This window comes from Hemiscyllium ocellatum, chromosome 38 (assembly GCF_020745735.1).
Source record: "Hemiscyllium ocellatum isolate sHemOce1 chromosome 38, sHemOce1.pat.X.cur, whole genome shotgun sequence".
NCBI lineage: Eukaryota > Metazoa > Chordata > Chondrichthyes > Orectolobiformes > Hemiscylliidae > Hemiscyllium > Hemiscyllium ocellatum.
Window position 1 is genome coordinate 22,541,414 of NC_083438.1, and position 72,089 is coordinate 22,613,502.

The window sequence follows — 72,089 nt, forward strand, 5'->3', positions numbered from 1 at the left end:
ATGCTTTCCTTTATTGGTCAGAGTCTTGAGTACAAGAGTTGTCATGTTGTGGCTGTACAGGACACTGGTGAGGCCACGTTTGGAATATTGCATGCAATTCTGGTCTCCTTCCTACTGGAAGGATGTTGTGAAACTTGAAAGGGTTTCGAAAAGATTTATAAGGATGTTGACAGGGTTGGAGGATTTGAGCTATAGGAAGAGGTTAAATAGGCTGGGGCTGTTTTCCCTGGAGCATTGGAGGTTGGGGGTGACCTGATAGAGGTTTATAAAATCATGAGGAGATAAATAGACAAGGTATTTTCCCTAGTGTGCTGGTGTCCAGAACTAGAGGGCATAGGTGAGAGGGGAAAGATATAAAAGAGACTTAAGGGGCAATATTTTCACACACAGGGTGGTACATGTATGGAATGAGCTGCCAGAGGAAGTGGTGAAGGCTGGTACAATTGCAACATTTAAAAGGCATCTGGATGGGTGTAGGAAAAGGCAGGGTTTGGAGGGATATGGGCCGGGTGCTGGCAGGTGTACATCTCTCTGACTCTATGACTCTACTTGGCATCAGCCTTCCCAGTAGAACACCACTGTGTACACCAGCCCCTCTTCCCTGCATTAGAACCAGAGTCTTGACATTTCAGCTGCTCCTCCAAGTTCTTTTTAAAGATTATGAGATCAATACCCTCTCCGGTAGTACATTCCAGATTCCCACCACCCTCTGGGTGATAGTGCCCCTCAAATCCCCTCGCAACCTCCTGCATTTCACCTTAAAATGAGCCCCCCCCCCATCTCCGTTATTGACCCTGTGATTAAGGGCAACTATTGCTTTGTATCCAAACTGTCCGTGCCCCTCATACTCTTATATACCTCTATCAGGTTCCCCCTCAATCCTCCCTGTTCCAAAGAAAGCAACCGAAACTTAGCCAGCCTCTCTCCATCGCTGAACTGTTCCATGCCAGCCAACATCCTGGGCAATCTCATCTGTACCCCATCTGGTACAATCACAACTACATCCAAATGGCGGCACGGTGGCTCAGCGGTTGGCATTGCTGGTTCACTGCACCAGGGGCCTGGGTTCAATTCCTTGCCTTCCCACAGAGTTCTCGAGCCCATCTGATCAGGTCGTGGGGGTTTACCCACTTTTATGCATTTTAAGACACCCAAGGCAAACACAAGTAACAGATAAATCACATGAATAAACAACCCCCACAATGCCTCAGGTAGGAGACGTTGTCAAGACAGACCGCACGGGTTTCTTGGTGAAGCCCTTCCCCACGCCACAGCTCCCTTCAGACGGTAGTGACACTGTGGAACACCAAATCCCTTGTAAACTTCAAAGGTTTGTCAAATTAGTCAGTGTTTGATGTTGTGAAGATGAGTCACATTAGACTCAATGTTAATGGTGTTTCTCTCTCCACAGATGCTGCCAGACCTGCTGAGTTTCTGCAATGCTTTCTGTGTTTGTTTCTGATAATCTGATCTTGAAACTGTGGAGGGAATTCAATATTAATATGAATATTATACTTGTATATATTGCTGGTGCATAAACTCTAATCATTCAGAACCACCATTTCTTGGCAGTATGCCTAATGGAACCATCGTGTGATAGAAGAACTGACTGTGTTGGCGTTATCAAATCTGGTCAAATGAGAAGAATAGGAGGCCTACCATGGATTAACACAAACATTCCCCAAACAAGGAGTTAATTTACTAATGTCACAACACAGGGTTGCTCAACAGTGCGAAATCAACTCACAATAGGCAGGGATAAGTAATCCTACACAGTCATTCCACATTTGGTTGTGACTAGTGATGGAGAATTAAATAATTAATTGGGGGAGGTCAATCACCTCCAACCTCATTGCCTGGAGGATCCCAATCCATCTGGTCCAAAAGATGAGGCTGAAGCATTGGCAACACCTTCAGCCAGAAGTGCCAAGTGGGGATCCATCTCGGTCTCCCCCATGAGATTCCCAGCATCATGAACGTCAGCCATTTGATTCAGTCTACATGACGTCAAGGAATGATTGAAGGCACAGGATGTTACAATGGTCATAAACCCATCTAACATGCATGCAACAGCACTGGGACAAGATACAATGCAGTATCAAAGCAAGAGTTCTGAGGAAAAACCTTCCCAACCCATGACCGAGAAGTTCAGAGGAAGCAAATGTTTAGGCACACAATAAGCTCCAAGCTCAACTCCAAGCCACTCAACACACTGACTGGGAACCATACCACCATTCATACAGTCATGGAGTTGGACAGCACGGAAACAGATCCTTTGCTGCAATTCTTCCATCCCGACCAGATATCATCATTTAATCGAATCCCATTTACCAGCATTTGGAACATATCCCTTCAAACCTTTCCTATTCATGTACCCATCCAGATGCCTTTTAAATGTTGTATTTGTACCAGCCTCCATCACTTCCTCTGGCAGTTCATTCCATGCACACACCACCCTCTGTGTGAAAAATCTGTCCCTTAGGTCCGTTCAGTTTTGGAATCCCGTAACTTGAGAAAAAGGTCTTGTCTATTCACCCTATCCAGGCCCTTCATGATTTTATAAACGATCAGTTCACCCCTCAGCCTCCAATGCTCCAGAGAACGTAGACCAGCTTATTCAGTGTCGAAAGTTCAAACCTGCCAACCCCGACAACATCCTCATAAATCTTTTCTGCACCCTTTCAAGTTTACCAACATCTTTCTGAAAGCAGGGAGACCAGAATCAAATGCAGTATTCTGGACTAACTAATGTCCTGCACAGCCGCAACATGACCTCCTAAGTCCAATACCCAATGCATTGACCTACAAAGACAAGCCGAGCAAATGCCTTCTTCACTGGCCTGTCAAACTGCAACTCCACCTTCAAGAAACCATGAACTTGCAAGCCCAGGTCACTCCCTAGGGTGGTATCATTAAGTCTATAAGTCCTGAACCGATTTGTCCTTCCCAAAATGCAACACCTCGAACTGACAGGAGAATGTGGTTGACCCCTAACAGCCATCTGGAAAATTAGGGATGGGCAATAAACACTGGCATTGCCTATGGAAAATTCTGAATGGGATGCTTGTGTCAGATCATTAATACTTGAGGAGTTGAGTTCACGTTCAGAGACATTCAAGAAATGATTTGCAGACCAAGACATTTCTGAAGGAATGAATCATATGCCAGGAAGAAGTTCCAAAACAAGCAACAGCAATAGGCCATTCGGCCCTTCAAACCAGCTCTGCCTTCCATGAAGGCGATGGGCTGATCTGATGTTAATCTCAACTCTACATTCCTGCATATCCCCAAAAGCCCATCCCACCTTGGGGGGCAGGGTGTCTCAGTGGTTAGCCCTGCTGCATCGCTGCACCAGGGACCTGGGTTCGATTCCAGCCTCAGGAGACTGTCTCTGTCGGGTTTGCACATTCTCCCATGTCTGCGTGGGTTTGCTCTGGTTTTTTCCCATTATCCAGGGATGTGTAGGTTAGAGTGGATTGGTCATGCCAAATTGTCCCGTAGTGTCCAGGGATGTGTAGGTTAGAGTGGATTGGTCATGCCAAATTGCCCGTAGTGTCCAGGGATGTGTAGGTTAGAGTGGATTGGTCATGCCAAATTGCCTCGTAGTGTCCAGGGATGTGTAGGTTAGAGTGGATTGGTCATGCCAAATTGTCCCGTAGTGTCCAGGGGTGTGTAGGTTAGAGTGGATTGACCATGCTAAATTGCCCACAGTGTTCAGGGATATGCAGGTTAGTTGCAGTAGTCAGGGGTGAATGTAAAACCATATGTTTGGGGAAATGGGTCTGGATGGGATACTCGTCAGCAGGTCAGTGTAGACTTGGGTCAAATGGCCTGTTTCCACACTATATTGATTCAAGGAATTTTATCATTGTAATTCGGAATCTATCTGGCTGTGACTGAAAAATACTTAAAGATACTGCATCCACGACCTTTTGAGGAAGGGAGTTGCAAAGACTCTGAACCCTCCGAGGGAATAAAAATGATTTGTCTTCTTTGTTTTAAATGAGTGCTCACTTATTTTTAAACCATGACCACCTCGTTCTAGATTCTCCCACAAGCATAAACTGTCCTTTCCACACCCACCCAGCCAAGCCACTTTGGGATCTTATATGGATTAAAAAAAATCATGTCTGACCATAGGGAGAGGCTGGATACAATGGGAATGTTTCCCCTGGAGCGTCAGAGCCTGAGGGGAGACTTTATAATGTCATGAGTGGCACAGATAGGATTATTAGCCAAGATCATTTTCATACAGTTGGAGGAGTCCAAAGCAGAGGTCACAGGTTTAAGGTGAAAGATGAAAGATTTAAAAGGGTAACTTTTTCACACAGAAGATGGTGTGTGTATGGAACTAGCTGCCAGAAGAAGTGGTGGAGGCTGGTACAATTATAACATTTAGAAGGCATCTGGATGGGTACATGAATTCATAGAGTTTAAAGGGATATGGGCCAATTGTTGGCAAATGGGACTGGATCAGGTTAAGATACCTGGTCGCCATGGATGAGTTGGACCGAAGGGCCTGTTACCGTGCTGTATAACTCTATGGCTCTTCCAAGCTCCAGAGCATATGGTGCCAGCCTGCCTTGTCTTTTTTCATTCGGTGACCCAGTCCTTCCAGGTATTAGTCTGGTCGACCTTCTCTGAATGGATTCACATTCTTCCTTCAGTCTGGGGACCAATACTGTGCTATCTGAATCAAGGGCTCAATACTTATTTCGATTATTGATTCGTAATGAATTGGAAAATTGCATGCGTATTCTTAGCTAACTACGAATCTAACTAATGGATTCTGGAAAATGGTACATGACCATTAGAAGGGTCAGTGAGCAAGGTATGATTGACAAATTGGTGTCCATGGGTATTTACAAATGAGTCAACGACAAGACCAAGCGAACCACACAACGCATCCGGTTAGAAATACTGTCAAGACAGATCCCACTGATTTCTCAGCAAAAACCCTTCCCCAGCTCACAGCTCCCTCCAGATATTAGTGACATAGTAGATGCTTTGCAAACTTTACAAGATATTCAAATTGTTCAGTTTTTGATGTCATGAAGACGAGGCACATCTGACTCAAGATTATCTCTGTTTCACTCTCCACCGATACCGCCAGACCTACTGAGTTTCTGCGTTTGTTTCAGTTTTTGATGATCTGATCTTGAAACTGTGGAGAGAATTTGGTATTAATATGTACATTACATATGTATATACTCTTTTCAAATACTTATCACCATTTCTTCAGCTGGTGACACATTGCTAAAGCTGTTTGTTTCTGTTGTCCAAACTTTCAACTGAAGTTTTCAAATCTTTGGCAATATCAAACCTGGGAAATGAGATGTGCAGGACAGTGAGCAAGGAGCAGCAAACATATCGAAAACAAAGTCAATCTGAAAATGTCACAAGGAGAAAGGGAAGACTGCAGATGCTGGAGATCAGATCAGGCCTCACTCCTGATAAAGGGCTTATACCAGAAACATCGATTCTCCTGCTCCTCGGATACTGCCTGACCGGCTGTACTTTTCCAGCATCACACTCTTCGCCTGGTAATGTCACCACACAGGGTTGCTCAACAGTTAAAAAAATCAGCTTACACCAGGTTGAGTGAAATGATCTGACAATGGTCATTCCACATCCAGTTGGAACTGGTGGGGAATAATTAAACATGCAATTGGGAGGGAGCACTCACCGCCATCTTCAATGATTGGGGATTCCAGCCAATCAGTCCAAAAGACGAGGCTGAAGAATGTGCCAGGTGGGTGATCCATCTTGGTCTGCCCCATGAGATTCCCAGCTTCCTGAATGTCAGCCATTAGCCAATTCGGTTCAACCAACGTGGAACCATCGAACATGTCTGCAATAGCACTGGGACAAGCTGCAATGCAGTACCAAAGTGAGGGTCCTCCATAAACACCTCCCAATCCCATGACCTGGAAGGTCAAGAGAAACAAAAGAATAGGCACACAGTAAGCTACAAGCTCAAGTCCAAGCCACTCAACACACTGACTTGGAACCATATCACCATTCAGAGAGCCATTAAGCCATACAGCATGGAAACAGATCCTTTGGTCCAACTCATCCACGCTGACCAGATATCCTAAATTAATGTAGTCCCATTTGCCAGCATTTGGATCGAATCCCTCGAAACCCTTTCTATTCATGTACCCGTGCAGATGCCTTTAAATGCTGCAATTGCACCAGCCTCCAACACCCCCCCCCCCCCCTCCGGCAGCTTATTCTACACACACACATGACCCTGTGTGTGATAAAGTTGCCCCTTGGGTCCCTTTTCAATCTTTCCACTCTCATCTTAAAGCTTTGCCACCTAGTTTTGGACTCCCCTAACATGGGAAAAAAAGATCTTGACTTTTCACCCTATCAATGCCCCACATGATTTTAAAAACCTCGATCAGGTCACCCCTCAGCCTCCGATGCTCCAAAGAAAGCAGCCCCAGCCCATTCAGCCTCTCCCTGTAGCTCAAAGCCTCCAGTCCTGGCAACATCCTTGTGAGTATTTTCAGTATTCTTTCCTGTTTAACATCATCTCTCTGAAGGCAGGGAAACCAGAATTGTATGCAGTATTACAAAAATGGCCAAAGCAATGTCCTGTACGGCCATAGCATGACATCACAACTCCTATACTAAATGCACTGACCTTTCAAGACAAGCGTACCAAACGCCTTCTTCACCACTCTGTCTACCTGCGACTCCACCTTCAAGGAACTATGACCTTGTACCCCAAGGTCTCTCTTTCAGCAACACTGGCAGGGCCCTATCATTAAGTGCATAGCTCCTGCACTGATTGGTCTGACCAAAATGCAACACCTCACATTTACAGTCCCACAACAATGTGGTCAACAGCCCTTCATCAAATTAGGAATGGGTGATAAACACTAGTATTGCCAATGAAAAATTCCAAGTGTCAGATTATTAACAGAGGGTTTACAATTCAGGCTCTGAGATAGTCAAGAGCTGATTTGCGAATCAACACATTCCTGACAGAGAATCGCACATCAGGAAGAACATGCAAAGAAGGAACAAATGTAGGCCACATGGCCCTTCATGTTTGTTCTGCCTTCCACGAAGATCACAGCGGATCTGATTTTAACATCAACTCTACATTCCTGCACCTTCCCCAATAATCCCACCCACTCTTGGTCATTAAGAATCAATCTATTTTTGCCTTAAAAATACTGCAAGATTCTGCATCCACTGCCTGTTGAGGAAGGGAATTCCAAAGACTCTCACCCTCTGAGAGAAAAAATGTTTTCCCATCTCGGTTTCAAACAGGTGCTCACTTATTTTTAAACCGTGACCCCCGAGATCTAGATTCTCCCACAAGAGGAAACATCCTTTCTACGCGCACCCTGTCAGGTCCCCTCAGGATGTTATATATTTCAAAAGATTCCCTTCTGACCAGTGGGAGAGGCTGAATTGGCTGTGGCTTTTTCTCCTGGAGCGTAGGAGGCCGGGGTTTGACCTTATTCCATGGGGTCATGAGGGGCATGCATTGGGTGAGTGGCCAAGATCTTTATACCAGGGCAGGGGAGTCCAAACCAGAGGGAATAGGTTTAAAGTGAGAGAGGAAAGATATAAAAGGGACCTTATGGATAACTCTTTCATGCTAAAGGTGGTGCAGGTATGGAAGAAGCAGCCAAAGGAAGTGTTGTAGGTGGGTAACATTTTAACATTTAAGAGGCATCTGGATGGGTCCATGAATATGAAGAATTGAGAGGGAGATGGGGCAAATGCTGGAAAATGGGACTACAGGAGCATGGGATATCTGGTCAACAAGGATGAGTTAGACCAAAGAGCCTATTTCCATGTTCTGCAACTCTATGACTCTTCGAAACACCAGGGGATACAGACCCAGCCTGCCTTGCCTATCCTCTTATTCCAGGTATGAGTTGTGCAAACCTTCTCTGAGCTACTTCTAACTCATCCTTCTATCAGTCCGGGAACCAAAACTGTGCTGTCAGAATCAATACTTATTTCAATTATTAATTCAAAATGAACTGAAAATTCCACAAGTATTGCTAACCAACTGTGAGTCTAACTAATAGAATCCGGAAATTGGTATTTGGCCATGAGCAGGGTCATTGATCAAGGTATGATTGACAAATTAGTATCCGAGTCAGTGAGGCAACAAAATCAGATCAATCGTTCAGCTATAGGTTAATGAGGAAAGAAATGTGTTTTCAAAGATATTGGTCGTGTACTCATAGAGTCATGGAGATGTACAGCATGGAAACAGACCATTCAGTCCAATTCATCCATGCCAACCAGATAGCCCAACCCGATCAAGTCCCACCTGCCAGCACCTGGCCCATATCCCTCCGAACCCTTCCTATTCATTTACCGATCCAGATGCCTTTTAAATGTTGTAATTGTACCAGCCTCCACCATGTCCTCTGGCAGTTCATTCCATACACATACCATATTCTGCATGAAAACGTTTCCCCTTAGGTCTCTTTTATATCTTTTTCCTCTCAATCTAAATTTATGCCCACTAGTTCTGGACTCCTCCACCCCAGGGGAAAGACTTTGTCTATTTATCCTATCCATGCTCTTCATGATTTTATAAACCTCTATGAGGTCACCCCTCAGCCTCCAGCATGAAACCAACATGGTCATTCTAAAAGATGAGAGACTTAACAAACAATCTGGATCTTTTTCAACATATAATTTCTGTTACATCACACTGTAAACTTTTGCTATAAATTCTGTGTCTTACAATCTTATTCCCCACAATCACCTGATGAAGGAGCAGCGCTCTGAAAGCTAGTGCTTCCAAATAAACCTTGGACTATAACCTGGTGTTGTGTAATTTTCAACTTTATTCTATCCATGCCTCTCACGATTTTATAAACCTCTAACAGGTCACCTCTCAGCCTCCAATGCTCCAGGGAAAACAGCCTCAATCTATTCAGCCTCTACCGTTAGCTCAAATCATCCAACCCTGACAACATCCTTGTCAATCGTTTCTGAACCCTTTCAATATTCACAACATCCTTCCGACAGGAGGGAGACCAAGGAATACTCCCCAAGTGGCCGAATGAATGTCCTGTACAGTCGCAGCATGACCTCCCAACTCCGAGACCTGATGCTCCAATGAATAACGGAAAGCATACCAATCGCCTTCCTCACTATCCTATCCACCTGCAACTCCATTTACAATGAGCTATGAACCTCCACTCCATTCTTGTGCAACTTCACATTACAGAAAAATCGCGCTTCAGAAACAGCACTTAAAGTGTCTGTGCCAATCATGTTGCAGCCAACACACATTTTACAACTTCACAATGTAGAAAGTGTCCTCAATTCTTCAATGATGTTACAGCGAATTTACGTTGATGAAACACACATTATAACAGAACAACCTGCAATTGGTCCCTGAGGGATTCCTAAGGGATAAACATTGAGTCTAATGTGACTCATCTTCATGACATCAAAAACTGACCAATTTGACAGCCTTGTGAAGTTTACAAGGGATTTGGTGATCCACAGTGTCACTAATATCTGAAGGGAGCTGTGGCCTGGGGAAGGCTTTCACTGAGAAACCCGTGGGATCTTTCTTGACAACATCTCCTATCTGAGGTATTGTGGTGGTTGTTTATTTATGTGATTTATCTGTTCCTTGTGTTTGCCCCATGTTAATCTTGAGATGGTAGAACGTGTCGCATGTCAATCTTTCATTTTGTCTGTTTCTTGAGTAAGTTTTCTTTGTAATAAGTTAATTAACTTTGTTTAATAAAGTCATCTCAGGCATACTTTTTGTCGAGGGGACTAATATACGAGCAGGGAGATTTGCGAGAGCTGCTCAGGACGACTGAAACCAGTAATTCTGGGGCAGATCCAGGGAAATAGTGAGGAAAGAGATCACTCTGAGACTGGGACAGTTGGGAACATGAGTGAGACAAACAGTCAGAGCAGGAAGGAAAAAATCCTAGAGAACAAGGTAGGATTGATAAACTAAACTGCATTTATTTCAATGCAAGAGGCCGAACAGGGAAGGCAGATGAACTAAGGGCATAGTTAGGAACATGGAACTGAGGCATCAGAGCAATTACAGAGACGTGGCTCAGGGATAGACAGGACTGGCAGCTTAATGTTCCAGGATACAAATCCTGGAGGGATAGCAAAGAGGGTGAGAGAGGAGGGGGAGTAGCGTTTCTGATAAGGGAGAGCATTATGGCTGTGCTGAGGGAAGAAATTCCTGGGAATGCATCCAAAGAGGTTATTTTGGTGGAACCGAGAAGTTTAGATTAGATTACTTACAGTGTAGAAACAGGCCCTTCGGCCCAACAAGTCCACACCGACCCGCCAAAGCGCAACCCACCCATTCCCCTACATTTACCCCTTTACCTAACACTATGGGCATTTTAGCATGGCCAATTCACCTGCCCTGCACACCTTTGGACTGTGGGAGGAAACCGGAGCACCCGGAGGAAACCCACGCAGACACGGGGAGAACGTGCAAACTCCACACAGACAGTTGCCTGAGGCAGGAATTGAACCCAGGTCTCAGGCGCTGTGAGGCAGCAGTGCTAACCACTGTGCCACCATGCCGCCCTAGTAGGAAAGGGATGATGACCTTAGTGGGATTATATTCTCAACACTCAAATAATTGTTCTGGTTCTGTTCGCTGAGCTGGGAGTTTGTGTTGCAAACGTTTCGTCCCCTTTCTAGGTGACATCCTCAGTGCTAGGGAGCCTCCTGTGAAGCGCTTCTGTGATGTTTCCTCCGGCATTTATAGTGGCTTGTCTCTGCTGCTTCCGGTTGTCAGTTGCTGTCCGCTGCAGTGGTCGGTATATTGGGTCCAGGTCGATGTGTTTGTTGATAGAATCTGTGGATGAGTACCATGCCTCTCGGAATTCCCTGGCTGTTCTCTGCTGGACATACAGAACAGACAACAGGACGTTGAACCTATTAACAAAGACGGCATACTCAAACTACTGGACCTGTGCCTCACAACACACTTCACATTCAACAGCCAGATATACGAACAAATCAATGGAACACCCATGGGCTCACTGATCTCTGGACTCATAGCAGAAGCTGTAATGCAAAGGTTAGAACAAACAGTCTTACCGCAAATACAACCCAAACTCTGGGTCAGATATGTGGATGACACCTTTGTAATCATTAAAAACACAGAAATAGAGAACACACACCGGATCATCAACGCCACACACACCGGAATCCGATTCACGAGAGAGGAAGAAAAGGACAACCAGCTCCCATTCCTAGACGTGATGGTACAGAGAACACCGAATGGAGAATTTAGCACGAGGGTATACAGGAAAGCCACACACACAGAACAAGTCCTGAACTATGAAAGCAACCACCCCAACACACGCAAACGAAGTTGCATCAGGACACTATTCAAAAGGGCCACAACACACAGCAGCACACCAGAACTGTAAAAAGAGGATGTCACCTAGAAAGGGGACGAAACATTTGCAACACAAACTCCCAGCTCGGTGAACAGAACCACAACAACGAGCACCCGAGCTGCAAATCTTCTCCCAAACTTTGTCCTCGAATAATTGGCGGGAAAGTGCAAAGCAAATTTTTAAGGAGATCTCAGTTATCTGTAAGAATAATAGGGTGGTTATGGTCGGGGTTTTAACTTTCCAAATATAACTGGGCCCACCATAGTTTAAGGGTTTAGATGTAAGTGTGTTCAAGAAAATGTTGTGATTCAGCATCTAGATGTACCTACTAGAGAAAACGCAAAACTTGACCTCCTCTTGGGAAATAAGGCAGAGCAGGTGGAGGGGGAGCACTTAGGGGCAAATGACTGTAAATCTGTTATTTTTAGAATAAATTAGTGATGGAAAAGGTGAGACTGCATCTAAAAGTTGAAGTTCAAAATTGGAGAAAGGCCAAATTTGACAGTATTAGGCAAGAACATTCAAAAGTTGAGTGGGGATAGATGTTCGCAGGTAAAGGGACGGCTGGAAAATGAGAAGCTTTCAGATTTGAGATAACGAGAGTCCAGAGACAACATATTCCTGGTAGGGTGAGAGGCAAGGCTGGGAGGTGTAGGGAATGATGGGTGATGAGAGAAATTGTGGTTTTGGTTAAGAAAAAGAAGGAAATGCGTCAGGGATAGAGAGATCGAGTCAATCCGTAAAAGAGTACAAAGGCAATAGGAGCAATTTTTGAGGGAAGTCAGGAGGGCAAAAAGGGGATATGAGATAGCTGTGGCAAATAGGGTTAAGGAGAATCCAAATGGATTTTATATATATACACATACAAAGGACGAAAGGATAACGAGGGAGAGAACAGTGTCCCATCAAGTTCAGCAAGAGAGCCCACGTGTGGAACTGCAGGAGATGGGGGAAGATATTAAATGAATATTTTGCATCAGGCATTGACTAGGCCACTTTTGGAATATTATTTGCAATTCTGGTCTCCTCCAATTGGAAGGAACTTGTGAAACTTGCAAGGGTTCAGAAAAGATTTACGAGGAAGGGTTTGGAGGGATGTGGGCTGCGTGCTGGCAGGTGGGACTGGATTGGGTTCAGAAATCCGGTCTGCATGGCCGGGTTCGACCGAAGGGTCTCTTTCCATGCTGGACATCTCGATGACTCTCTGTTGACTGTGGAGAAGGACATGGAAGATATAGAATGTGGTACAATAATTAGTGACATCTTGACCAATGTCCATATTACAGAAGAGGGGGTAATGGATGTTGTAAAATGCATAAAAGTGGGTAAATCCCCAAGACCTGATCAGTTGTACTCTAGAACTCTGTGCGAAGCCAGCGAATTGAACCCAGGCCCTTGGCACAGTGAACCAGCAATGCCAACCGCTGAGCCACCGTGCCAACATTTGGATGTAGTTGTGATTGCACCAGGTGGGGTACAGAGGAGATGCCCCAGGATGTTGGCTGGCATGGAACAGTTCAGCGATGGAGAGAGGCTGGCTAAGTTTGAGTTGTTTTCTTGTAACAGGGAGGATTGAGGGGGGACCTGATAGAGGTGTATAAGAGTATGAGGGGCACAGAGAGCCTGGATATGAAGCAACAGTTCCCCTTAATCACAGGGTCAATAACAGGGGTGGGCTCATGTTAAGGTGAAAGGCAGGAGGGTGCAAGTGGATTTGAGGGGCACTATCACCCAGAGGGTGGTGGGGATCTGGAGTATACGACCTGAGAGGGTATGCGATCTCATAACCTTTAAAAAGTACTTGGAGGAACAGTTGAAATGTCAAGGCTATGGGCCTAATGCAGGGAAGAGGGGCTGGTGTGTTCTACTGGGAAGGCTGAAGCCAAGTAGTTATTCAACCCCAACTTCAAATACACAGGAAGCGCAGGGTTAAGGTGAGGGGGGAAAGTTTAAAGCAGATGTGCGAGGAAAGTTTTATTCCATAGAGGGTGGGAGGTGCCTGGAACACATTGCCAGGGGAGATGGGAGGAGATACAGTCACAGAGTTTAAGGGACATTTGGACAGACACGTAAACAGGCAGGGAATCGAGGGATACGGACCATGTGCAGGCAGAGGGGATTAGTTTAGAATGGCATCACGGTCAGCACAGACACGGTGGGCCGAAGGGCCTGTTCTTGTGCTACACTGCCCTACATCCTCTATGTTCCCCACTATTATTTCCCCAGCCTCATTCTCCAGGGCTTTGTAACTGTTTCAATGGCCATGAATGTGCAGAGAGAGGGAGCAGGATCAAAGGGTTAAATGGCCCATTCCTGTTCCTGCAGTTACACAGAAACAGTGACTCGCATTCAAATGCCAAAATATCGAAGTTGTTTCGAAGTAGGTTATTCAGTAACGAGAGAGCTCCGTTTGTGTTTGCGTTCACCTCCTGCTCACATTTCAGGCATTCTTTCTCCCATTGGGAGCTCTGAAGTGCTGTAAATTATATCAAATGTTGCACAACTGCAATTAGTTTCATTGCTCCCGCCTCAAGGTATGTTCCTTCATTAGCTGCCCAAATCATCGCTAAAATTGCAGGTTGTAATAACAAGTGTGAGGCTGAGATAAAGAGCATTTCCTGCAAATGTCAGAAATTTGTCAGAATCATAGTCATAAAGATGTACAGCACAGAAACAGATCCTACAACTTGTCCATGCCGACCAAATATCCCAACCTAATCTGGTCCCATTTGCCAGCACCCGGCCCATATCCCTCTAAACCCTTCCTATTCATATACCCATCCAGATGCACTTTAAGTGCAGTAATTGTATCAGCCTCTACAACATCCCCTGGCAGCTCATTCCATAGCCGTACCACCCTCTGTGTGAAAATGTCGCCACTCAGGTCACTTTTATATCGTTCCCCTCTCACCCTACAGCTATGCACTTTAGCTCTGGACTCCACCAATCCTAGGGAAAAGACATTGTCTATTTATCCTATCCATGTCCCTCATGATGTTTTAAACCTTGATAAAGTCACCCTTCAGTCTTCAACGGTCCAGGGAAAATAGCCCCAGTCTATTCAGCCTCTCCCTCCAGTTCAAATCCTCCAACCCTGGCTACGTCCCTGTAAGTCTTTTCTGAACCCTTTCAACATCCTTCAGATAGGAAGGCGACCAGAATTGCACACAATATTCCAAAAATGGCCAAACCAATGTCCTGTACAGCTGCAACATGACAACCCAAATCCTACACTCAATGCTCTGACAAATAAAGGAAAGCATACCAAACGTGGTGGAGGTATTTCCACTAGGCGGAGAGACTAGGACCCGAGGGCACAGCCTGTGAGTGAAGGGGTGACCCTTTTTAACTGAGATGAGGAAGAATTTCTTCAGACAGAGAGTGGTGAATCTGTGCAACTCACTGCTGCAGAAGGCTATAGAGGCCACGTCACTGAGTGGATTTAAAATAGTGACAGATAGGTTCTCGATGAGTGAGGGGACCAAAGGTTGTGGGGGGGGGGGGGTGGGGAAGGCAGGAGAATGGAGTTGAGAACCATATCAGCCATGATCCAATGGGAAGCAGACTCGATGGGCCAGTTCTGTTCCTGTATCTGTTGGTCCAAATGAGGGTGTGATGACTAGATTAGATTAGATTCAATATGGAAACAGGTCCTTCGGCCCAACCAGTCTACACCGACCCTCCGAAGAACAACCCACCCAGACCTATGTCCCTCTGACTAACGCACCTAACTCTGTGGGCAATTTAGCAATGGAGAACCGGCAGTGGCTAATCATCGGTGGCGAATCTGCCGTGGCGAATCGGCACCAACCCATCCTATCTACCTGCGACTCCACTTTCAAGGAGCTATGAACCTGCACTCCATTCTTGTGCAACTCCACATTATAGAAAACCCACGCTTCAGAAACAGCACTTAACGTGTTGGGGCCAATCATGTTGTAACGAATGTACATTTGAAAAATTCAGGCTAGGATTTGACTTGACAACATCTCCTACCTGAGGCATTGTGGGCGTTGTTTATTCATGTGATTTATCTGTTACTTGTGTTTGCCTCATGTTAATCTTGAGATGGTAGAACATGTCACATGTCAATCTTTCCTTCTGTGTGTATCTCGAGTTAGTTTTCTTTGTAATAAGTTAATTAAACTTTGTTTAAGAAAGTAATCTTGAAGATTTTTCTTCTAGGGGACTAATATACGAGCAAGGAAATTTGCGAGAGCTGCTCGGGAGCATTGAATCTTGTAATTTAGGGGAGGATCCAAAGAAATAGTGAGGAAAGAGATCAATCTGAGACTGGTACAGTTGGGAAAATGAGTGAGACAAACAGTCAGGGCAGGCAGGAAAAAAACAGAACAAGGTAGGATTGATAAATTAAACTGCATTTATTTCAATGCAAGAGGCCGAACAGGGAAGGCAGATGAACTAAGAGCATAGTTAGGGATATGGTACTGGGGCATAATAGCAAACACTCACCTCCACCACTTCCTCTGGCAGCTCATTCCATACATTCTTGAAAACATAGCCTCTTCAGTCGCTTTTATATCCTCCTCCTCTCACCCTAAATCTATGCCCTCTCGTTCTGGACTCCTCCACCCCAGGGAAGAGACTTTGTCTACTTATCCCATCTGTGCTCATCATGACTGACGTCAGTCACCAGCCCTGCCTTATTTCCCAAGGAATAAAGGCCAGGTGCTGACTAATGGGACGAGACTGGGTTCGGATATCTGGTCAGCATGGACGAGTTGGAGCGAATGGCCTGATTCCGTGCTGTACATCTCTATGACTAATGCAATCATCATGTTATACAAGAACTGGTTGTGTTGGCATTATCAAATCTGGTCAAATGTGTAGTGTAGGAGGGCCAAGTAAATAAGTGTGAAAGGTGGAATAACATCCTTCTCACCCCCAATCTGTTATCATAGAATCCATAGAATCCCTACAGTGTGGAAACTGGCCCTTCAGCCCAATGAGACCACACCGACCCTCCGAACAGTAAGCCACACAGACCTATTCCCTCACTACTGTACCCTAAACTGCACATACCTGGACATGATGGGACAATTTAGCATGGTCAATTCACCCTAATATGCACATCCTTAGGCACTATGGACAATTTGGAATGGCCAGTTCACCATAACCTACACATCCTTGGATACTATGGACAATTTAGCATGGCTAATCCATCCCAACCTGCACATCCCTCAACACTAGGGGACAATTTAGCACGGCCAATTCACCCTAATCTGCACATCCCTGGACATTATGGGATAACTTAGCACGGCCAATCCACCCGAACCTGCATGTCTATGGACTGTGGGATGAATTCGGAGCACCCGGATGAAACCCACACAGACACGGGGAGAATGCACAAACTCCACGCAGATCATCACCTGAGGATGAAATCGAACCCGAGTCCGTGGCGCTGTGAGGCAACAATGTTCCATATTACCATTTTTACAGACCACCTTTGTGACACACCTCACCCTGTCTTCTTCAAAACATGATTACAGCCGTAAACGTGGGATATGGGCCAAATGCTGGCAAATGGGATTCGATTAAATGATGATATCTGGTCGGTATGGAAGAATTGCACCAAAGGATCTGTTTCCGTGCTGTCCAACTCTCTGACTGTGTGAATGGGGATATGGTTCCCAGTCAGTGTGTTGGAGTTGGGCTGGGAACTTCTTGTGTGCCGATTCTTTTGCTTCCCCTGAGCATCCACGTCATGGGTTGGGGAGGGTTTTCTGCACCACTCTTGCTTTGGTACTGCATTGCATCTTGTCCCAGTGCTGTTACAGGCATTTTAGATGGGTTCATGACCATTGTAGCATCCTGTGCCTTCAGTCATTCCTTGATGTCACATGGACTGAATCGAATTGGCTAATGGCTGATGTTCATGATGCTGGGAATCTCATGGGGGAGACCGAGATGGATCACCCACTTGGCACTTCTGGCTGAAGGTGTTACAGATGCTTCAGCCTCATCTTTTGGACCTGATGGGTTGGGATCCTCCAGGCAGTGAGAGGTGATAAGGGATAAGGCCAGGTGCTGACAAATGGGACAAGATTAGGTTCAGAAAGGGTCTGATTCCTTCCTGAACATATGACTAATGCAATCATCATGTTACAGAAGAACTGGTTGTGTTGGCATTATCAAATCAGGTAAAATGAGAAGTGCTACCACAGAGCAATACCAAACATGCACTAAACAATGAGTTAATTTACTGATCCATTTCGGTCTCCCCCATGAGATTCCCAGCATCATGAACGTAACGCTCCTGGGCAAACAGCCACTTAGAATCATGAAGTCATACATGCTCCAGCCCGTCCATGTGACCAGATATCCCAACCCAATCTAGTCCCACCTGCCAGCACCCGGCCCATATCCCTCTCAACCCTTCCTACTCCTATACCCATCTAGATGCTGTTTAAATGTTGCAATTGTACCAGCCTCCGCCACTTCCTCTGGCAGCTTATTCCACACATAGAGTCATAGAGATTTACAGCATGGAAACAGACCCTTCGGTCCAACCCGTCCATGCTGACCAGATATCCCAACCCAATCTAGTCCCACCTGCTAGCACCCGGCCCATATCCCTCCAAACCCTTCCTATTCATATACCCATCCAAATGCCTCTTATCTGTTGCAATTGTACCAGCCTCCACCACATCCTCTGGCAGCTCATTCCATACACGTACCACCCTTTGCAAAAAAAAATTGCCCGTTAGGTCTCTTTTATATCTTTCCCCTCTCACCCTAAACCTATGCCCTCTAGTTCTGGACTCCCCAACCCCAGGGAAAAGACTTTGCCTATTTACCCTATCCATGCCCCTCATAATTTTGTAAACATCTATAAGGTCACCCCTCAGCCTCCGATGCTCCAGGGAAAACAGCCCGAGCCTGTTCAGCCTCTCCCTGTAGCTCAGATCCTCCAACCCTGGCAACATTCTTGTAAATCTTTTCTGAATCCTTTTAAGTTTCACAACGTCCTTCCGGTAGGAAGGAGATCAGAATTGCACGCAATATTCCAACAGTGGCCTAACCAACGTCCTGTACAGCCGCAACATGACCTCCCAACTCCTGTACTCAATACTCTGACCAATAAGAGAAAGCATACCAAACGCCTTCTTCACTATCCTATCTACCTGCGACTCCACTTTCAAGGAGCTATGAACCTGCACTCCAAGGTCTCTTTGTTCAGCAGCACTCTCTAGAACTTTACCATTAAGTATATAAGTCCTGTTAAGATTTGTTTTCCCAAAATGCAGCACCTCGCATTTATCTGATTTAAATTCCATCTGCCACTTCTCAGCCCATTGGCCCATCTGGTCAAGATCCTGTTGTAATCTGAGGTAGCCCTCTTCACTGTCCACTACACCTCCAATTTTGGTGTCATCTGCAAACTTACTAACTGTACCTCTTATGCTCACATCCAATCATTTATGTAAATGACAAAAAGTAGAGGGCCCAGCACCGATCCTTGTAGCACTCCACTGGTCACAGGCCTCCAGTCTGAAAAACAGCCCTCCACCATTACCCTCTGTCTTCTACCTTTGAGCCAGTTCTGTATCCAAATGGCTGGTTCTCCCTGTATTCCATGAGATCTAACCTTGCTAATCAGTCTCCCATGGGGAACCTTGTCAAACGCCTTACTGAAATCCATATAGATTATATCTACTGCTCTGCACTCAACAATCTTCTTTGTTACTTCATCAAAAAACTCAGTCAAGTTTGTGAGACATGATTTCCCACGCACAAAGCCATGTTGACTATCCCGAATCAGTCCTTGCCTTTCCAAATACATGTACATCCTGTCCCTCAGGATTCCCTCCAACAACTTGCCCACCACCAAGGTCAGGCTCACTGGTCTGCAGTTCCCTGGCTTGTCCTTACCACTCTTCTTAAACAGTGGCACCACGTTTGCTAACCTCCAGCCTTCTGGCACCTCACCTGCGACTATCGATGATACAAATATCTCAGCAAGAGGCCCAGCAATCACTTCTCTAGCTTCCCACAGAGTTCTCGGGTACACCTGATCAGGTCCTGGGGATTTATCCAACTTTAACCATTTCAAGACATCCAGCACTTCCTCCTCTGTAATCTGGACATTTTGCAAGATGTCACCCTGTATTCCCGTACATTCTATATCTTCCATATCCTTTTCCACAGTAAACACTGATGCAAAATATTCATTTAGTATCTCCCTCATTTTCTGTGGCTCCACACAAACGCCGCCTTGCTGATCTTCGAGGGGCTCTATTCTCTCCCTAGTTACCCTTTTGTTTTTAATATATTTGTAAAGCCCCTTTGGATTCTCCTTAATTCTGTTTGCTAAAGCTATCTCATGTCCCCTTTTTGCCCTCCTGATTTCCCTCTTAGGTATACTCCTACTTCCTTTATACTCTTATAAGGATTCACTCGATCTATCCTGCCTATACCTGACATATGCTTCCTTCCTTTTCTTAACCAAACTCTCAAATTCTTTAGTCATCCAGCATTCCCTATAGTTACCAGCCTTCCCTTTCACCCTGACAGGAATATACTTTCTCTGGATTCTTGTTATCTCATTTGTGAAGGCTTCCCATTTTCCAGCCATCCCTTTACCTGCAAACATCAGCCCCCAGTCAGCTTTCAAACGTTCTTGCCTAATACCATCAAAATTGGCCTTTCTCCAATTTAGAACTTCAACTTTTAGATCTGGTCTATCCTTTTCCATCACTATTTTAAAACAAATAGAATTATGATCAGTGGCCCCAAAGTGCTCCCCCACTGACACCTCAGTCTACTGCCCTGCCTTATTTCCCAAGAGTAGGTCAATTTTTGCACCTTCTCTAGTAGGTACATCCACATACTGAATCAGAAAATTGTCTTGTGCACACTTAAGAAATTCCTCTCCATCTAAACCTTTAACACTATGGCAGTCCCAGTTGATGTTTGGAAAGTTAAAATCCCCTACCATAACCACTCTATTATTCTGACAGACAGCTGAGATCTCCTTACAAGTTAGTTTCTCAATTTCCCTCTGACTATTGGGGGGTCTGTAATCCAATCCCAATAAGGTGATCATCCCTTTCTTGTTTCTCAGTTCCACCCAAATAACTCCCCTGGATGTATTTCTGGGAATATCCTCCCTCAGCACAGCTGTAATGCTATCCCTTATCAAAAATGCCACTCCCCCTCCTCTTTTGCCTCCCTTTCTATCCTTCCTGTAGCATTTGTATCCTGGAACATTCAGCTGCCAGTCCTGCCCATCACTGAGCCATGTGTCTGTAATTGCTATGATATCCCAGTCCCATGTTCCTAACCATGCCCTGAGTTCATCTGCCTTTCCTGTTCGGCCCCTTGCATTGAAATAAATGCAGTTTAATTTATTAGTCCTACCTTGTCCCTGCCTGCCCTGACTGTTTGATTCACTTCTGTTCTCAGCTGTACCCGCCCCACCCTCCCACCTTACTAGTTTAAATCCTCCCAAACAGTTCTAGCAAATTTCCCTGCCAGTATATTAGTCCCCTTCCAATTTAGATGCAATCCGTCCTTCTTGTACAGGTTACTTCTACCCCAAAAGAGATTCCAATGATCCAAAATGTGAATCCTTCTCCCATACACCAGCTCCTCAGCCATGGATTCATCTGCTCTGTCCTCCTATTCCTGCCCTCACTAGCTCGTAGCACTGGGAGTAATCCAGATATTACTACCCTTGAGGACCTCCTTTTTAAAATTCTACCTAACTCTCTGTAATCTCCCTTCAGAGTCTCAATCTTTTCCCTTCCAATGTCTTTGGTTCCAATATGGACAGTGACCTCCTGCTGGCCCCTCTCCCCTGTGAGAACATTGTGCACCCTCTCTGAGACATCCTTGATCCTGGCACCAGGGAAACAACACACCATTCTGCTTTTTCTCTATGGCCACAGAAACGTCTGTCTGTACCTCGGCCTACAGAATCCCCTAACACAATTGATCTCTTGGAAGCCGACGTACCCCTCGTCGCATTAGAGCCAGTCTCAATACCAGAAACTTGGCTGTTTGTGCTACGTTCCCCTGAGAATCCATCACCCCCTACATTTTCCAAAACAGCATACCTGTTTGAAATGGGTATATCCACAAAAGACTCCTGCTCTAGCTGCCGACCTCTCGTACCCTTCCTGGAGTTAACCCATCTATGTGACTGCATCTGAGACTTTCCCCCCTTTCTATAACTGCCATCCATCGCATACTGTAGCTGTTGCAAATTCCTCATCGCTTCTATTTGTCTCTCCAACCGATCCACTTGATCTGATAAGATTTGCATCCAACAGCATTTATGGCAGATGTAATCCGTAGTAACCCTTAAACTCTCTTTAAACTCCCACATCTGACAAGAAGTACATGTCACTGCAAAGGCCATTTTTGCTCTTTCACAATCTACAGACCCAGAAAATAACATCATCTTATTCCTCTACAAACACTGCCCCAGGTTAAATTAATAGCTATGGCTTATATTTTAAGTTTAATCAAGACTAAGCTTCAAAAACATATAATCAAGAAAGAATCCACTGTCCCCACTACTGCAGCCTTTCTATTGGACAGATATATCACCCTCTGTGTGAAAATGTTGCCCCCTAGGTCTCTTTTATATTCTTCCCCTCTCAGTCTAAACCTATGCCCTCTACTGCTGGACTCCCCCACAAGTAGGGAAAAGATATTTACCCTATCCATGCCCCTCATGATTTTATAAACCTCTATGAGATCACCCCTCAGCCTCTGACACTCCAGGGAAAACCACCCCAGACTGTTCAACCTTTCCCTGTAGCTCAAATCATCCAAACCTTGCAAAATCCTTGTAAATCTTTTCTGAATGCTTTCAATTTCACAACATCTTTCCGATAGGAAGGAGACCAGAATTGCACGCAATATTCTAACAGTGGCGTAACCAATGTCCTGTACAGCCGCAACATGACGTCCCAACTCCTGTATTCAATACTCTGACCAATAAAGGAAGCATACCAAATGCCTACATGACTATCCTATCCACCTGCAACTCCACTTTGAAGGATCTATGAACCTGCACTCCAAGGTCTCTTTGTTCAGCAACATTCCCCAGGACATTACCAAAAAGGTTAGATTAGATTCCCTCCAGTGTGGAAACAGGCCCTTCAGCCCAACTAGTCCACACCGACCCTCCAAAGAGTAACTCACCCAGACCCATTCCCTCTAATTAATGCACCTAACTCTGTGGGCAATTTAGCATGGCCAATTCACCTAACCTGCACATCTTTGGACTGTGAGAGGAAACCAGAGCACCCGGAGGAAACCCACGTAGACACAGGGAGAATGTGCAAACTCTACACTGACAGTAGGCCAAAGCTGCAATCGAACGTGGGACCCTGGTGCTGGGAGGCAGCAGTGCTAACCACTGAGCCGCCACGCTGCCCATGAACATGTGAGCACGACACAGACAGTTACCGGAGGGTGGAATTGAACCTGGGTTACTGGTGCTGTGAAGTCGCAGTGCTAACCATTGAGCCACCATGCTGCCCTCAGGTTGGAAATATAAATAACTCCAATCTCGATCATGAACCTGTGACATCAAAAGACATGATGGAGATATTACCAGCAAATATAAATGCAGTTGAATGTTTTTAGGATGAATTTCACCAAATCATAAAGAAGGACACATCAAACATCATGGAGCTGTCAGCTTCTGTAATTCGCCCAGTGATTGTGTCTGGATCTGTCATCACTGCTCGAGCAGTTGCAGCTTTGATTGCAGCCTATTTGTAATGTCAGCTGCTGCTGTCTGGTGTGTTGTCTCTGAGGTGATCTACATCATGAAATGTTGGCTCATGATTTGGTCTATCTGTTACAGAGCAGAGGCTGACACCCCTCTGATAATAAAACTGAAACACCCAGAAAAGATCACCTCGTAATCTAATAAAAATAAATGTGAAAGGTGGTATAACATACCCCTCACCCCCAATCTGTTCCCATAGAATCCCTACAGTGTGGAAACTGGCCCTTCAGCCCAATGAGTCCACACCGACCTTCCGAAGAGTAAGCCACCCAGACCCATCGCTGACTACTCTACCCTAATCTGCACATCCCTGGACACGTTGGGAAAATTTAGCATGGCCAATTCAACCTAATATGCACATCCTTAAACACTGTGGACAATTTGGAATGGCTCATCCACCATAACCTACACATCCTTGGATACTATGGACAATTTAGCATGGCCAATTCACCCTAACCTGCACATCCCTGAACATTATGGGATAATTTAGCACGGCCAATCCACCCGAACCTGCACATCTTTGGACTGTGGGATGAATTTGGTGCACCCGGATAAAACCCACACAGACACGGGGAGAATGCACAAACTCCACGCAGATCATCACCTGAGGATGAAATCGAACCCGAGTCCGTGGCGCTGTGAGGCAGCAGTGTTCCATATTACCATTTTTACAGACCACCTTTGTGACACACCTCACCCTGTCTCCTTCAAAACATGATTACAGCCGTAAACGTGGGATATGGGCCAAATGCTGGCAAATGGGATTCGATTAAATGATGATATCTGGTCGGTATGGAAGAGTTGCACCAAAGGATCTGTTTCCGTGCTGTCCAACTCTCTGACTGTGTGAATGGTGATATGGTTCCCAGTCAGTGTGTTGGAGTTGGTCTGGGAGCTTCTTATGTGCCGATTCTTTTGCTTCCCCTGACCGTCCACGTCATGGGTTGGGGAGGGTTTTCTGCACCACTCTTGCTTTGGTACTGCATTGCATCTTGTCCCAGTGCTGTTACAGGCATTTTAGATGGGTTCATGATCATTGCAATATCGTGCCCCTTCAGTCATTCCTTGATGTCACATGGACTGAATCGAATTGGCTAATGGCTGATGTTCATGATGCTGGGAATCTCATGGGGGAGACCGAGATGGATCACCCACTTGGCACTTCTGGCTGAAGGTGTTGCAGATGCTTCAGCCTCACCTTTTGGACCTGATGGGTAGGGATCCTCCAGGCAATGAGAGGTGATAAGGGATAAGGGCCAGGTGCTGGCAAATGAAACAAGATTAGGTTCAGATATCTGGTCCACATGGACGAGTTGGAGCGGAGGATCTGATTCCGTGCTGTACATCTCTATGACTAATGCAATCATCATGTTACAGAAGAACCAGGTAAAATGAGAAGTGTAGGAGGGCTACCACAGAGCAATACTAAACATGCACAAAACAATTTACTTATGTCACAACAAAGGGTTGCTCAACAGTGGGAAATCAACTTGCAATAGGCAGGGATAAGTAATTCTACACAGTGTTCAACTTTTGGTTGTGACTGATGGTGGACGATTAAATCATTAATTGGAGGAGGTCAGTCACCTCCAACCTCATTGCCTGGAGGACACCAAGCCTTCAGGTCTAATCTTTTCTGAACCCCTTCAAGTTTCAGAACATCGTTCTGATAGGAAGGAGCCCAAAATTGCACACAATATTCTAACAGTGGCCTAACCAATGTCCTGTATAGCTGCAACATGACCTCCCAACTCCTGTACTCAATACTCTGACCAATAAAAGAAAGCATACCAAACGCCTTCTTCATTATCCTATCTACCTGCAACTCCACTTTCAAGGAGCTATAAACCTGCACTCCAAGGTCTTTTTGTTCAGCAATACTCCCCAGGACCTTACCATTAAGATTAGATCAGATTCCCTCCAGTGTGGAAACAGGCCCTTCGGCCCAACTAGTTCACACCGACCCTCCGAAGTATAACCCACCCAGACTCGTTCCCCCTAACTAATGCACCTAACGCTATGGGCAATTTAGCACGACCAATTCACCTAACCTGCACATCTTTGGACTGTGGTAGGAAACTGGAATACCCGGCGGAAACCCACGCAGACACAGGGAGAATGTGCAAACTCCACACAGCCGCCCGAGACTGGAATCAAATCCAGGTCCCTGGCTCTGTGAGGCAGCAGTGCTAACCACTGAGCCACCGTGCCGCCCTAAGTCCTGCTGTGATTTACTTTTCCAAAATGCAGCACCTCACATTTATCTAAATTAAACCCCATCTGCAACTCCTCAGCCCATTGGCCTATCTGATCAAGATCCTGTTGTACTCTGAGGTAACCTTCTTCGCTGTCCACTACACCTCCAATTTTGTTGTCATCTGCAAACTTACCAAATGTACCTCCTATGTTCACAGCCAAATGGTTTATATAAATGATGAAAAGCAATGGACCCAGCACCGATCACAGCCGTAAATGTGCAGTGGTTTCTGTGCAGAATGTTTACAGTGAGAGACACCAGGATTGTTGTCTATCCTGGCAGACTCCTCACATCTCTCCCATTCGTCAGCTTTTGGCAGTGATGAATGATGGAGATTTCTGATTGAGATTCATAACTACTGCCAGTACTTTGTTGTACTTTAATTGTCCTCAGGGTCAGCAGAATTGGAGTGGTCAGGAATCTGGGTGGTGGAACATGTCAGAGTATCTGGGAGTTAATGCATCACAAAAGGAAGCCTTTGGGCCCATCATGCCTGCCCCTGCTGTCCCAATAAACATTTCCCTCACTGCCATCCTCCTCCTTTCACCCCGTGACTCTGCACATTCCTTCTCAAACATGTCCCCTGCCATTTTGAACACCTCCGTGGAATCTGCCCCCACCACACTCCGGGCCAGTGCACCCCAGAGTCTCACCTTTCTCTCAATGAGTCAATGTTTTCCCTCCGCTGCTCCTGCTTCCTTTACCAACCACGTGAAGCCTGTGCTTTCTCCCACCATTGGTACAGCACAGGGTCTCAGTGGTTAGCACTGCTGCCTTTGAACACCAGGGACATGGGTTCGATTCCACCCTTGAGTGACTGTCTGTGTGGAGTTTACACCTTGTGTCTATTTGGGTCGCGCCTGGGTGCTGTGGTTTCCACCCACTGTCCAAAGATCTGCAGGTTTAGGGTGGATTGGCCACGCTAAATTGCCCCATAGTGTCACTGGGATGTGCAGGCGAGCTATATTAGCTGGTCAGATGCTCTTCAATGGGTCAGTGTGGACATGATGGGCCACATGGTCTGCTTCCACACTCGAGGGATTCTTCAGTGTACTGACCCCTCGTGATTGTGGACACCTCCATCAAATCTCTGCTCAGCTTTCTCCTCTCTGAGGCACACAGATGTAACCTCTCCAATCTATCGACAGAACCACGCAGCTTGTCCAGAATTAAAGCTGAATCTATTAGAGTATGCCTGTGATAACAGGAGATGATACGCATTTAGCTGCCTGCACTGGGCAACTGAACATTTGACCAAAGTCTGAGAAACAATCTTTTGGAAATCGCATTTTGGTCTTTTCAGTTTGTAACTTTGCTGAGTGGTTTCCCGTGTTCCTGTCGAATTGTTCAATCCCACAATCAGGAACCCCATGATCACTGTACACTTCCTCCTCATGACATGCTGACCTCTTTTAATCGTCCCCAATCAGCAGACGGGCGTGCTGTGATATTCGCTACCAAATAATCGTCTCAGAAAATGGCTTATTTATTTCCCTAGTTCAGCGTGTTAGGCTCCAGGGGTTGGTGATGATTCACCGCTGATGATTAGCCACTGCCAGTTCTCCACCAGCGTTTCTCCACTGGGGTTGTTTGACCTGTGGAAACTATTCGCCCCCAGAAAACATATATATGTAGTGATTGTTTCCCCCCACCTGTTCTTTCAGACTTCTCAGTCCCCTTTATTTATACAACTACATATTGATTTAAAAAAAATGTAAAATAAATATCATTTTATTGGTTTATATATAAAAATGAGTTACAAACTTTAACCAGAAAAAGGAAATATATTTTAAAAATCTTTATAATGGCAGTAAAATCCCACATTAATATTAAACAATCAAATTTTAGTTCACTTGATAGTTATGCGCTATTCCTCTAAGTTTTCCAAACAATCTCTTTTACCATATTCAAGAACAATTTTTTTATTCTATCATCTGCGAATCGATTTTTTTAGCTTTATTTTTTAATCACAGTGCCACTTTTGATGTGGAAATATCCATTCCATCGGCCCCTTTGTTCACATCGCCAAAACTTAATACTTGAATCACTCTTGGATAGTTTATCAAAATCATATATAAAACCCTGGTGGTAAAACTTCTTATTTCCGCGTTTACTAATAATTTCTGTTTCCATTTTGAAGACTTGGGGGGTAAGTGGGAAAAAAAATACAAGCTTAAAAAAAACTCTCCTGTAACGAAAATAAGTTGTTACTGAAACAACGCAAACACTACCTTAACCAATATAACGACAATTTTATTTCGTTTAGATATGCTTGTTCTCTAACATTTTCAACGTTGTTAAATAAGAAAAATATATTAACAAAAGTAAATGGTTATTAAAACAAGTAAAGTAGGTAAAAACAATGACTGCAGATGCTGGAAACCAGAGTCCAGATTAGAGTGGTGCTGGAAAAGCACAGCAGGTCAGGCAGCATCCGAGTAGCAGGAAAATCGACGTTTCGAGCAAAAGCCCTTCTATTAAAACAAGTAAACACTATCACCAATATTCAGAATATACGACTTATTTATGGTGGCGAATCGTCTTCAGTGGCCAATGGGCCGTGGCTAAGCATCCTCTGTGGTTAAAGGGGAGTGGCTAATCGTCGTTGGCGAATGGTCCCATCCCGGGTTCCTGACTGAACTTACACATGCTCTTTGTCACACAGTCGTACAGCCCAGAAGAGGCCATTCAGCCCAGGAAGTCTGCACACACCTGTTGACACTAATCCCACTTTCCATCCCTTGGCCCATCGGCCATCAATGCTGAGACATTTCAATTGTTCCTGCATGTTCCTTTAAAAGGTTGTGAGGTTTTCCACCTCGACCACCCTCCAGCTGTGACTGACTGTCCCTGTGTCTGATATTCCGATACTCCCAGTTCCTAAGTACTTTCTTTCTTTCAAAAATATACTTTATTTGAAAATACTTTGATGATCTATACAACTGGACATGCCATACATATGTAAACATTCCATTTGTTTGCATACCGAAACAGAGTAATCATTCCTGTTTACAGGTCTGTACGGTTACAGTTTTAGCTGAGGTGTCAGCAGAGCCCAATGACTGCATGGGCCCCCTGATCTTCTCTAGGCGGGCAGATGTTACACGGTGGTCTTTCCCCACCGCGCCTTGGCGGCAGCTGCCCCAAGCTTCAGCGCGTCCCTCAACACGTAGTCCTGGACCTTGGAATGTGCCAGTCTGCAACACTCAGTCGGGGTCAACTCCTTCAGCTGGAAGATCAACAGGTTTCGGACCGCCCAGAGAGCGTCCTTCACCGAGTTGATGATCCTCCAGGCACAGTTGATGTTCGTCTCGGTGTGCGTCCCGGGGAACAGGCCGTAGAGCACGGAGTCCCGCGTCACGGCGCTGCTTGGGACGAACCTCGACAAATACCACTGCATTCCTCTCCAGACTTCCTCTGCATAGGCACATCCCAGAAGGAGGTGTGTGACAGTCTCGTTCCCCCCGCAGCGGCTTCGAGGGCAGCGTGCGGTGCGGCTGAGAGTCCGGGCGTGCATAAAGGATCTCACAGGCAGAGCCCTTCTCACCACCAGCCAAGCCATGGTGCTTGATGGTAAGTTCTGGCAATGAGGCATTCTGCCAAATGGCTTTGACAGTCTGCTCAGGGAACCGCTCGATAGGATCCGCCCTCTCCTTTCCCGAAGGGTCTCGAGGACACTACGTGCTGATCACTTCCTGATGGACTTGTGGTCAAAGGTGTTTTTGTTCATAAACTTCTCCACGAAGGACAGGTGATACGGAACGGTCCAACTACTCGGAGCGTTCCGCGGCAGTGAGGCCAGGCCCATCCTTCGCAACACCAGGGACAGGTAGAACCTCAGTACGTAGTGACACTTGGTGTTTGCGTACCGGGGATCCACGCACAGCTTGATGCAGCCACACACAAAGGTGGCCATCAGGGTGAGGGTGGCATTGGGTGTATTTTTTCCCCCATTGCCCAGATCTTTGTACAGCGAGTCCCTTCGGACCCGTTCCATCTTTGATCTCCATATAAACTGAAAGATGGCCCGGTTCTGGGAATAGGCCAGACCTGTGCCATGTATAATAGCAATGACAGTGCCTCACACCTGATGACCAGGTTTTTTCCTGCAATGGAGAGCGACCGTAGCTTCCATCTGCCCAGTTTCTGTTTCACTTTGCTGATACGCTCCTCCCCCAAGACTTGGCGCACACCCCCCTGAACCAAATACCCAGCACCTTCAGGTGGTCGGTCCTGACGGTGAAGGGGATCGAGGATTGGTCGGCCCAGTTCCCGAAGAGCATGGCCTCGCACTTGCCTCGGTTTACCTTGGCCCCCGAGGCCCGTTCGAACTGGTCACAAATGCACACGAGTCTGCGCACGGACAGCGGATCCGAGCAGAAAACAGCGACGTCATCCATGTACAGGGAGGCCTTAACCTGTAGGCCCCCACTGCCAGGAATAGTCACCCCTCTCAGGCTCGCATCCTTCCTGATGGACTCGGCAAATGGCTCTATGCAGCACACAAACAAGGCAGGAGAGAGAGGGCAGCCCTGCCTGACTCCAGATCTGACTGGGAAGCTATCTGATTCCCACCCATTGATTGAGACTGCACTGACGATGTTGGTGTAGAGCAGTCTGATCCAATTGCAGATTCCCTCCCCAAAGCCCATTTGGAGAGAACATCTCTCATATACCTGTGTGATATCCTGTCAAAGGCTTTCTCCTGGTCCAGGCTGATGAGGCAGGTGTCCAACCCTCTGTCCTGCACGTAGGCGATCGTATCCCTGAGGAGTGCGAGACTCTCAGCGATCTTCCTGCCCGGTACAGCAAAGGTTTGGTCGGGGTGAATCACCGACCCAGAGCAGACCTGACCCGGTTGGCAATGACCTTTGACAGAATTTTGTAATCCGCATTCAACAGTGAGATTGGTCTCCAATTTTTGAGTTCCTCCCCTCCCCCTTCCGCTTGTAGATGAGGGTGATGATGCCTTTCCTCATGGATTCACTCATGGTACCTGCCCGAAGCATACTGACATACACCTCCAGCAGGTCCTGGCCAATCCCAAAGAGCGGAATAGAGCTCGACCGGTAAGCCGTCACTTCCGGGAGTTTTATTCTTTTCGATGGACCCGAAGGCCCTGGTCAGTTCATCCAGAGATAGCGGCTGGTCCAGCCTCTCGCGTGTTCTGTCGTCTAAGATCTCCGTGATAGAGGACAGGAACGACTGGGAGGCCGCGCTGTCGGTCGGCTTCGCGTCATTCAGACTGGCATAGAAGGACTTACTGATCCTCATGACATCAGTCTGAGATGACGTTATCGAGCCGTCTTCTTCCTTCAGGCTTCTGAGCACGGAGCTCTCTTTGTGCACCTTCTGGAAGAAGAAACGTGAGCACGTCTCGTCCTGCTCCACCGAGCGGACCCTGGACCGGAAAATTATCTTGGAAGCCTCCGAGACAAAGAGCGAGGCTTGCTGGCCCTTCACCTCCTTGAGGTCCTCCGTGACATCGACCCCCATCGTCTGCAGCAGGAGCAGGTTCTGTATACTTTCCTGGAGCTGGGATAGTTTTCCCCGCCTCTCTCTCGCCTCCTGAACACCTTTGAGGATGAAGAACTTCTTGATGTTCCCCTTTACTGTTTCCCACCAGTCCTCTGGGGACTCAAAGAGGGGCTTCACGGTTCTCCAACCTGCGTAGTCCCTCTTGAGCTCCTCAATGTTTCCCGGGGTCAACAGCTTTGTGTTCAGCTTCCACGTTCCCTTACCCGCCCGCTGCTTGTCCTGTAGGTGACAGTCGGCCAGCAGGAGGCAGTGGTTAGAGAAGAACACCGGCTTGATGTCGGTGGATCTGACCGAGAACGTTCGGGACACAAACAGGTAATCTATCCTTGAGCGGATAGACCCGTCTGCCCGTGACCAGGTGTATCTACGCTGCGCTCCGTCTGCAGGGGTGCTGAAGACTTCGTGCAGCTTGGCATCTTTTACTGTGTCCATCAGGGCTCTGGACGTGGCGTCCAGTTTACTGTCCCCCCCACCGGATCGTCCATCTGCATCAATGATACAGTTGAAGTCTCCGGCCAGAATGACCGCCTGGACGTAGCCAGCAACAGGGGAAGCTGCTGCAGGACAGCCAACCGTTCACTCTTACCCACTGGGGCGTACACATTAATCAGTCTCAGGGTAGCACTTAACTTAGAAACATCTTCTTCTTGAAAAAGAGTAATACATAGACCAAACGTGCAAATATTTCTGTGCATGTCAGTTCACAGTCTGCAACACCAGGGCTCTGTCTATGTCTGCAATCATCAGTCCTCCCATTGTTCGCACATTTTGCTTTAGGCTGTGTCTAAGAGCTTAATGTTAGAGGTGCACAACTCAAGTTAAATCAGTTGCTGCTGCCTCTCGGTATTATTCAAGCAGGTGTCCTACTTGTTGATATAATCACAGGGTTCAGTGAGTTTGTTGATGCTGGAATAAGCAGAAATTCCTCCAATGTTTGAACCATTCGGCAGAGCAGCTTATTCTTTTGCTTGAATTTCCTGAAGATTATCATCATTAAGTTCCGGGTTCTGGGGGAGCCCATTCTCCGATCTTCCCCACACAGATCAAAAAACACGTGACTGTGATATCTGCAGGACATGCAGCTTGCGGAGAGGAGCCAATGGCCTAGCGGTCGTATTGTTGGGCTGTGAATCTAGAGACCCAGCTGAAGTTCTGGTGTTCAAGTCCCACTACGGCAGATGGTGGGATTTGAATTCAATCCGGGGAGGAAAAAAGATCAGGAAGTAAGAATCAGATGATGATGATGATTGGAAAATCCCATTGGCTTCACTAATGTCCCTGTAGGGAAGGAACTGTGCTGTCCTTACCTGGAATGGCCGACATGTGACTCCTAACTGCCTTCTTATAATAAATGCCTCTCCAGTGACACTCACATCGTGTGAGTGAAAATGGTTTTGAAAAGTGATGCCTTCTCAGTGCAGTAACCCTACAGAGGGTGATATTTCATCACCAAGTCACCCTTTATTTACACATGAGTAGTCCTTGATGATAGTCCTGCTTCATATAGAGTCAGTCACCAGAGTGTAAGTATCCCTGATTCGTCACCTTTTTTATATCAGCCATGGTTCCCCGACTGGATCAGATTCACAGCCTCAGTCAGGGAACTCATATTCTATGAAGTCCCCCTGACTGACCTCATTCCAATCATTACACAAAGGCAGTCAAGCTGTCAGCTTCTTTTTAATTCATCTGTGAGATATGGGCAATGCTGCCTGGGTCCACCAGTTATTGCCCGTCCCTAGTTGCCCCTTGAGAAGGTGGTAGTGAGCTGCCTTCCTGAGCTGCTGCAGTCCATCTGCTGAGGTTGACCCACAATGCCCTTGGTGAGGGAATTCCAGAATTTTGTCCCAGCGACAGTGAAAGAATGGTGATATATTTCCAAGTCAGGATAGTGAGTGGCTGGAAGGGGAACTTGCAGGGGATGGTGTTCCCATGTATCTGTTACCCTTGCCCTTCTGGATGGAAGTGCTCCTGGGTTTGGAAGGTGCTGTCTAAGAACGTTTGGGGAATTTCTGCAGTGCATCTTGTAGAGGGTACACACTGCTGCTACTGTATCTTGATGGGAGAGGGAGTGAATGTTTGTGGATGTGGTGCCAATCAAATGGACTGCTTTGTTCTGGATGGTGTCAAACGTCTTGAGTGTTGTTGGGGCTGCTCCCATCCAGATAAGTGAGGAGTATTCCAACACATTTCTGAATTGTGCCTTGTAGATGGTGGACAGGCTTTGAGGAATCAGGAGGTGAGTTACTTGCTGCAGTGTTCCTCGCATCTGACCTGCTCTTGTAGCCACTGCGCTTGTGTGCCGAGTATTGGTGAATTTCTGATCTCTGGTTCTTTCGCGGTCTGCCTGAGCAGATCCTCCCAATTCCCTGCCTAAACCTCTGCCTCCCATTTTCCAGTTTGGAACCAAAGCGGATATTAGCAACAGCAGAAGCCATCAGTGTCTGGGGTGGGGGATAAGAGGAAACAGGTCAGAGAATGGCCTTGAGTAGGACTGAAACCAAAGTCAATGTATTCCCAAAGTAGGTAGGGAGTGTCCCTGGCTCACCCCTACACCTCCACCCTGCTTTTTAAATGGGGAGTAAAAAATGAGGTCTGCAGATGCTGGAGATCACAGCTGAAAATGCGTTGCTGGTTAAAGCACAGCAGGTTAGGCAGCATCTCAGGAATAGGGAATTCGACGTTTCGAGCATGAGCCCTTCATCAGGAATGAGGTCTGAGCAGGGGAAAAGGAATCGATGTCCTGTGATGAGCAGTAAATGCTTTCTGGGGAAATGGGAGAACCACGCACAGAACAGTGACCGAACTCGGAACTCTCTTGAGTTTCGGTTGAAATAGTTGCTTAAACGGGAGACGTGACCTAAAAAGCAGCCATCAGCTGTTTTTAACTCTAAGGAAAACTTGGCTGAGAGGCAGGAAACGAATAACTGGTTGTTTTTATTTCAGACTTGGGGAGGAAGTTTGTGGTGGAGATTCCCAGATGGAAGGGGGGAATTCAATTTCTGTTATTGAAAGCGGATGGACAGATGAAAAACAGCAATTAATAAAGAGGAAAATGCATTCGACTTTGTGACTAGGGGCTAGAAACATAGAATATAAGATCGAGTATTTGGTGACCATCTTGCTCAGCTGGGAGCTTGACAAGGCAACATTATTTGCAGTGGTGTCGCGTTGTGAGAGCTGGGACGCGGATAGAATATTCCTTTTCCTCAGGCAAAGATCCCTTTCATCTGGAGTAAGCGACCAGGGCGAAATGATCGTAGTCTCCAGTCCAGACAGAAGGAGAGGAAACCACAGAACAATGGGAACTGACAATGATTGCACTTGGAGCTCGTTGACAAGTGTATGACCAGCAAACAGAGCAGCCAGTCACTTGTCTTTCCCCAGTCTTCGCAAACCGCTCATGTGACGCTCCTGGGAACAGGACTCCAGTGAAAACACCGGATCAGAGACACTTCTGCCAAAATGGAGAGAGCTGGATTCATCATCTCCGTGGTGTGCTTCGTCCTATCATACGGTGAGAATCTCTTTGGGTATCAGTAGGCCGGGTCAGAGCAGGCAACTGGAAGTTTTGGGGACCTCCTGAGGGTAAAAGTAAAAGGCAGCCCCTGTGTGTTGCTTTCCTCTCTGGGTTCCTTCCTAACGGAGATACCTTGGAATTGTTCCCACAGCTGAGCCTTTCAGTATCTTCGTGTACAAGCCAGAGGTCAACGCCACCGTGGGTGATCGAGTCACCCTCCCGGTGAGACCCTCCTCCCCCGTCTCGAGTGGTTTCTGGAAGTTTGGCGGTGAGTCCATCGTCCTGTGGACCGTCGAGCCGCCTGACCTCAACGTCGCCTACACCAAACGCAAGGTGCTGCTTTTGGACAACACGTCCCTCCTCCTCCTCTCAGTAACTCTCAAAGACGCTGGGGATTACTGGGTGACGATGGACTCCCCGACTGGACAAGAAGGCAAAGCCAAGGTCACTTTGAACGTGTTCCGTAAGTTTCCTGTCTCTTGTAATCGACAATGAGCAGATCAACATGGGCCGAGCGGTAGACAGTGTTCACTTGGACTTCAGTTTGACAAGGTTTCACATGATGGACTATAATTAGCAAAGTTCGATCACACGGGATTCAGGGTGAACTTGCCAATTAGTCACAAAATGGGCTTTATGGTGAGAGACAGGGTGGTGATGGAGGGGTGTTGTTCAGATTGGAGACTTGTGACCAGGGTGTTCCACAGGGATCAGCGCTGGGTCCACTTTTGTTTGTCATTTATAGAAATGATTCAGGTGAACCTATAGAAAGCATGTTTCATAAGTTTATGGATGACACCAAGACAGTGGAGTGGGCAGTGAAGAAGGTCACCTAAGATTACAAGAACATCTTGATCAATTGGGTGAATAGGCAGATGAGTGGCAAATGGAGTTTACTTCAGATAAATGTACCACATTTTGTTAAGATAAACAAAGACAGGACTTAAACGATTAAAGTAGGGCACTGGGGAGTGTTATGGAACAGAGAGACCAAGGAGTTCAGGTACAAAATGCTTTCAAGTTTGCATCAGATCGAGATAGGGCAGTTAAGAAGGCCTTTAGCATACTTGCCTTCATTGCTCACAAGAATGTTGGAGTTGGGATGTTATTTTGAAGATGTACAGGATGTTGGAGAGGCGTCTGCTGGAATAGTGTCCAGTCCTGATCACCCTGTTACAGGAAGGTGACCTTACAGAAGTTTATAAAATCAGGAGGGGCATGGATAAGGTGCATGCCTTTTCCCTCGTGTGGGGGATTTCAAGACCAGGGGCGTATTTTAAAGGTGAGAGGAGAAAATTGTTTAAAAAAGACACGGGAGGCAATTTGTTTCAACAAAGGTTAGTGGTGCCGATAGTAGTCATGGTTTGGAGATGCCAGTGTTGGACTGGTGTGCTTCCAATTAAACCGGTTGGACTAGAACCTGGTGTTGTGTGGTTTTTAACTTTGTTTCATCAAAGGGTGGACCGTGTGTGGAATGAACTTCCAGAGGAAGTGGTGGATGTGGGTCCAGTTAGAATGTTTAAAAGACATCTAGACAACCACCTGATGAAGGAGCATCACTTCGAGAGCTAGTGCTTCCAAATAAACCTGTTGGACTATAGCCTGGTGTTGTGTGGTTTTTAACTTTGTCCATCCCAGCCCAACACCGGCATCTCCAAATCATGACATTTAGATAAGTACAGGAATAGGAAATATTTGGAGAATTACATGCTAAGTGCAGGCAGATGGATCTAGTTGAGTTCAGGATTATGGTCGCCATGGCAATGGACTGAGGGATCTGTTTCTGTGCTGGAAGTGTCTATGACTCCATAACTTGAATTGGGCATGTGATGAGGCTCATTTGGTGTTTTATTTATTGATATAAAATGCTTAGATTCGATTTGATTCCCTACAGTGTGGAAACAGGCCCTTTGGCCCAACACGTCCACACCGACCCTCCGAAGAGTAACCCACCCAGGCCCATTTCCCTCTGAATAACGCACAATTTAGCAAGGCCAATTCACCTGGCCTGCACCTCTGTGAAAGGAAGCCCCCACAGACACAGGGAGAATGTGCAAATTCGACATAGGCAGTTACCTGAGGCTGGAATCCAACCTGGGACCCTGGTGCTGTGAGGCAGCAGTGCTAACTGCTAAATCATCGTACCGCCCTGCGTTTATGTTTATAAAAATAAAGAACTGTAGGTGCTTAAGCTCTGAGATGAAAGACAGCAATTGCTAGAGAAACTCAGCAGGTCTGACAGCATTTGGGAAGAGAGAAAGCAGTCTTAACGCTTCAGAACACAGGTCACTGGAGCCGAAACATTGAGTTTGCTTTTTCTCTCTCTGTCAGACCTGCTGTTTCTCGAGTTATTTCTGCTTTTCGCTTCTTTCTGTTTGTCTTGGCCGGGTACGATACTTGTAATTCTGTGTCAAAGGTATAATTCAGACTCTGTGATTCAGCCAAACTCTAGATCAGATTCCCTACAGTGTGGAAACAAGCCCTTCAACCCCAACCCTCCAGAGAGTAACCCATCCCCCTATGTTTACCCCTGACTAATGCACCATCCACGATTTAGCATGGCCAGCCCACCCTAACCTGCACATTGGGGGAGGAAACCGGAGCAAGTCCATGCAGACACGGGGAGAACGTGCAGACTCCACACAGACAGTCACCCAAGGCAGGAATCAAACCTGGGTCCCTGGTGCTGTGAGGCAGTAATGCTAACCACTGAGCCACTGCACCTGTACAAGCTAAGACCATAAGAAATAGGAGCAGGAATAGTCCATTCAGCCCCTCAAGCCTGGTCTGCCATTCAATACGAAAGTGGCTGATCTGACATTTCTCACGGCCACTTCCCTGCTCGTTCCCCATAACCACTGATTCCACGACTGATCAAAAATCTATCTCAGCCTCAAATATATCGAAGGACTCTGCCCCCACAGCAAGGAGTTACAAGACTCACAACCCTGAGGGAAAGGAAATTCCTACTCATCTCATTCTTAAATTGGCCACCCCTTTATTCTGAGACTCTACACTCTGGTCCTAGACTCTCCCATGAAGGGACACCTCTTTTACCCAGGAAAGCTCCTGAAGAATCTGACATCTTTCAATGAGATCACCTCTCATCCTTCTAAAGTACACTGCACAGAGTCCCCATCTGTTTGTCTTCGACATCATGGAACCCCTACAATGCATAAGCAGGCCATTCAGCCCATTGAGTCCACACTGACCCTTGAAAGAGCATTCCACCCTGGGCCTTACATTTCCCATGGCCAATCCACCTGACCCATACATCTTTGGACTGAGGGAGGAAAGTGGAGCACCCGGAGGAAACTCACGCAGACACGGGGAGAACGTGCAAACTCCACACAGCCAGTTGCCTGAGGCTGGAATCAAACCTGGTCCCTAGTGCTGTGAGGCAACAGTGCTAACTACTGAACCACGATGCTTCCCTTTGCTTGTGAGACAATACCTCCACACAGAGAATTACTCAAGTGAACCTGTTCTGATCTGATTTGGAGACACCAGTATTGGACTGGGGTGTACAAAGTTAAAAACCACACAACACCAGGCTGTAGTCCAACGGGTTTATTTGGAAGCACAAGCTTTCCGAGTGCTGCTCCATCATCAGGTGGTTGACCAGCTGATCTGCCAGACTTTTATTCTGAGTCAAAGGTGTAACTGAGACTCTGTGATTCAGCCAAACTCGATAAGTTGAGAGATTTGAATTCTGTTCAGAGAGGGAGATGGTGGTGTAATAGCATTGTCACTGGACTAGTAATCCAGAGGTCAAGGTTTGAGATATAGATTCAGATCTCACAATATCAGTTGGTGGAACTGGAATTCAGTGAATAAAGCTGGATTTTAAACCTTGTCATCAGTAATAATGACCCATTTGATTGACTGATTCCTTTTGTGAAGGGAATTTGCCTTCTTTACCTGGTTGACTGACATGTAACTCCATACCCACAGCAATATGGCTGATTCTGAACTGCCATCTGAAACAGTCCAGCAAGCTACTCAGTTCAACAAATGCTTGCCTTGCCAGCAACACCCATGGAAGAAAAGAATAAACCAATTAATCACTTTGTGGGTGGCACAGTAGCTCAGTGGTTAGCACTGCTGCCTCACAGCGCCAGAAATCCTGGTTCAATTCCTGCCTCAGGCGACTGTCTGTGTGGAGCTTTCACATTCTCCCCGTATCTGCGTGGGTTTCCTCCCACAGTCCAAAAATGTGCAGGTTAGGTGAATTGGCCAGGCTAAATTGCCTGTAGTGTTAGGTGTAGGGGAATGGGTCTGGGTGGGTTGCTCTTCAAAGGGTCAGTGTGGACTTGTTGGGCCAAAGGGCCTGTTTCCACACTGTAAGTAATCTGAACAGGAATAGTATCTTTTAAACATTGTAATTGTACCTGCATCCAACACTTCCTCAGGGAGTTCATTACACATGTGAACCACCCTCTGTGTAAAAAATTTGCCCCTCATGTCTTTTTACAATGTCCATCCTCTCACGTTAAAAATGTGCCCTCTAGTCTTGAGATCCCCCCTCTTAGGGAAAAGACACCTCCCATTGTCAGCACAGGACATTAACAGAGTGGCACGGTGGCTCCGTGGTAAGTACTGCGGCCTCATAGCACCAGGGACCTGGATTTGATTCCAGCCTCAGGCAACTGGCTGTGTGGAGTTTGCATGTTCTCCCTGAGTCTGTGTGGGTTTTCTCCCACAGTCCAAAGATGTGCAGGTTAGGGTGAATTGGCCATGCTAAATTGTCCCATAGCATTCAGGGTTTGTAGGTTAGGTGCATTAGTCAAGGGTAAATGCAGGGGAACGAGTCTGGGTTGGTTACTCTTTAGAGGGTTGGCGTGGATTTGTTGGGCCGAATGGCCTGTTTCCACACTGTAGGGATTCTATGATTAACCCTCTCTATACCTCTCATCATTTTGCAAACTACTATAAGGTCACCTCTCAGTCTCCTGCACTCCAGTGAAAATAGCCCCAGCCTAACCAGCATTTCTTTATAACGCAAGCCTTCCATATCCAGCACCGTCCTTGTAAATCTCCTTTGAACCCCCTTCAGCTTAATAATATCATTCCAATAACTAGGTGACCAGAACTGGGCACAGTAGCCCAAAAGAGGCCTCACCAACGTCCTATACAACATCAACTCCTATAGCAACGAAGGCAAGCATATTAAATGCCTTTTTAACCACTCTGCTTATATGTGATGCAAACTTCAAAGAGTTACGCACCTGAACCCCTAGGTCCCTCTGTTCTCCAACACTACTCAAGGCCCTACCATTCATTGTATAAGCCCGGCCCTTGTTTGTTTTTCCAAAATGCCATTCCTTGCATTTATCCAGTTTGAACTCTGCCATAGAGTCACAGAGATGTACAGCATGGAAACAGATCCTTCGATCCAACTGGTCCATGCCAATGGGGTATCCAATCTAGTCCCATTTTTCAACCCATTGATCCATTTGATCAAGATCCCTTTGTAATCTTAGAAAGCTTTCTTTGCTCTCTACTATGCCACCAATTTTGGTATCGCCTGCAACCTTACTAACCATGCCTTTTGTACATGTATCCAGTTCATTCATATAAACGACAAACAGAAGAGGACCCAGAAATTATCCCTGAGGAACACTGCTGGTGACAAGACTCCAGTCTGAGAAACTACCCTCCACCACCATTCTCTGTCTCCTACTGTGAAGCCAATGGATGGAGAAGGAGAGTGCTAACCTCAGCCAGTGTGGGAATTGAACCCACACTGTTAGCATCACTGGCTGGCCATCCAGCAAATAACATGGATGAATAAAGAAGCATTTATATGCTTGATTATCCATCACTGTTGTAATGAGGGTAGAAGCTGACAGATTCACTGTCATTACAACTGCAGAATCTGGACTATTATCAGTTTTTTTTTGCTTTCACCTAGCAAAGTCTGCTCCTTTTACCATCAGCGTTGAAGGCGGCAAGATTAATGCCGTTGCTGGGGACACAGTCATTCTGTCAGCGAGTCCTTCACAAGAGGTGAAGCACGGGAGCTGGACGTTTGGAGGGAAAGCTGTCGCCTGGTGGAGTGACACATCCCCCGAGATCAGCCCCGATTACAGTGGGCGGGCCGCAATCTCCTCCAAGACTTCACTGAAACTGAAATCGGTTCGGGTATTGGACACTGGAGAATACGATGTGACCATGAGTACAGCGTCCGGAGACACGAGGACAGCCAAAATCGAACTGAATGTTGTCAGTAAGTTGCTGCTGTTTCCCAAATTAAAGAAAGCAAGGGCCAGCAAAATAACTGGGTTGCCTATTTAATGTTGCCCATCATTGCCCAGAATAGTCAACTACCGAAATGAAACAAAGAACTGTGGATGCTGGTAATGTGAAACAAAGGCCAGAAATTGCTGGAGAAACTCAGGAAGTCTGGCAGCATTCTGAAGAAGGGTTAGGGGACCTGAGACATTAATTGTCTCCCACAGAACCTACCAGATCTCCTGAGTTTCTCCAGCAATTTCTGTTTTTGTTACAGGTTGAGTACTTCTGGCTGTTAGGGTAAATAGACAAAGTCTTTTCCCTGGGGTGGGGGAGTCCAGAACTAGAGGACATAGATTTAGGGTGAGAGGGGAAAGATGTAAAAGAGACCTAAGGGGCAACTTTTTCATGCAGAGGGTGGTACATGTATGGAATGAGCTGCCAGAGGAAGTGGTGGAGGCTGGTAAAATTGCAACATTTAAGAGGCATTTGGATGGGTATATGAATAGGAAGGGTTTGGAGGGATATGGGCCGGGTGCTGGCAGGTGGGACTAGATTGAATTGGGATATCTGGTCGGCCGAGGGTTAGACCGAAGGGTCTGTTTCCCTGCTGTACATCTCTATGACTCTATGTGTCAAGTGTTGGTGGGGCATATCACAACAAATGTTTCTATTCTATTGCACATGAGATGTGGGTGTTCCTCGCTCAGACAGCTTTTGCTCCCCATCCTTCACTACCCTGGAAGGGTTAGTGGTGAACAGCAGCAGTCTTTGGGATGTGCATACCTAGGGATTACCATTGACCAGAAATTCCACTAGACTCACCACATTAACACAGCGGCTACAGGAGCAGGTCAGAGGCTCGGAATACTGCACCTCCTGACTCTGCAAAACCTGTCCGCCATCTGCAAGTCAAGAGTGTGATGGAATACTCCCTACCTTCCCTGATGGGGGCAGCTCCGACAACACTAGAGAAGCTTGACACCACCCAGGACAAAGCAACCCCTGCTTGATTGGCACTACAGCCACAAACACCCGTTCCCTCTGCCACCGACGCTCAGTAGCAACAGTGTGTACCATCGACAAGATGCACTACAGAAACTCACCAAAGATCCTCAGAAAGTGTCTTCCAATCCCATGACCACTTCCGTCTAGAAAGACAAGAGCAACAGATACACGCAAACACAACCACCTACAAGTTCCCCTCCAAGCCACTCCCCGTCCCGACTTGGAAATATGTTGCCGTTCCTTCACTACCACTGGGTCAAAATCCCAGAATTCCCTCCCTGATGGAATTGTGGGTCAACTTACAGCAGGTAGACTGCAGCAGTCCAAGAAGGCAGCTCACCACCAACTTCTCAAGGGGCAATTAGGGATGGACAATAAATGTTGGGCCCAGCCAGAGACCCCCATATCCTGTGGGAATGACTAAAAAGATTATTAATAAGGAGGACAGTTATGTTGGTCATTAGATTTAAATACATCTCTCGCAGCCTCATGTAGAAACAGCAAGTTGGCCCACTCTAGGAGTGATCAGTTACAAGAAGTTTAATGTAGTTTACTGACCTATTGTCCTGTCTCCCAGCGCAGCCACAGCCTCTCAGCATCTCCCCAGAGCTCAGCAGCATCAAAGCACAGTCTGGAGCCCGTGTCATCCTGTCTGTTCATATATCCGGGGAAGTGAACAATGGAAGCTGGGTTGCCAATGGGGAAACGCTTTTCCAGTGGGACGGCACCATTCAGAATACAACACAGCACAAGTTCTTCTGGATAGACCTCTTACCAAATGCATCCCTCCTTCTATTCTCTGTGCATTCCTACAGCTTCACAGAGTTTACAATCACTCTGGAGTCCCCCACCGGTATCTCAGCATCAGCCATTATCACCCTTCAAGTATTCAGTGAGTACCTGCTACAATTGTTGGATTAAAGAGTTACTTGGTGAAAACTTGCACTTAGGGCAGCGTGGTGGCTCAGTGGTTAGCACTGCTGCCTCATAGCACCAAGGACCTGGGTTCGGTTCCCACCTCGGGTGACTGTCTGTGTGGAGTTTACATATTCTCCCAATGTCTGTGTAGGTTGCCTCCTACAGTCCAAAGATATGCAGGCTCAGTGAATTGGCTGAGCTAAACTGCCCTTAGTGTTAGGTGCATTAGATTCCCTACAGTGTGGAAACAGGCCCTTCGGCCCTTGGAAGAGTAACCCACCCAGACCCATTACCCTCTGACTAATGCATTGAACACTATGAACCATTTAGCATGGCCAATCCACCCTGACCTGCACATCTTTGGACTGTGGGAGGAAACCCACACAGACACGGGAAGAATGTGCAAACTCCACACAGACAGTCACCCGAGGCTGGGATTGTACCTAGGACCCTGGTGCTGTGAGGCAGCAGTGTTAACCACTGAGCCACCGTGCTGCCCTGTCAGGGGTAAATATGGACAATGGGTCTGGGTGGGTTTCGCTTCAGAAGGTCAGGGTGGACTCTGAGGGCCGAAGTGCCTGTTTCCACACTGTAGGGTATCTAATCTTATTTTGCCCATTTGATTGCTAATTGAATTATCTCGAACATCTTGTCCCTCTGCTGAGGTTCCTGTTCCTAGTTTGGTTAGATTAGGGTGAAAGAATTTGCAACGGGTCTGGGCATGATGACTATTTTCTTTGCACTGTTGAACTGCCAAGGGTGGGGATGTTCACAACTAGGGGTCAAAGTTAAAGGCGAGAGGAGAAAGATTTAAAAGGGATCTGAGGGGCAGTTGTTTCACACTGTGGTATAGGACAGATGTTAGAGGTAGTTTCTTTACTCAGAGAGTCGTAGGGGCATGGAACGCAGTGTCTGCAACAGTAGTAGACTCGCCAACTTTACTGGCCTTTAAATGGTCGTTGGGTAGGTATATGGACAAGAATGGAATAGCATAGGTTAGATGGGCTTCAGATTGATTTCACAGGTTGGCGCAACATCGAGGGCCGAAGGACCTGTACTGTGCTTTAATGCTCTAGAAGGTGGTTCATATGTGGAATGAACGACACACGAGCTGGTGGATGCAGGTACAGTTACAACACTCAATAGGCATTTTGACGGGTACGCAAATAGGATAGGTTTAGAGGGAAATAGACCAAACGCAGGCAAATGGGACTAGTTCAGTTTGGGAAATGTAATTGGCATGGACAAATTGAACAGAAGGGTCTGCTGTATGACTCAGTGTAGGTCTGTATATTCTGAGGTTACATGGAGACGACTTCCTTTGTCGAACAGAAAATTATTCCAAACTTAAAGCAGCTGGCTTTTCTGTGCCACTGAACTCAATCAAAAGAAAATGGGGAGAGGCTGTAAATTTGGGGCATAACAGCTGGCCTTCTGAACTTGTGTTTGCACCAATGCTGTCACTTTTTGAGGTTATTTTGTCCTGTTTCTTTTTCGAGGAGAGGTTGTAAAGCAGAGGTGCAGAACTGGTTAAATAAGAGCACTTGCATCATCAGCTTGGGAGGCCTTGGGTTTTTTTTTCACAGCCTGAATGGGTGTGGCCAACTGTCACAGAGTGGGGTTTCTAGATTTTAGTTCCTCACTAACGTCAGAAGCTACTGCGATGTCAACAGTGTTGGAAGCTTCAGTAATGTCCTCCTGGCTCCAACTCTCTGAAATTCCTCTTGCTGTTTTTCGCCTCCTGGATGTGAGAATCCGTGACTGAACTTACCTTTTTTTTTGCCAAAGGTAATGTTTATGGAATGTTACTATATTGGAAGTTAATTAGTAATATCTGTTACGGGGTCTGTTATTATGCTAGGCCTTCCAGCACAGTTGTTATCCGAAATTCCTCTTTCTTTGATTGGACTTTAACTACAGCAGTTTAAAAAAATTGAATGCTTAACACTGAATGGTTTGACCCATTAATTTGCATCTGAAAGAGGCACTTCACCTCTGAGTTCAAAAAAGAAGTAAAATTTAGGGTCGAGGCTACCTTAAAGTATTTTCAGGGGGTCTGGTCTGGTCCATAACACTTCAACTCCCCCTCCCACTCCACCAGGTTCATGCAGGTCCTGGGCCTCCTCCATCACCACTCCCTAACCACCCTGGAGGAATAACACCTTATCTTCCACCTCGGGACCCTCCAACCCCACGGCATCAATGTGGATCTCACCAGTTTCCTAATTTTCCTCTTCCCTCGCCTTATCCCAGATCCAACCTTCCAGTTCAGCACCGCCCTCATGTCCTGTCCCACCTGTCCATCTTCCTTCCCACCTATCCGCTCTAACCTCCCCTCTGACCTATCACTTTTACCCCCACCTCCATCCACCTCTTGCACTCTCAGCTACCTTCCTCCCCAGCACCACCCCCTCCCATTTATCTCTCAGCACCTCCCCCTTCCCCTCCCTCCTCACAAGCCTCATTCCTGATGAAGGGCTTTTGCCCGAAATGTCGACTCTCCTGCTCCTCGAATGCTGCCTGACCTGCTGTGCTTTTCCAGCAACACACTCTCGACTCTGGTCGGGAACAATTTGTCATTCTAATAGATCAAAACAGATCTGGTTCTGGTCTTAAATTTAGATCCTTGCCTCCCTCCTTTTACCTTGCGTTTCCTCCTCTGTCTATCAAACTCAGCCTTGAGTAGATTCAATGACCAAGCGTCTACACCTTTCCAGCGAAGCTATTTCCACAGACTCACGACCCTCGAAGAGATGAAACAAAAACTCTTTGTATTCCATCTTAAAAGGGAAACCTCTTATTTATTTACTTCTGTTTCCTCGTTCAAGCTTTTTCAACATTACTAGATAATTTCTCAAATAAGGAGACCTAAACTGTGCATATTATTACTGATCAGACCCCAAAATGCCCTGGACAACTGCAATAAAGCAATTGATCTCCCTAAGACCATAAGGAACAGGAGGCCATTCATCTCTTTGAGCCTACGTTCAATGACGTCATGGCTGATCAGAAAGAGCATGACAAGGACGTTACCAGGACTGGAGGGTTTGAGCTAGAAGGAGAGATTGGATAGGCTGGGCTTTTTTTCGCTGGAGCACGAGAGATTGAGGGTTCACTTTATAGATCATAAGGAGTATGGATAAGGTGAATACAAAGGCCTTTTGCCTAGGCTGGAGTAATTCAAAACTAGGGCATGTATTTTTAAGGAGAGAGGAGAAAGATTTAAAAGGAACCAAAGGGACAACTTTTGCACACAGTGGATGGTTTGTATGTGGAAGAAGCTGCCAGAGAAAGTGATAGATGCAGCTACAGTGGCAACATTTAAAAGACATTTGTACATAAAAGTTATAGGGGATAGGAAATGTTTTGCGGGATGTGGGTCAAATGCAGGAAAGAGGTCTGGGTTTAGTTGGGGCAACTTGGTCAGCATGGATGAGTTGGACCAAAGGGTTTTAGAACAAGAACATTACAGCGCAGTACAGGCCCTTCGGCCCTCGATGTTGCGCCGACCTGTCATACCAATCTGAAGCCCATCTAACCTACACTATTCCATGTATGTCCATATGCTTGTCCAATGATGACCTAAGTGTACTTAAAGTTGGTGAATCTACTACCATTGCAGGCAAAGCATTCCATACCCTTACTACTCTCTGAGTAAAGAAACTACCTCTGACATCTGGCCTATATCTATCACCCCTCAATTTAAAACTATGCCCCCTCATGCTCGCCGTCACCATACTTGGAAAAAGGCTCTCCCTGTCCACCCTATCTAATCCTCTGATTATCTCAAATGTCTCTATTAAGTCATCTCTCAACCTTCTTCTCTCCAACGAAAATAGTCTCAAGTCCCTCAGCCTTTCCTCGTAAGACCTTCCCTCCATACCAGGCAACATCCTAGTAAATCTCCTCTGCACCCTTTCCAAAGCTTCCACATCCTTCTTATAATGCTGTGACCAGAACTGTACACAATACTCCAAGTGTGGCTGCACCAGAGTTTTGTACAGCTGTAGCATAACCTCATGGTTCCGGCACTCAATCCCTCTATTAATAAAAGCTAAAACACTGTATGCCTTCTTAACAACCCTGTCAACCTGGGTGGCAACTTTCAAGGATCTGTGTACCTGGACACCGAGATCTCTCTGCTCATCTACACTACCAAGAATCTTACCATTACTTTGGTACTTTGCATTCCGGTTACACCGACCAAAGTGAATCACCTCACACTTGTCTGTGTTAAACTCCTTTTGCCACCTCTCAGTCCAGCTCTGCAGCTTATCTATGTCTCATGTTTTCATGTGACTCTATATTCCTTCCTCATCACAGGAATCAGTTGAGTGGAACTATTTCCAGGTTAGAGTGGTGCTGAAAAAGCACAGCAGGTCAGGCAGCATCCAGAGAGCAGGAAAATCGATGTTTCGGCAAAAGCCTTTCATCGGGAGATAGATCTGACAACCTGTAATATTGCAATACCTTCCCCCCTCCACCACCCACCCAATTTGAGGGATAAGGTGTTTATAGTTCAACATCCTTTTCACAGCCTTAGCTTGTTCTGGAATAGAACAAAGAAAAACAAAGAAACTTTACAGCCCAGGAACAGGCCGTTCAGCCCTCCAAGCCTGTGCTAATCCAAATCTACGGTCTAAACCCGTTGGTCAATTCCTAAGCAAAGTGGGCGATATGGTGGCACAGTGGTTAGCACTGCTGCCTCACAGCGCCTGAGACCCAGGTTCAATTCCTGCCTCAGATGACTGACTGTGTGGAGTTTGCACATTCTCCCCGTGTGTGCGTGTGTTTCCTCCCATAGTCCAAAAATGTGCAGGTTAGGTGAACTGGCCATGCTAAATTGCCCATAGTGTTAGGTGACGGGGTAAATGTAGGGGGGTGGGTCGGTGTGGACTTGTTGGGCCAAAGGGCCTGTTTCTATACTGTAAGTAATCTAATTTGTATCCCTCTCCTCCCCACCTACTCATGCATCTGTGCAGACACATCTTAAATGAATCTACCATGCCTGCCTGTACCAGCTCTGCTGGCAACGCATTCCAAACACCCACCACCCTCTGTGTGAAGTACTTGCCGCGTGTATCCCCCTTAAACTTTCCACCTCTCGTTATTGAATCCTTCACCCTGGGAAAAAGCTTGTCCCTATCCACCCTGTCTATACCCTTCATGGTTTTGTAAACCTCAATCAGGTCCCCCCTCAATCTTCTTTTTTCTAGTGAAAATAAACCTAACCTACTCAACCTCTTTTCATAGCTAGCACCTTCCATACCAGGCAACATCCTCGTAAACCTTCTCTGCACCCTCTCCAAAGCGTCCACATCCTTTTGGTAATGTGGCGACCAGAACTGTACACAGTCTTCTAAATGCAGCCAAACCAATGTCTTGGACAATGTTACCATGTTTTAATCAGTGCACTGTTGTAATGTATGAATTGGTATAACTGCTTTATGTCCTGCAAAGTCCCACCCGTGTTGACGGAATGGTCAGTCATCGAGGTTTACAGCATGGAAACAGGCCGTTCGGCCCAACTTGTCCGTGCCGCCCAGTTTTCACAATTAAGCTAATCCCATATTTGGTCCATATCCCTCCATACATACCCCATCCATGTCGAAACATTTCTTAAATGACAAAATTGTACTCACCTCCACCACTGCATCTGGAAACCCATTCCAGACACTCACCACCCTCTGTGTGAAAAGATTGTCCCTCTGGACCCTTTGTGTCTCTCCACTCTCACCTATTCCCTTTAGGTGTCGACTGTCCTACCCATGGGGAAAATCTGTTGGCTATCCACCTCATCAATATTAAAAATCACACAACACCAGGTTATAGTCCAACAGGTTTAATTGAAAGCACACTAGCTTTTGGAGTGACGCTTTTTCATCAAGTGGCTGTGTACTCCACAACCACCTGACGAAGGAGCAGCGCTCCGAAAGCTAGTGCTTTCAATTACACCTGTTGGACTATAACCTGGTGTTGTGTGATTTTTAACTTTGTACACCCCCGTCCAACACCAGCATCTCCAAATCATCACCTCATCAATGCTTCTCATGGTTTTATAAACCCCGATAAGATCACCTTTCTGATACCACCAGCAAAACTAATGTCATTTACAAGATACCATGCGAGAACTGTAAAAAACACTACAAACTAGCAGGAAACTTGCCACCAGGATACAGGAACACCAACTGGCCACCAAAAGACATGACCCTGTCACTAGTTTCTCCACATACAGACAAAGAAGGATGCCATTTTGGCTGGGACAACACACACATCCCAGGTCAGGGAAAACAATGACACGCACGAGAATTCTTAGAGGCATGGCATTCCAACTGGAACTCCATCAATAAAAACATTGACTTTCACCCTATCTAACTTCCCTTGAAAAGAAAAACTGGAAATGATATCACCCACCTGAAGAAGCCACCACCTATAGGGGAGAGGTAGGACATACAACCAGCACTTCACCAGAGACTCGCACTGATGATGTTACATAGTATGGTGATGAAACGTCTGAAAACAAACCTTCCAGCTCAGCGAGCTGACAAACTTATCACTTTCTGATTCCTGCGCTCCAGGGAAAAGAAGTTTCAGTCTACCCAACTTCCCCCTACAACTCGAACCTTTCAGTCCAGCTAACACCCCGGTAAAACTTTCCTGCGCTCTTTCCAGTTTGATAATGTCCTTTATACAATAGGGGAACCTGAACAGCAGCCGGTCATCTACATTTGGCCTTACCAATGTCTTGTGCACTAAACAGCATGGAATGGTTGGGGGGGAGAGGAGCAGGATGCCAAGATTTGTCTTGTCAAGCAAGTTGAGTTGGAGACTCTCATCGTTTTGCTGACCTGATCGGCGAATTCTATGCCTGACAGACTTCTCTGCAAATTGCACAATCTACAATGTTGGCCTGGCCATTGCGGTTCTTCTGGTTTCGGTTTGCATTTTCCTCATTGGTAAACACATCTATGTGAAGCAGCACAGAGCGATGGGCGAAATTCACGGTAAGTGTCAAACCCTGCATCTCCTCCAAGTGTACAAAATAGGAACAGGAGTGGGCCATTCAGCCGATCAAGCCTCTGCCATCACTCGACAGGAGCAGGATTGATCCTCCATCTCTGTGCCGTACTCCTGATCTCTCCCTGTCCCCTGTGACACCCCTCAGCTTCTAAAGCTGTAAGACCATAAAAAACAGGAACAGCAGTACGCCATTCAGCCCCTCAGGCCCGCTCCATCAGGTAGACATGTTCTTCTTCCACCCCAAAGGTACATTATGGCTGAAAGATCATAATAAACCAGTGGTTTTCAACTGGTGTGCCCCCGTGAACTGCTCATGTGTTCTGTGAGATTTTGTACAATGGTAATAAAAGCCATTGCCAAGAGTATGTTGTTGAATCTTACGACCAGAAGAAATAGGAAAAGCAGCCCCTCTTTTGCCATTCAAAAGGATCATGGTTGATCCCATGTTCCTCAGCTGCACCTCCCTGTCATTTCTTGGTGAGCCTTGATTCCCCGACTGATCAAGAATCCCACCACCCCAGCCTGAAACATACACAGGGACTCTGCCCGGGAGTGGCACGGTGGCTCAGTGTTAGCGCCAGGGACCCAGGTTCAATTAATGCTTCGGGGCAACTGTCTGTGTGGAGTTTGCACGTTCTCCCCGTGTCTGTGTGGGTTTCCTCCGGGTGCTCCGGTTTCCTCCTACAATCCAAAGATGTGCAGGTTAGGGTGGATTGGCCATGCTAAATTGTCCCATAGTGCCCAGGGATGTGCAGGTTAGGGTGGATTGGCCATGCTAAATTGTCCCATAGTGTTCAGGGATGTGCAGGTTAGGGTGGATTGGCCGTGCTAAATTGTCCCATAGTGCCCAGGGATGTGCAGGTTAGGGTGGATTGGCCGCGCTAAATTGTCCCATAGTGTTCAGGGATGTGCAGGTTAGGGTGGATTGGCCATGCTAAATTGTCCCAAAGTGTTCAGGGATGTGCAGTTTAGGGTAGATTGGCCATGCTAAATTGTCCCAAAGTGTTCAGGGATGTGCAGGTTAGGGTGGATTGGCCATACTAAATTGTCCGATAGTGTCCAGGGATGTGCAGGTTAGGGTGGATTGGCCATGCCAAATTGTCCGATAGTGTCCAGGGATGTGCAGGTTCGGGTGGATTGGCCATGCTAAATTGTCCCATAGTGGCCAGGGATGTGCAGGTTCTGGTAGATTGGCCATGCTAAATTGCCCATAATGTTCAGGATGTGCAGGTTAGGGTGGATTGGCCATGCTAAATTGTCCCATAGTGGCCAGAGATGTGTAGATTAGGGTGGATTGGCCATGCTAAATTGTCCCATAGTGTCCAGGGATGTGTAGGTTAGGGTGAATTGGCTGTGCTAAATTGCCCATAGTGTTCAGGGATGTGCAGGTTAGGTGCATTATTCTGGGTGAATGTAGAGTAGTAGGGGAATGGGTCTGGGTGGGTTACTCTTCGGAGGATCAGTGCGGACTTGTTGGGCTGAAGGGCCTGTTTCCACACAGTAGGGAATCTATGAATCTATGATAAGGGATTCCAAAGACTCACAATCCACTGAGAGAAGAATTTCTTCCTCATCACAGTCTTAAGTTTGTGCCACTTTATTCTGAGACTATTCCCACCTTCCCACTCCCCCACCAGGCTGGTCTTAAAAAATATTCTAGCAGATACTTTTTAGAGTGCTAATGCATTTATTAAAGCCTGAATTATTGCAAACTCCTCCAATAAGTCTGTAAATGTGAGTAGATGTGATGTTTATGAGCAAAAGATCCAGCTGAGAAAAGTGAGGGGGTACCATAAAACTAAATTTTTGAAGTGTACTGGAAAAATTGGGAGCCTTAAACAGTGGTGTTTCCCATTGTACCTCTGCAGCTATTACCCTTAAACGTTTAATGCATCGCTTGGTTAGTAGTCCTGTTGGATTTTAGAACCTACCAATCTGCAACTTTCAATCAAGGACAATTTCTTGCACTTGAGTACCAGCAAATTTCCGGCAAGCGTGTCTTTCACTGGGCTGACCACCATTTGAGTGTTTGATTTCCATCTTCCAGATCTCCTGACTATATTCTGTAAAGGATATCGGGCTGCCCTGACCTTAGTCACGATCCTGAGCTTCTGCTTGATAATTGCCTTTTCTATCATCATAAACAAGTATTGGTGTATCCCCAGTACCCGGCCAGGTAAGTTGCTTGATTCAACATCACTTTCACAGAATCATTGAGGTTTACAACACACCAAGAGTGATCCAGCAAAGCTCAGTCTAAGCTCTAAGAACAGCACCTCATTTTCCACTTGGGGTCCCCGCAGCCCCTTTGGACTCAATTTCAACCTTAAGGCTTGAACTCTCCAGTGTCCTTACCCCAGCCTCTGCACGCACCAGGCCTTGTTACCACACAGTCCGCTGCTATGGGGAGAAATTGAGGAAGGCAGATGCTGGAGAGTCAAGGGTTGGTGCTGGAGAAGGCACAACAGGTCAAGCAGCTTCCGAGGAGCAGGAGAGTTGACATTTCAGGCATAAGCCCTTCATCAGGAACGTGGTGGAGGGGGAGGGGGAGGTGTGTGTGTGTGTGTGTGTGTGTGTGTGTGTGTGTGTGTGTGTGTGTGTGTGTGTGTGTGTGTGTGTGTGTGTGTAAGGGGTCTCAGGGACACGTCGGAGGGTGGGGCTGGGGGGAAGATAGCTGGGAAAGCGATAGGTAGCTGCAGGTGGGAGCTGACAGTGATAGGTCAGAGGGAAAGGTGGAGCACATAGGCGGGAACACATAACACACTGATAGCCACTAACAGTCTCCATTAACAACTCTTCACCCTGCTAGCTAAATGGCTGTCCACTCCTTGGTCAGTCCAAATGTCCTTTTCTCTCCTTGGGCTTTATCCCCACTCATCATTTACTCCTTACACCGTCCCTCCAGCCCCCATTTTATCCTCTGCATAAATACTCACATTTTCCGAGCCAACATCAGCTCTGAGGAGGCGTCACCGGACCCTGAAACGTTAACTATGATTTCTCTTCACAGATGCTGCCAGATCTGCTGAGCTTTTCCAGCAACTTCTGCTTTTGATTCTATTAAACAGAGAAGTCGGCTTGGCCGAAAGCCTTGGTACCACAAGTGCACATCTCGAAACTTCTTCAGCGTGCTGAGGGTCTCCACCTTTCCCACACTGACAGGCAGTGAGTCCCACATTCCCCACCACCCTCCGGGTGAATATTTTTGTCCTCACATCCCCCTCTAAACCTCCTCCCCCTTACCTTTAATCTGTGCCCCGGTCACTGATCCCTCCAACAAGGCGAAACGCTTATTCCTGTCTAAGCTCCACATCATTTTATATATCTCAATATCACTTCCTGAGAAAAAAGAACAAGAAATAACATCACCACCGGATACAACGTCACCACAGGAAATTACATCACCAACCCAAGGAAAACACATAAATAGAAAGCGGGCCATGCCACAGTGCTTCATCTGGAGGCTCACTGATAATGTTACCTAGTATGGTGGCGAAACATCTGAAAATGAATCTTCCAGCTCAGCGAGCAAACCTACATCCATAATCTCAACCATGTTCCGCACCTCCTCCTCAGTCTTCTCAGCTCTGAGGAAAACATCCCCATTCTGTCCAATCTTTCTTCATCACTGAAACTCTCCAGCCCAGGCAATCCCTTGGTAAATCTCCCTCTGCCTCCCCCCCCCCCCGCCCCATTGCTATCCCATTTGCTCCTATAATGTGGATTCTAGAATTGCATGCAGTACTCTAGCTGAGACCTAACTGATGTTTTATACAGCTCCCAGCTCGTAAACTCTAAGCCTCATCTAATGAAGGCAAGTATCTCACGTGCCGCCTTAGCCATTTGAATCCAACTGTCCTGCTACCTTAAGGTACAAGTACACCATAATCCCTCTGATGCTTGGTACATCCAGGGTCCTACTACTCACAGACCAATCAGATTGCTCAGTATGGCCTGGAGTCCCTAGCCCACCAATCAGTGCAATCTGCATGGGATTGACAGAAGTTGTTCAAAAAAATGCAGGAGAACATTTCATAGGAGATAAGACAGTGGATAGACACAGATTTCATCGAATCCCTACAGCATGGAAACAGGCATTTTGGCCCAACAAGTCCACACCAAACCTCCAAAGAGTATCCCACCCAGACCAATTCCCCGACTACTCTACATTTACTCCTGACTAATGCACTGAACCCACACAAGCCTGAACACTATGGGACAATTTAGCATGGCCAATTCACCCTAACCTACACATCCCTGAACACTATGGGGCAATTTAGCATGGCCAATTCACCCTAACCTGCACATCCCTGGGCACTATGGGACAATTTAGCATGGCCAATCCACCCTAACCTGCACATCCCTGAACACTATGGGGCAATTTAGCATGGCCAATCCACCCTAACCTGCACATCCCTGGGCACTATGGGACAATTTAGCATGGCCAATCCACCCTAACCTGCAGATTTGTGGACTGTGGGAGGAAACTGGAGCACCCAGATGATATCCACGCAGACACGGGGAGAACACGCAAACTCCACGCAGATAGTCGCCCAAGGCTGGGATCGAACCCTGACTAATGCACTGAACCCACTGAGTGCTAACCACTGAGCCACCAGATTTAGTGCTGGTGAGAGAGATTAGCTGGAAGGGTGTAACCCTCATGTCAGAGTTACCCCAAACCTCCAGGTCTGGAGAAACACATCTTCACATAAAGAGAGGCAGGTATATGGCAACTTCATCCTCAGAAAGTAGTCACTCCATTTCTAATCATAGACTCATACAATGCAGAAGAAGCCCTTCAGCTCATCACTGACAGAAACTGCTTTCTATCTCCAGTAGTCCCACTTTCCAGCACCTTTTATGAGAGCTCAAAGGATGAAAGACTGAACACTCTTTGCCAGTGCAGTCCAGGATATGGAAGGAGATGCAGCCAAGTCGGATACAGAGAGTTGAGAATATATGTTATTCTGAGTGCCATAGAATGAGGAAACTGGCCTGTGGACATGAAGCAACCTCCTGTCCCTATCTGAGGGTGTCAGCACATCGAGTCATAGAGAACAGACCCTTCAGTCCAACTCACCCATGCTGACCAGATATCCTAACCTCAGCTCGTCCCATTTGCCGGCACTTGGCCCCTATCCTGCTGAACCCTTCCTATTCATGTCCCCATCCATATGCCTATTAAATGCTGCAATTGTACCAGCCTCCACCACTTCCTCTGGCAGCTCATTCCATACATGCACCACCCTCTGCACGATTATGATGCCTCTTAGGTCCCTTTCTTATCTTTCCCATCTCACCCTAAACCTGTGCCCTCTAGTTCTGGACTCCCACAACCCAGGGAAAAGACCTTGTCCATTCACCCTGTCCATGCCCGTCATGATTTTATAAACTTCTGTAAGATCACATCTCAGCCTCCTACACTCAGGGAAACAGCCCCACCCTATTTAGCCTCTCCCAATAGCTCAAACCCTCCAACCCTGACAACATACTTGTAATTCCTCTCTGAACCGTGCAAGTTTCACAAGATCCTCCCGATAGGAAGGAGACCAGAATTGAATGCAGGATTCCAAAAGTGGTCTAACCAATGTCTTGTACAGTCGCAACATGACCTCTCAACTCCTGTACTCAATGCACTGACCAATCAAGGCAAGCATACCACACGCCTTCTTCACTACCCTATAGTTTACATCGACACATGGACGTTGAAATTTATAAGTGACACAGTCATGTGACAAAGCAATAGACAATAATATTTTTGAGATGGTAAACATGCAAGCATTTGTTTTGGAGCGGATGTACATTACTCAGTATAGATCATTGAAGGATGCTTCAGCCTCATCAAATTGATTAAGTCAATTGATTATGTTCTCCTCTGTCTTGTTGCAGTTCTGGACTTTGTTGTTGAGTAACCCTATCCAGGTGAGACAGTTAACAGGTGAGTATTTGCAGTATATCAAGAGGTAAGGCAAGTCTTTAAGTTATGATAACTTGCTGGGGTAATACACTGGAAATCGAGTCCTTTGATCCCTTAAGTTATCACAAACATTTAAAGCGTTTCCAATTTACTTGTCTCTCATGGAGTCATAGAGATGTACAACACGGAAACAGACCCTTCGATCCAACTTGTCCATGCCAACCAGATATCCTAATTTAATCTAGTCCCATTTGCCAGCACTTGGCCCATATCCCTCTAAACACTTCCTATTTACATAACCACCCAGATGCCTTTTAAATGTTGTAATTGAACCAGCCTCCACCACATCCTCTGGCAGCCCATTCTGTACACGGACCACCCTTTGCATGAAAAAGTTGCCCCTTCGGTCTCTTTTATATCTTTCCCCTCTCACCCTAAACCTATGCCCTCTAGTTCTGGACTCCACCACACCAGGGAAAAGATATTTACCATATCCATGCCCCTCATGATTTTATAAACCTCTACAAGATCATCCCTCAGCCTCTGACGCTCCAGCGAAAACAGCCCCAGCCTATTCAACCTCTCCCTATAGCTCAAATTCTACAACCCTGGCAACATCCTTGTAAATCTTTTCTGAACCCTTTCAAGTTTCAGAACATCCTTCCAATAGGAAGGAGACCAGAATTGCACGCAATATTCCAAAAGTGGCCTAACCAATGTCCTGTACAGCCGCAACATGACCTCCCAACTCCTGTACTCAATGCTCTGACCTATAAAGGAAAGATTACCAAATGCCTTCTTCATTAACCTATCTGTGACTCCACTTTCAAGGAGTTATGAACCTGCACTCCAAGGTCTCTTTGTTCAGCAACACTCCCTAGGACCTTACCATTAAATGTCTAAGTCCTGCTAAGATTTGCTTTCCCAAAATGCAGCACCTCACATTTATATAAATTAAACTCCATCTGCCACTTCACAGCCCATTGGCACATAGGATTTGAACTAGTGATTCTGAAGGAACTGTGATAAGGATGGTCAGGGGCTTGGAGGGGAACTTGGAGACAGTGGTCTTCCCATGTATCGGCTGCCCTTTGTTCTTTGAGATGGAAGTCGTCATGTGTTTGGAAGGGGCTCCAATAGGAGCCTTAGTGGACTTCTGCAGTGCATCTTCGAATCGTAAGAGTTATACAGCACGGTATCAGACCCTTCACTCCAACTCGTCCATGCCAACCAGATATCCGAAATTAATCTAGTCCCATTTGCCAGCATTTGGCCCATATCCCTCTTAAACCCTTCCCATTCATATACCCATCCAGATGCCTTTTAAATGTTGTAATTGTACCAGCCTCCACCACTTCCTCTGGCAGCTCATTCCATACACGTGCCACCCTCTGTGTGAAATAGTCACCCCTCAGGTCCTTTTTAAATCTTTCTCCTCTCACCTTCAACCTCTGCCATCTATTTTTGGACTCCCCTATCCTGGGAAAAAGACCTTGGCTATTCACATTATCCATGCTCCTCATGATTGTATAAACCTCGATAAGGTCACCCCTGAACCTCCGACACTCCAGGGAAAATAGCCCGAGCCGATCCAGCCTCTCCCTATTTTATATCAGTGCCTGAGATAACGTGTATGTTTTTTAAGATGTGGAGATGCCGGTGTTGGACTGGGGTGTACAAAGTTAAAAATCACACAACATCAGGTTAGAGACCAACAGGTTTAATTGGAAGCACTAGCTTTCGGAGTGACGCTCCTTCATCAGGTGATTGTCGCTCCGAAAGCTAGTGTGCTTCCAATTAAACCTGTTGGACTATAACCTGGTGTTGTGTGATTTTTAACTATGTTTTTTAAAGTTTTCTTTATTTGAGTGCTTGCAGTGCACTGTAACTGTCGGGTTGATGTAATGACAATACAGGACAGTACATTTCATACCAAGCATCACTCCAATCTGTTTTCATTGTGTTTTCAGAGGGAAGCTGAGGACTTTACCAATAATGCTGTGCAGCCCAAACAAGCCAGAAACCGCAGGGAAACCGACGGAAAATGAACAATATTAACTCCCTCCCAGAGGATGTCTTAAAGCAGAATTCAGATTTCACTTTATTACAAACTTGTGGGGTCCACTTGCTCATTAAAGTTTCATGGAGTTACAGCCACAACCTGTTAACTACGCTGGTATGTCTGTTCAGAAAAGAGTTGGTGCAACCGAGATTTTCCGGGTTCTTTTCATCTAAATTCACAATTCATTCCCAGCGTCAAAGGCGGTGGAAAGGTGCAGCCGGTCAGGCAGCATCTGAGGAGCAGGAGAATCAACGTTTCGGGCATAAGCCCTTCATCAGGCATGATTCCTGATCGAGGGCTTATACCTGAAATGCCGACTCTCCTGTTCCCTGGACGCTGCCTGACTGGCTGTGCTTTTCCAGCATCCACAATCTTGACTCTGATCTCCAGTGTCTCCTGATTTATTCCCAGGGCGTGGCACCGTTAGTTGGGCCAGCATCGAGGTTCATAGAATCCCTACAGCGTGGAAACAGGCCCTTCAGCCCAACAGGTCCATACCGACCCTCCAAAGAGTATCCCACCCCAAACCAATTCCCCATTTCTCAACATTTACCTCTGACAAGTGCACTTAACCTCCACAACTCTGAGCACTTTGGCACGGCTAATTCACCGAACCTGCACATCTTTGGACCGTGAGGAAACTGGAGCACCCGGAGGAAACCCACGCAGACACGGGGAGAATGTGCAAACTCCACACAGACAGTTGCCTGAGGCAGGAATTGAACCCAGGTCTCTCGCGCTGTGAGGCAGCAGTGCTAACCACTGTGCCACCATGTTTAACAGAATATTGCCTGGTTATGGGGGATTTTAGCTATGATAGACTGGGTTCATTTTCACCAGAACACAGGAGGTTGAGGGGGTGACCTGATAGATATAAGATTGTGGATGTCATGTGGAAACTGTGCGGCTTTTTCCCAGGGCGGAGGGGTCAATTACTAGGGGACACGGGTTTGAGGTGCAGATGAGGGGGGGATGTTTAAAAGAGATGTGTGAGGCAAGTTTTGCAGACAAAGGGTAGTGAGTGCCTGGTGGAGGTGTTGGAAGCAGCACTCAAGAGGCTCCTGGACGACTACATCAATGTGAAGAAAATGGAGGGATAGGGATCCTGTCAGTGAAGGCAGGTTTCGTCTGTACGGGCAAAATGTGTCAGCATAGGCTTGGAGAGTCCAAGGGCCTGTTCCTGTACTGTCCTGGTCTTTGTTCTTCTTTATAACGGCAGAGATCCTGCGTTCCTACCTAACTCCTTGAACTCCCTTTGCAGGACCTCATTTCACTTTCTGCCGATGACTTTATGAATAACTAATTTGGCTGCGCACTCTCCCAATTCAGAATATCCTGCTCCGGCTGGGAGACATCGTTCACCCTGGCACCAGGGAGGCAACACACTATCCTGGAGTCTCACTTGCCTCTCTGAGCCCTCACCTTGGGGTGGCACAGTGGTTAGCACTGCTGCCTCACAGCGCCAGAGACCTGGGATTGATTCCAACCTCAGGGTGACTGTGTGGAGTTTGCACATTCTCCCCGTGTCTGCGTGGGTTTCCACCGGGTGCTCAGGTTTCCTCCCACTCACCAAAGATGTGCAGGTTAGGGTGGATTGGCCATGCTAAATTGTCCCATAGTGCCCAGGGATGTGCAGGTCAGGGTGGATTGGCCATGCTAAATTGTCACATAGTGTCCAGAGATGTGCAGGTCAGGGTGGATTGGCCATGCTAAATTGTCACATAGTGTCCAGAGATGTGCAGGTCAGGGTGGATTGGCCATGCTAAATTGTCCCATAGTGCCCAGGGATTGTAGGTTAGGGTGGATTGGCCATGCTAAATTGTCCCATAGTGTCCAGGGATGTGCAGGTTAGGGTGGATTGGCCATGCTAAATTGCCCCATCGTGTCCAAGGATTTACAGGTTAGGGTGGATTGGCCATGCTAAATTGTCCCATAGTGTCCAGGGACGTGCAGATTAGGGTGAATTGGCCATGCAAAATTGTCCCATAGTGCCCAGGGATGTGCAGGTTTTGGCATCAACTACTTCCTATGGTAATGAACTCCTGTCTTTGGGTGAAGAAATGACTCCTCAGCTCCATCCTAAATGTTCCACCCTGAATCCTCAGACCATGACTCTCTGTTTCTTGATGCCACCCACCATCAGGAACATCCTCCCTGCATCTATCCCCTGTTTCAAAAAACCCCTACAGTGTGAAAACAGGCCATTTGGCCCAACAGGTCCATACTGACCCTCCGAAGAGTGACCCACTCCCCTACCCTATTACTCGACATTTACCCCTGACTAATGCACCAAACCAACACATCCCTGAACACTATGGGACAATTTACCATGGCCAATCCACCCTAACCTTCACATCTTCGGGAGGAACTCGGAGCACCCAGCGGAAACCCACACAGACAACATGTAAGCTCCACACAGACAGTCACCCGAGGCTGGAATTGAACCCAGGTTCCTGTCCCTGTGAGGCAGCAGTGCTAACCACTGAGCCACCGTGTTGCCCGTTTCAAATTGTATAAGTCCCCTCCATACGTCTGACCTCCAGCGAAAACAAACCTAACTTCGTCAATCTCTTCTCCATCGCCATCCCCGGAATCAGCCTGGTAAACCTTCGTTCCCTTTCTCGAGAGCAAGCGCGTCCTTCCTCAGAACAGGAGACTAAAACAGCATATGACAATCTCAGTGTGGCCTCACCAAGGCTCTGTATAACTGCAACAACACATCCCTGCTCCTGTACTTGAACCCTCTGGCAATAAAGGCTGACATAACATTTGCCTTCTTTACCGCCTGCTGTGTGCCCTGTATACTTGGACTTTTGGAAAGTGTTTGATATGGAGCCACATGGGCTGGCCCGTTCACAAATTAGAAATGTTTAGGATTGATGGGTCCTTGGCAGCATGGATGAAAATGAGTCGAAGAGTGTGGCGCTGGAAAAGCACAGCCGGTCAGGCAGCATCCGAGGAGCAGGAGAGTCGACGTTTCGGGCATAAGGCCTTCATCAGGAGCACGGATGAAAACTTGGCTAAAAGCTAGAGAGAATGTAAGGAGGGGCACTTCCCAAACTGGACTAGGCAGACGCTGGAGGTCAGAGTCAAGATTAGAGTGGTGCTGGAAAATCACAGCACGTCAGGCAGCATCCGAGGGACAGGAAAACTCGATGTTTTGGGCAGAAGCCCTTCATCAGGAATGAATCTGGGAGCCTCCGGGGTGGAGAGATGAATGGGAGGGGTTGGGACTGGGGGGAAGGTAGATGAGAGTGCAATAGATGGAATGGAGGTGGGGATGAAGGTGATAGATCGGAGGGGAGGGTGAAGCTGATAGGTGGGAAGGAAGATTGACAGATGGGACAGGTCATGAGGGCGGTGCTGAGCTGCAAGTTTGGAATTGGGGTAAGGTAGCGGAGAGGGGAAAAAAGGAAACTGGTGAAGTCCACATTGATGCCATGGAGTTGGAGGATCCCGAGGTGGAAGACGAGGCGTTCTTCCTCCAGGCATCGGGCGGTGAGGGAGTGGTGATGGAGGAGGCCCAGGACCTGCATTTCTTCAACAGAGTGAGGGGGGGAGTTGAAATGTTCAGCCACGGGGCAGTGGGGTTGGTTGGTGCGGGTGTCCCGGAGACGTTCTCTAATGCGCTTCCCACATTAGAGATGAGTTGAAATTGGTGCTCCGCAGGGATAGGTGTTGAGACCCTGATTGATATCAATGAATTGGAGATGGGTGTTGAGGGCAGGATTTCTAAATTTGCAGATGATACTAAGCGAGGGAGAAAGGTAAAATGGGAGGATGACACTGAGGAGCATTGACAAGTTGGCCCCATGGCCTTATAGCTGGCATCAGGATTGCATCGAAACGTGGCAGAAGAAACATGGAGAGACAATACAAGCTCAATGGTACAACTTTGAGAAGAGAACAGGAGTAGGAGTTTATTGTATTTTCTCTCTCTATCTCCCCTTCCCTGCTTCTCAAAGTATGTGGGTTGGCTAGCTCAGATGGCGAGAGCATGGTGCCATTCACACTAAGGTCATGTGTTCAATCCCCCACTGACCAGGTGCATGATTGGGGTCTGCACGTTGCAGGTTCCAAATTGCTGAATATGCAATTGTCCTTGCTTTTAGTGGCTCAGTGGTTAGCATTGCTGCCTCACAGCACCAGGGATCCAGGCTCAATTCCCGCCTTGGGCAACTGTCTGTGTAGATTTTGCACATCCTCCCAGTGTCTCTGCGGGTTTCATCTGGATGCTCTGGTTTCCTCCCACAATCTAAAGTTGTGTGTGTTAGGGTGGATTGGCCATGCAAAATTGTCCCATAGTGCCCAGGGATGTGCAGATTAGGGTGGATTGGCCATGCAAAATTGTCCCATAGTGCCAGGGATGTGCAGGTTAGGGTGGATTGGCCCTGCAAAATTGTCCCATAGTGTCCAGGGACGTGCAGGTTAGGGTGGATTAGCCATGGGAAATTGTCCCATAGTGTCCAGGGATATGCAGGTTAGGGTGGATTGGCCATGGGGAATTGTCCCATAGTGTCCAGGTGTATTAGTCAGTGGTAAATATAGGATAGGGGATGGGTCTGAGATCGTGTATCGGGTATAGGCAGGCAGGGAAAGAGTTAAGTTCTGAGTTTTGTGAAGCAAGGGGTTCAGCTGAGCATGACTCAGATCAGATAAGAACTTACAGTTGACAATAGGGTGCTGGAGACAAGGGTAATGGGTTAACAAGGTGGAAAAGCAGTCACTATGTAGAGCTGTTTAACAATATTGGAAGCATTCAGTATGCAAGGTCAGCTAACAATCGGAAAACTATCCACTGTATGAGTCCACCGGCAGAACACAACTACACGACGGCTGGAGGAGGAGCGCCTCATCTTCCGCCTGGGAACCCCTCCAACCACAAGGTATGAATTCAGATTTCTCCAGTTTCCTCATTTCCCCTCCCCCCACCTTGTCTCAGTCAGTTCCCTCAACTCAGCACCGCCTCCTAACCTGCAATCCTCTTCCTGACCTCTCCGCCCCCACCCCACTCCGGCTATCACCCTCACCTTGACCTCCTTCCACCTATCCCACCTCCATCGCCCCTCCCCCTAGTCCCTCCTCCCTACTTTTATCTTAGCCTGCTTGGCTCTCTCTCTCTTATTCCTGATGAAGGGCTTATGCTCGAAACGTCGAATTCTCTATTCCTGAGATGCTGCCTGGCCTGCTGTGCTTTGACCAGCAACACATTTGCAGCTATCCACTGTATGAATCCAGTTAACAATGTTAAGAGCATCCATTGTAGAACAGTACATAGAACATTACAGCACAGTACAGACCCTTCAGCCCTTGATGTTGTGCCGACCTGTCATACCAATCTGAAGCCCATCTAACCTACACTATTCGATGTACATCCGTATGCTTGTCTAATGATGACTTAAATGTACCTAAAGTTGGCGAATCTACTACCATTGCAGGCAAAGCATTCAATACCCTTACTACTCTCTGAGTAAAGAAACTACCTCTGACATCTGTCCTATATCTATCACCCCTCAATTTAAAGCTATGTACCCTCGTGCTCGCCGTCACCATATTTGGAAAAAGGCTCTCCCTGTCCACCCTATCTAATCCTCTGATTATCTTATATATCTCTATTAAGTCACCTCTCAACCTTCTTCTCTCTAACAAAAACAGCCTCAAGTCCCTCAGCCTTTCCTCGTAAGACCTTCCCTCCATACCAGGCAACATCCTAGTAAATCTCCTCTGCACCCTTTCCAAAGCTTCCACATTTTTTTTATAATGCAGTGACCAAAACTGTACACCAGTGCGGCCACACCAGAGTTTTGTACAGCTGTAGCATAACCTCATGGTTCTGGAATTCGATCCCTCTATTAATAAAAGCTAAAACACTGTATGCCTTCTTAACAACCCTGTCAACCTGGGTGGCAACTTTCAAGGATCTGTGTACCTGGACACCGAGATCTCTCTGCTCATCTACACTACCAAGAATCTTACCATTAGCCCAGTACTTTGCATTCCGGTTATACCGACCAAAGTGAATCACCTCACACTTGTCCGCATTAAACTCCATTTGCCACCTCTCAGCCCAGCTCTGCAGCTTACCTATGTCTCTCTGGAACCTACAACATCCTTCGTCACTATCCACAACTCCACCGAACTTAGAGGTCTTGGTCTCTGCTATTGACCCTCATTGATTGTAACAGGCACCCAGTTGATATGTATGTTTCCTTATCTGGATGCTCCTCCATGTTACATGACTATATAGTTCATTGAGAAACTGCTGTTCAAGAGAAGACATGAGCTCATGTCTCTGCGCACATGGGCGATTGTTCTCTCTCCTTCCAGGGCCCAGAATAAAGATGAAGGAGGTAAAGCCATACTGTGTCTCTGAGCGTTTTACTTCAAGTGAGGGGGGGGGGGGGGGGGGGGATCGGGATGACAATATTGGCATAGTTGGCAGGATCCAAATGAATAGTTACGATCGGATGGTGTCAGCGGCTGCCCAGAACATCAGTGTCTGGAGACCGACGGGCCCACAAGGTAAGATTTTAAACCTTAGTCCCTCCCGATGTTCCTGTGTGCCAGCGATGGTCCCCTAGTTCGATCACTCTCTCTTCAACAGATTCCTGAAATGGTAATTAGTTCAGTTGAGAGATATAGTTTCACAATTGTGCAGGAAGGCAGAGTTTGACTCCTCTGCACTGCGTTGGGAGGGAGGGGAGTGTGATTGAGGTTTGAGTCCTCTGTGCGATACTGGGGTTAGAGTCTCCGGGGCTGGGTTTTGTTGAGGTTCGAAGCCTCTGCGCAGTACTGGGGTTAGACCCCCCTGTGGTGGGTTAATTTGAGGTTCAAGTCCTCCGCACTGTGCTGAGGTTCCAGCTCTCTGTGTGTAAGCGAGGTTCAAACTCTCTGTGTTAAATTGGGATTTGAGTTTCCTGTGTTTAGTTGGGATTCACGTTTTCTGTGTTGAAGTGGGATTTGGATTTTCTGTGTTGAATCGGGGTTCGAGTTGTCTATTTTTAAGTGGGATTTGCGTTCTCTGCCTTTAAGTGGGATTTGAGTTCTCTATGTTTCAGTGGGGTTCAAGCCCCCTGAGGAGTAAAGTGAGAAACGGGTTAAAATCCCCTAGTGGTGAAATTTGAGGCCCGGTGAGTCTTTGGGGAAAGAGAGTGACTCGGATTGCGATGCCATGTGGTCTGCTGCGAGGGCTTCCTCTGTTTATCAGTGTAATTTCAGAGCAAGGATGCAAACAAAAATGAGAAAACACTGAAATTAAGATTGTGCTAATATTTGGGTGAAGAGGGGAGGTTTCAATATCAATTGTGCCATGCTGAGAGTGTTTGATGTTTAAACATTTTGGGTAAAATACTGGATCAGAAAATCCTTTTCAGTAACTGTTTGGCCTTGTTTGAATCAGGATCTCAATTCAATGTGTTTTGTCGGCTGTGTAAGAGGGCAGATTTTGTTTTTACATTGAACTTGTACATGTCCTTTTTAAAATTATTTGGAGATGCCGGCGTTGGACTGGGATTTACAAAGTTAAACTCACACAACACCAGGCTATAGTCCAACAGGTTTAATTGGAAGCACTAGCTTTCAGAGCGCTGCTCCTTCATCAGGTGGTTATGGATTTTATCTTGTACTCCACAACCACCTGATGAAGGAGCAGCGCTCCGAAAGCTAGTGCTTCCAATTAAACCTGTTGGACTATAACCTGGTGTTGTGTGATTTTTTTTTACTTTAAAATGATCAAACTTGTAACCTTAAAACAAATTGATTGGGTGCATTGAGCTGTGAATTGTTTGAAATTCCACAATGCCTGTTTAAACAAAAACATGTGGGTCAGTGGTCATGCTTTCCCCCGATGAGAATATTGCATTACAATATCTTTACTGCTGTGGTTTTAATGCAGAGCGTTCACAAAAAGTACGTTTTTAGGTTGATGTTTTGTTGAGATTTTCTAGAGAAAATTAGCACGTGAGGCTGAGCTATTCAAATTCTGTTAATTATTGTTCAGACTTCATTGGCCCCTTTCATATTGCAAATATAAAGAATGTTGATCTCTGCCAAAGTTGCCACTGTAATTCCGACTGTTTTATTTAGGAAGTTTCATTTGGAGAACATATTTTAAAATATTCACCATCCTTGTAAATCTTTTCTGAACCCTTTCGAGTTTCACAACATCTTTCAGATAGGATCCTCCCAACTCCTGTCCTCAATAATCTGACCAATAAAGGACAGCATGCCAAATACCTTCTTCACGATCCTATCGACCTGCAACTCCACTTCTTCACTCTTCATGCTCATGACTGAGGAGCTGATTGATTGAATCCATTCAGTATGCAAGGTCAGCTAACAAGGGGAAAAGCATCCATTGTATGAATCCAGTTAACAAGGTGAAGAACATTCATTTGTAAGAGTAAAGGGCTTGTTCTCTGCTATTGATACTCATTGATTGTAACAGTCACCCAATTAATATGTATGTTGCCTTATCTGAACGCTCCTCCCTGTAAAGTGACTGTAGAGTTCATTGAGAAACTGTTGTTCAAGAGAAGACGGTGAACTCATGTCCCTGTGCACATGGGCGATCATTCTCTCTCCCTCCAGGGCCCGGAATAAAGATGAAGGAGGTAAAATTATTGTGTCTCCGAACGTTTTGCTTTGGCTGTGGGGGTGGGGGTGGGGAGGGGGAAACGGGACGACAGGTCTGCATGGGTTGCTCTTCAGAGGGTCGGTGTGGACTTGTTGCACTGAAGGGCTGTTTCCACACAGTAAGGAATCTAATCTAAAAGCACAGTCACTGTCCCATGCACTTGGTTCAAGCACATCACCGCTGCCCCTTCTCCATTTGCAGTGAGCTGCTACCAAGAGGATGAAGGTGGAGGTGGGAAAGAAGGAGACGTGCAGTAAGCTACATGCATTACACATCCTTGGCTTCATTGGTCAGAACATTGGATGTGGGAGTCGGGAGGTCATGTTGCGGCTCTGCAGGCCACTCTTGAAGTACTGTGATCAACTCTGGTCTCCCCTGCTATAGGAAGGATGCTGTTACACTTAAAAGGGGACAGAGAGAACTGACAAGGATGATGCTGGTCTGAGAGAGAGAGGCTGAACAGGCTGGGGCTATTTTCCCTGGAGTGTCGCAGGCTGACGGGTGACCTGATAGAGGTTTATACAGTCATGAGGGTGAATAGTCAAGTTCTTTTTCCCGGGGCAGAGGAAATTCAAAACTAGAGGGCATAGGATTAAAGTGAGAGGGGGAGATTTAAAAGAGACCCCAGGGGCAATCTTTTCACCCAGAGGGTGGTGCATGAATGGAATGAGCTGCCAGAGGAAGTGGTTGAGGCTGGTACAATTACAGCATTGAAAAGGCATCTGGATGGGTATATGGATAGGAAGGGTTTAGAGGGATATGGGACAAATGCTGGCTAATGGGACTGGGTCAGATTGGGACGTCTGGTCAGTGTAGACATGTTCCACCTGAAGGGTCTGTTTGCTTGCTGTATGACTCTATGACCTCAGGGTTCATGTGCAGAATTCTCTGAGAGATAGGCATCACTTCGAGGTTAATGGCACTCCAACCCCAAGGTCTTTATTTCCTCATTCGCACCCATTATCTTGTGACAAGCACTCGGAAATATTTGAGTGAACAACATCTTGTCGTTTGACAAAGCAAAATTGCTCGAGGGGACACAATCTTTTCTTCCTCCATCTGGATTTGGACCATTCGATGCAGTTACTTGTCAATTTTAACAAAGCAAAATCTTGTGCCGAAGTAGGTTGGTATGAATTATTTATCGAAGGTGGGAGTGGGTGTGCCTGTTCCTCTGAAATACGTTAGAACTGTGTCCATTCCAATCTCATTCTCATCCAGGAATGGAGGGGTTGGTGCGTCGCTCGATCCCCCATCGTCCTGAGGAATTTTCTCTGTCAGTTTTTATTTAACCAAGTTCATCAGAGAGCAGGTTCCAAATAAACCTGTTGGACTATAACCTGGTGTTGTGTGATTTTTAACTTTGTCCCACCCCAGTCCAACACCGGCCTCTCCAAATCTTTTTTTTTAAGCAGTTCACTTCATAAAGTACTGGAGGCTTCGACTCCATTTTGGTGCTAACAACACAAAAATCTCCCCCATTTTGCTGTGCAGGCTCTTGTCGTGCAGTGGTACTGTCCCTATCTCTGAGCCAGGAGGCCTGAGCTCAAATCCCACTTGTTCCAGCAGGATGCCTTAAGATCTCCAAACAGACTGATCAGAAAATATCTCTACCCTGCAAGAGGCTATCACAGTACAGCGGTAAAGTCCGTATCTCTGAGCCCACTGTTTCAGAGATCAGGCATATAACATTGGTTGATGAGAAAATATCTCTGCTCTTCTTTGCTTGCCCGCTCCCTGTATTCTTTAATTGCCAAAGAGACCATAAACCTGCATGAGATACATTCAATAGGGGAACATCCTCAACCAGAAACTTGGGGTGAAATTCTACAGACTCGTTCCTTTGGGTGGCCATTTATCCTGAAGCAGTCTTCAATTTTTGTTCAAGATGGTGGAACAGTGGTAGTGGAATGTGTGGACTCTCAGCCCATCGACTTGTCCACTTTGTTCTTCTATTTTTGTTTCAAATGTTTCCATTTATTATGGGACTTTACCTTCTTCTAGTGACCTCGGCAGGAGGCATCTTCTCCCGGCCCAGGCCTGCTGACGAGGTGGTTTCCAGCAACCCCGACTGGTGGTGTAGGCCTGGCGAGGAGGTCTCCCAGTGTGGTGGTCTTGTCCAGGAGGGGGTGGTCTCGGCCTGGTGAGGAGGTCTCGTCTTTATTTTGGAGGTGGCTTCAGAATATTCCAATGGCCCAGCACGGCAGTCTAGTCCCAGCTCAGAGGCCTAGTCCCAGCTCAGAGGCCTAGTCCCAGCTCAGAGGTCTAGTCCCAGCTCGGAGGCCTAGTTCCAGCTCGGAGGTCTAGTCCCAGCTCAGAGGCCTAGTCCCAGCTCAGAGGCCTAGTCCCAGCTCGGCCTAGTCCCAGCTCGGAGGCTAGTCCCAGCTCGGAGGTCTAGTCTCCAGCTCGGAGGTCTAGTCCCAGCTCAGAGGTCTAGTCCCAGCTCGGAGGTCTAGTCCCCAGCATGGAGGTCTAGTCCCCAGCTTGGAGGCCTAGTCCCAGCTCGGAGGTCTAGTCCCAGCATGGAGGCCTAGTTCCAGCTCGGAGGCCTAGTCCCAGCTCGGAGGTCTAGTTCCAGCTCGGAGGTCTCGTCCCCAGCATGGAGGTCTAGTCCCAGCTCGGAGGCCTAGTCCCAGCTCGGAGGCCTAGTCCCAGCTCGGAGGTCTAGTTCCAGCTCGTAGGTCTAGTCTCCCAGCTCGGAGGTCTAGTCCCAGCTCAGAGGTCTAGTCCCAGCTCGGAGGTCTCGTCCCCAGCATGGAGGTCTAGTCCCAGCTTGGAGGCCTAGTCCCAGCTCGGAGGTCTAGTCCCAGCATGGAGGCCTAGTTCCAGCTCGGAGGCCTAGTCCCAGCTCGGAGGTCTAGTTCCAGCTCGGAGGTCTCGTCCCCAGCATGGAGGTCTAGTCCCCAGCTTGGAGGCCTAGTCCCAGCATAGGGGTCTAGTCCCCAGCATTGAGGCCGAGTTCCAGTTTGGAGGCCTAGTCCCAGCACAGAGGTCTAATCCCAGCTCAGAGGTCCAGTCCCAGGAAGGACGTCAAGTCGCAGCAAGGAGGTGTATTCCCAACAAGGAGGCCTAGTCCCAGCATGGAAATGTCATTTTGGTGTGGCTTGGTAGTCTCTGCCTGATCTTCAGCTTACCTCAAACCCAGGAGCCGTTACTTGAACTATGATGAACTTTTGCTTCTTTTTTTTTCTCACTTACGACTTCTGTCATTAAGTTAAGCACTCATCAACTTTATCGCTGTTTTTTTGTTGTAAACATACATGTGACAATAATTTGCTATTTTGAATGATCGAGCCCTAATCCTGAGACCACGATTTAAATGCAATGGCTCCATTGCTCACCCCTGCCATTTCCAGTCAGGATTCGGGAATTTACAAATCAGGCACAGACCAGGGGATTGGCTGCTAACCCTATCGTGCGAGTGTCACGGTGGCTCAGTGGTTAGCGCTGCTGCCTTACAGTGCCAGGGACCCAGGTTCAACCCTAGCCTTAGGTAACCCCCGTGTGGGATTTGCATGTTCTCCCTGTGTCTGCATGGGTTTCCTCCAAAAATGTGTAGGCTAGGGTGGATTGGATGTCCTGAATTGCCTACAGATGGGTCGGTTAGGTGCATTAGTCAGCGGTTAAATGTAGGGGAATGGGTCTGAGTGGGTTGCTCTTCTGTGGATCGGTGTGGACTTGTTGGGCTGAAGGGCCTGTTTTCACACTGTTGGAATTCTATAAAAATTCCACGGCCTATGCACCCAATCCACCGACCGTGCACACAGTCATGTTCTATCCTCCAAAGCCCATGTGTTTGAGGGTTAAGAGCTTTAATCTCTGCCTTTCCCAGATTCTGACCGTCTTTCTGAAAGCTCTTTATCTTCCTCGCTCACATTTTTGGCACTCTTGATGTCTCCGCTCGATAAGGCTCTTCCTGTCATTCTTCTCCATGGGTCATGGGAGCTGGTGCTTTTATCGCTCCTTCCCCACTGCCTGCTCAGCATGCTTTGCAAAGTGCTGACAACATCGCTGAAGCAATTCTCCTTCAAAAGGCAGCGTCCCCTAAGCTCAGCTCAATAACAAACAAAACCGCACAACACACACTCCCTGAATTGCAAACAGCCATCTGAAGAAACCTGGCTTCAGGTAATCTGTGTTTGATGTGTCAATCCAAGAGCTCATTGTTGATTGAGATTGAGTGGTACGTAAGGCTGAAATGGAGCAAGCTGGTGGATTCATTTCTTTCAGTGCAACTCAGCTCCAGTTTCTGAGGATAATGTGAGAAATGGTCTGTAATTTTAAAAAGTCATTCCTGATGAAGGGCTCCGGCCCAAAACATCGATTTTCCTGCTCCTCGGATGCTGCCTGATCCTCTGTGGCTTTTCCAGCAACACACTCTCAATTGAGATTGTTTTAAAGATTAGATTGCCTACAGTGTGATAGCAGGCCCTTCGGCCCAACAATTCCATGGTGACCCTTCGAAGAGTAACCCACCCAGACCCATTTCCCTCTGACTAATGCACCTAACGCTACAGGCAATTTAGCAATGGCTAATCCACCCTAACCTACACATCTTGGACTGTGGGAGGAAACTGGAGCACCCAGAGGAAACCCACACAGACACAGAGAGAATGTGCAAACTTCACACAGGCAGTCACACAAAGCAGGAATCGAACCTGGGTCCCTGGTGCTGTGAGGTTGCAGTGCTAACCACTGAGTCGCTAAGCACCTCTGGCTTGGGCAACTAGACTAGAAGATGTTGTAAAACCTGCAGGTATTCACAAAAGATTTACAGGGATGTTGTCAGGGTTGAAGGATTTGAGCTATAGGGAGAGGCTGAACAAGCATGGGCTGTTTTCCCTGGAGCATCGGAGGCTGAGGGGTAACCTTATAGTGGTTTATAAAATCATGTAGGGCATGGATAGGATAAATAGACAAAGTCTTTTCCCTGGGGTGGGGGAACTAGAGCGTGAGAAGGGAAAGATATATAAAAGGGACCTAAGGGGCAACGTTTTCACCCAGAGAGTGGGACGTGTATGGAATAGGCTGCCAGAGGAAGTGGTGGAGGCTGGTACAATTGCAACATTTAAAAGGCATTTGGATGGATATATGAATAGGAAGGGTTTGGAGGGATGGCTGGTGGGACTAGATTGGTTTCGGAGATCTGGTTGGCATGGATGAGTCGGACTGACTGTGCTGTGACTCTAGGACTCTGTGTAGACTGCAGCTCAGTGAAAGTGAAGACTGCAGATGCTGGAAACCAGAGTTTAGATCAGAGTGGTGCTGGAAAAGCACAGCAGGTCAGGCTGCATCCAAGGAGCAGGAAAGTCGACATTTCGGGCAAAAGCCCTTCATCAGTAATTTGCAGCTGTCAGATATACCATGACCACTTCCAAAAATTACAGAGAGGGAAAATTCCGTCTTGTCTGAAAAGGGATAAATTAAAACCTTGTCTGCTTCATCTATCTATACATCAGCCTCCCCCTGTCCTGGCCACTTTTTTAGATATTACAGACCAGGCTGTGACAGATTCAAACAGCTCAGTGCCAAGGGAGGTGGGAGAAAATCACAGAATCCCTGCAGTATGGAATCATACATCTTCCCATTCCGTCCATACCAACCCTAGCATTCCACCCTATCTCCTGCATTTCCCACAGCTAATCCACCCAGCCTAAACATCCCTGGACACTGCATGGCAACATAGCAAGGCTTAACCTGCACATCATTGGGCTGTGGGGGGAAACCCACACAAAGGCATAGGGCAAATGGGCAAACTCCACAAAGACAGTCACCTGAGGTTGGGATTCAACCCGGCTCCTTGGTGCTGTGAGG

At 46.8% G+C, this 72,089-nt stretch overlaps 1 protein-coding gene across 3 annotated transcripts; it reads left to right on the forward strand.

Annotated features, from left to right (window-relative positions):
• Positions 1-34,219: 34,219 nt before the first annotated feature.
• Positions 34,220-57,738, forward strand: LOC132833976 (carcinoembryonic antigen-related cell adhesion molecule 21-like). Of its 3 annotated transcripts, XM_060852682.1 has the most exons (8): positions 34,220-34,475; positions 34,630-34,941; positions 40,393-40,707; positions 42,298-42,612; positions 49,514-49,642; positions 51,706-51,834; positions 55,551-55,599; positions 57,549-57,738. In XM_060852682.1, exons 1-7 carry the CDS (start codon positions 34,424-34,426, stop codon positions 55,571-55,573), a joined length of 1,275 nt encoding a protein of 424 aa, XP_060708665.1. In that variant the 5' UTR covers positions 34,220-34,423; the 3' UTR covers positions 55,574-55,599; positions 57,549-57,738. The 3 variants fall into 3 exon arrangements, with proteins under 3 accessions (XP_060708665.1, XP_060708667.1, XP_060708666.1); XM_060852683.1 differs by lacking the exon at positions 49,514-49,642 and having other exon boundaries at positions 34,222-34,475; XM_060852684.1 differs by lacking the exons at positions 49,514-49,642; positions 51,706-51,834 and having other exon boundaries at positions 34,221-34,475.
• The last annotated feature ends 14,351 nt before the right edge of the window (positions 57,739-72,089 follow it).

What these genes read in the sequence shown, in the direction of transcription:
- LOC132833976 (XM_060852682.1), top strand. Translation starts at nt 34,424, where the DNA reads ATGGAGAGAGCTGGATTCATCATCTCCGTGGTGTGCTTCGTCCTATCA. An exon ending in GTGCTTCGTCCTATCATACG is followed by an intron (nt 34,476 to 34,629) that starts GTGAGAATCTCT and finishes TTGTTCCCACAG; the next exon opens with CTGAGCCTTTCAGTATCTTC. An exon ending in TATCACCCTTCAAGTATTCA is followed by an intron (nt 42,613 to 49,513) that starts GTGAGTACCTGC and finishes TATGCCTGACAG; the next exon opens with ACTTCTCTGCAAATTGCACA.